Source organism: Miscanthus floridulus, chromosome 4 (assembly GCF_019320115.1).
Source record: "Miscanthus floridulus cultivar M001 chromosome 4, ASM1932011v1, whole genome shotgun sequence".
Classification (NCBI taxonomy): Eukaryota; Viridiplantae; Streptophyta; class Magnoliopsida; order Poales; family Poaceae; genus Miscanthus; species Miscanthus floridulus.
In genome coordinates this window covers 117,666,992-117,738,928 of record NC_089583.1, presented here as the reverse complement: position 1 = coordinate 117,738,928, position 71,937 = coordinate 117,666,992, and the positions used below count along the sequence as shown (strand labels likewise).

The 71,937-nt window shown below is 42.5% G+C and overlaps 4 protein-coding genes and 1 long non-coding RNA gene across 9 annotated transcripts; 2 read left to right on the top strand and 3 right to left on the bottom strand.

Moving 5' to 3' along the window:
* Positions 1-21,474: 21,474 nt before the first annotated feature.
* On the bottom strand, positions 21,475-22,282 carry LOC136552829 (uncharacterized protein At5g01610-like). The gene has a single exon (XM_066544407.1). The coding sequence runs from the start codon at positions 22,086-22,088 to the stop codon at positions 21,654-21,656; it is 435 nt and encodes a 144-aa protein (XP_066400504.1). The 5' UTR covers positions 22,089-22,282; the 3' UTR covers positions 21,475-21,653.
* Positions 22,283-22,352: 70 nt separating this feature from the next.
* LOC136552828 (uncharacterized) lies at positions 22,353-23,375 on the top strand. The gene has a single exon (XM_066544406.1). It carries the CDS (start codon positions 22,633-22,635, stop codon positions 23,347-23,349), a length of 717 nt encoding a protein of 238 aa, XP_066400503.1. The 5' UTR covers positions 22,353-22,632; the 3' UTR covers positions 23,350-23,375.
* Positions 23,376-24,088: 713 nt separating this feature from the next.
* LOC136552827 (proteasome subunit alpha type-3) lies at positions 24,089-28,210 on the bottom strand. Its single transcript, XM_066544405.1, has 11 exons — positions 28,058-28,210; positions 27,593-27,748; positions 27,439-27,478; positions 27,252-27,335; positions 26,838-26,911; positions 26,675-26,761; positions 26,481-26,565; positions 26,237-26,283; positions 25,279-25,344; positions 24,601-24,691; positions 24,089-24,495 (listed from the first exon to the last, which is right to left on the bottom strand). Exons 2-11 carry the CDS (start codon positions 27,694-27,696, stop codon positions 24,424-24,426), a joined length of 750 nt encoding a protein of 249 aa, XP_066400502.1. The 5' UTR covers positions 27,697-27,748; positions 28,058-28,210; the 3' UTR covers positions 24,089-24,423.
* Positions 28,211-47,500: 19,290 nt separating this feature from the next.
* LOC136552826 (uncharacterized) lies at positions 47,501-48,995 on the top strand. Its single transcript, XR_010782884.1, has 3 exons — positions 47,501-48,271; positions 48,347-48,507; positions 48,659-48,995. It is a non-coding gene; the product is annotated as an uncharacterized lncRNA (long non-coding RNA).
* A 685-nt stretch (positions 48,996-49,680) lies between these two features.
* On the bottom strand, positions 49,681-55,030 carry LOC136552824 (stomatal closure-related actin-binding protein 1-like). 5 transcript variants are annotated; one of them, XM_066544399.1, is made up of 13 exons: positions 54,834-55,029; positions 53,518-53,844; positions 53,141-53,269; positions 52,859-52,951; positions 52,296-52,436; positions 51,739-51,807; positions 51,510-51,593; positions 51,169-51,349; positions 50,969-51,085; positions 50,821-50,879; positions 50,597-50,731; positions 50,295-50,444; positions 49,681-50,199 (listed from the first exon to the last, which is right to left on the bottom strand). In XM_066544399.1, exons 2-13 carry the CDS (start codon positions 53,803-53,805, stop codon positions 50,161-50,163), a joined length of 1,485 nt encoding a protein of 494 aa, XP_066400496.1. In that variant the 5' UTR covers positions 53,806-53,844; positions 54,834-55,029; the 3' UTR covers positions 49,681-50,160. The 5 variants fall into 5 exon arrangements, with proteins under 5 accessions (XP_066400496.1, XP_066400497.1, XP_066400499.1 ...); XM_066544400.1 differs by lacking the exon at positions 54,834-55,029 and adding an exon at positions 54,056-54,174; XM_066544402.1 differs by lacking the exon at positions 54,834-55,029 and adding an exon at positions 53,985-54,142.
* Between the last annotated feature and the right edge of the window lie 16,907 nt (positions 55,031-71,937).

The window sequence follows — 71,937 nt, the reverse complement described above, 5'->3', positions numbered from 1 at the left end:
CTTGGATCAAACTTGATAAGCAACTAGATTTATCTTCAAGTATTGCATTGCATATGCATGAATGTTGCTTTATCGTTTATCTTCAATTGCCCTCTTATTGTCTATTTTCTTAAAAAAATTATAGCCTAAGGCAAAATATTTTGAAAATTTTGAGGGTTTGAGAGAGGTCACTCACATCAGTCCCAATTGGTGTTTATTTGGATCTTATTAAAGTTGGGACTTGATTGGGAATAGGCAGCATAAAGGACTTTGAAGATTTGCTGGAAAAAGAGTGACCGGATGCTGCACTGGACTCTGATGTCCAGCGTCTGGTCAGTTCATAGGAGGTGAACCTGCTACGAAGGAGTGACCGGATGCTGAAATAGTGTTCTCCTAGCGTTCGGTCAGATGGCGATCCAACGTCCGATCGATCAAAGACGATGAAGGCAGCTTGCACCAGACTCTGGCTGCGTCTGGTCGGTGTCCACCGGACACGTCCGGTCATGATTTCAGGCATTTTGGACCTCTCTAGAATCAACCGAACGCTAGGTGGCAGCGTTCAGTTGCTGTCACCGGAGCGTCCGATCAGTAGAAAACATGTGGGATTCAATCTCTTATCTTGTTTCCTTTTTGGTTCTTTAGGGGACCCCATATAACGCAGCGCCACGCCTAGCCCGTGCCCTAACTCGTGCTACCGCTGCCCACGCCTCTGCTCTCGTCGCTCTACCGCTGCCGCCGCCCACGCTGCATAGGGGTTTAGGGGTCATCGTCAGTTGCCCTATGCTCACTGGATCACATTTTGCATTCACAGGGTAGTTATAGTGAGGCCACCTAAGATGCTAGCTGAGTATAGTTTTGCTACTACAGAGTTTCCTGCATATAACCTGACTTAGATGATCTACCATAGTATACCAAGTGCACCTAGCTAGCTGTGTCGTCATCTAGAGGTGCCAGAGACTATAGCCTAGTAGGATGATACTATCAGGGGCATAGTAGCTATAGAGAAGGAGCATCTTGACACTCAGCAGGAGGGGATGGTCGAGAGTGACCCCAGTGACAGCTCAGATGAGGACTACCGGGATATTCCTCATATGCCTCCACATCGACATGACCATGAGGCTGGTAGCTCCAGTTTAGCTCCACCTGCACCATAGGTAGACCCCGCTCTACTTGCCATACTTGAGTGGATGAGGCAGGATCAGGCTCACCAGGCTCAGGAGACCGTCGCTACGTTTGCACAGTTTCAGACTCGGTAGGATGGGTTTCAGCGGTAGCAGCAGGCCATACAGCAGCAGTAGCAGGCCATGCATCAGCAATAGCTTCTCATGCAGCAGCAGCTCCTTAGATTTATGCAGCATATAGTGACAACTATTGGGGTTCCACCGCCACAGCCTTCAACCCAGCTTTGTCAGCCTGCCACCACTTCTATAACTCTAGCATTACAACCTAGTGGGCTTTAGAGTCAGGGACAACCACTAGCACAATTTGCTTCACCTACAGAGTAGGTGTCCTAGTGGTTTGCTTCACCCATGTTAGCCTCATAGTTTACACCTCTCCAGATGGGTTTCGCACTGGCTCAGACTTCCTCACTACTAGTGCCAAGTACTTCAGTCTCCAGGAGTCTTGGAGCAACCTTCAGTGAGTTGATAGGGTAGCCTACTCCACCATATTTGCATGTCCCAGGTCCTCCTATAGTTGCACCTATTACTAGGACTACAGAGACGCTCCCTTCCTTAGTGGCATCATCAGAGCCAGCTGCTCTAGTCATACCTACATAGTCTATAGCAGCTCCAGTTATTGATCCGACCCAGACTGTTTTAGCGTCACTTCTAGCTATAGAGGGTTAGACAGCTTAGAGCTCTAGGTCAGATGATGATGGCACTCAGTTCTAGCTTGCTCCTCGTACTTCAGCGCTCGACTCGTACACTGTAGCCCCGTCGACCGACCCTTAGGTTTTGGTGTTTGACGCCAAAGGGGAAGAGGGATCAAGTATGTTAGTCTTAGGGGGAGCGACATATCTAGGGGGAGCTTAGTTTACCTATTAGACTATCTATTATATTTGGTTTTTATGTGTGATACACTATTATGCATTCATGTGTTTACTTTTATGCATCAAACTATATCTATGTGATAGTGATATCTATATAATCATGCTATATGACATGCGTGCTCTCTATTTTGAATTATTTATATGTCATATCACTTGTGCTATGCTCATTTGCTTTGCTTTCGTGTTTCACTTCAATGCAAATGAGCTTTATTACTTGTACTTATGCTTATTTCATATCTTTTGAGTACATCATGTTGGCTTGGGTCATATAAGCTTGCCTAACTCTTTTGTTCTTATTGTCAAAAGCTTATATGAACCAAGCATGTTAAAAACCTCAACTCTTTCACATACTTGAGGTGGTATTGTCATCAATCACCAAAAAGGGGAGATTGAAAGCATCTAGGCCCCTAGTTGGGTTTTGGTGATTAATGACAATACATGATTACTATGACTAACGTGTGTTTTGTAAAAGCAATTAAGTTAGGTCATGGTAATGGAGATCGATTGGGCTATCATGGTGGTCATGCCCCTACGATGGAAATCATTTCGGTTTTTAAAGGATGGACGACAAGGTTAACGATGGACTAGTTCTAAGTGTCGTTTGGTGTTGAAGAGACACTTAGAGTAGTTTAGGACTTTTTTCCTTTGGCCATACTATTAAGGGGGGTATGGATGGGTAGCTTGACTTAGGTGAGTCTAGTGGGTTAGGTGTGGTGCACACTTTGTAAACCTAGCACTAGGTAGCTCCTAAAAAGCCCTTAGATTCATTAGAGCAAACTTCATTCACGTACGTTCGAAAGTTGGAAGTGAATAGAGGGTCAAATACTAATCGGATGCTGGCTTCAGTGTGACCAGACGCTGGTGCTGAGTCCAGTCAGTTCATTTGATCAAAGTGAAGTCGTCTGGAAGTGACCGAATGCTGAGAGGTCAAGTGATCGGACGCTGAGGGCCAGCATCCGATCAACTCCAGTAAGGTTCCAGAGAGTGAAAATCTCGATTGGACGCACTGACTGGACGCTAGCCTACGTTCGGTCACACTTTAAACACTAGAGTTTGGGGTGAACTGACCGGCGCGTCCGGTCACCCCGCAGAGGCACATAACAGTTCGTTTTTCAGCCCATGTTATGAATACTTCATCCATTCATGTGTGGGGGTACTTTTTTCTCATTTCATCAATTGAGAAACACCTTTGAGAGTGCTAAGAAGAGCAAGGTCCTAGTGAGGTGGCTAAGATTTGAGAATCCCAAAGAGAGCCCTCATTAGTGAGATCAAGAGTAGCAAAGTATGCATCCACCCTTCTCATTAGGCTTGTCCTAGTCAAGTGAGAGTTCGTGCTTATTACTCTTGGTGATCGCCATCACCTAGATGGCTTGGTGGTGATTGGGAGCTTGGTGATCATCCGGTGGAGCATGTAAATGACCCAACTCAAGTTGTGAGTGGTTGTGGGTTATTCACCACAATGGAGTGTCGAAGAATCAACCCGTAGAGAGCACTTGATCCTTGCATGGATCAAGGGGGAGCTACACCCTTGCGTGGGTGCTCCAACGAGGACTAATGGGGAGTGGCAACTTTCCGATACCTTGGTAAAACATCACCACGTTCCTCCTTCTCTCTTTACTTTGGGCATTTACCTTGAGCATTTACTTTGAACAATTCAATACTTGTCTTTATATTCATAGAATTGTCATGCTTGAGTAGGATTGGAACTTAGGTTGTAAGACTTTTTGTGTGAAAGAACATTAGAAACATTTTCTAGGCACAAGGAGTTAATTGGGCTAACAATAGGTTTTAATTATTGTAAAGAAATTTAGAATTAGCCCAATTCACCTCCTTCTTGGGCATCTTGATCCTTTCAATTGGTATCGGAGCCTCATGCTCACGTATTTAGGCTTAACCACCTAGAGAAAGATGTCTCACGAGGATAGACATCCTCCTATCTTTGAGGGGGATGATTTTCCATATTAGAAAATTCACATGGAGGCGTACTTAGAAGCTCTAGATGTTGAAATACTTAGAGCCGCCTCACAAGGCATCCCAAAACCTCGGGATGCTACTAACCTATAAGGCGATGAGGTGAATTATGAGAAATGGAATGCAAAGGCTCAAACCACCATCTTTAGAGGTCTTTGCAAAGATGTGTTCAACCAGGTGAGGAACCACAAAGACATCCATGCACTATGGTTGGATGTTTGTGTGCTCCATGAGGGAACAAAGAGTGAGCATGAGAAACACTCTCATCTTGTCATGAAAAAGCTTAACTCTTTTGAGATGCTTCCTAAAGAATGTGCTAATGAAATGTATTCATGTTTGAATGTTCTTGTAGAGGAAGTCAATGGGCTTAGACTCACTCAAATGCAACCATCCGATGTTATAAGAAAGATCTTGAGTGTCCTCCTCATTGACAAATATGGGCATATTGTGACTGTGCTTCATCAAGGTGATCTTTCCACCGCTACACTGACACAAATCTTGGGAAAGATCAATGCTCTTGAGACGTACATGCACATCACACCTCAACATGGCTCATCCTCTATAAAGAAGAAAGAAAAGGACTTAGCATTCAAAGCTAGCCAAGAGAAGGGCAAAGCAAGACTTGAGTATAAGAGCTCAAGTGATGATGCAAGTCTTGCTCTCATGGTGAGAAAAACCACCAAGATGCTAAAGAAGCTTAACAAGAGTGGCATCAAGTTCGATGGCAAGAAGAAAAAGTTCTTCACTAGCTCTAGAAGGAAGTCAATCTCCGAGATGGATTGCTACAATTGTGGAGAACTTGGTCATCTAGCACACCAATGCACCAAGCCCAAGAAAGACAAGTTCAAAAATAAGTACAAGGGCAAGAAAGATGATTCAAGTAATGAAGAAGAAGATGAGAAGAAGAAAAACAAGCCATACAAGAAGAGAGATGGCAAGAAAAAAGACTTCCACAAGAAGAAGAAGAAGAGTGGAAAGGCATACATCATCGGTGATTGGCTCACGGACATTGAGTCATCTAGTGGCTCATCCGATGATGATAGTGACAACGAGAAGGTGGCCGCAATTGTCATTGACTCTTCATCATCTTCACCACCACCACCACCATCATCCTCTACACACCTATGCCTTATGGCCAAGGGTGAACGCAAGGTATCAAATGATGATGATAGTAGTGGTGATGAACATGCTAGTAATAATGATAGTGATAGTGATGATGATGAATATGAATCACCTTCCTATGATGATCTTGCTAGATTGCTAAAATAATACACTAAGATCATTATAAAGACTAGAGCTAAGAATGAAAAGCTAGAAGCTAAGAATGATTCACTTTTAGCAAAATGTGATATGGCGGAAAAGGCTAGTATTGAGCTTAGAGAAGCAAATTGATGAGGACATGACCTCCATACATATGACCATGCTTGGAGAACCATACGAAGACCAAGGAGATCAGCAAGGATGTCCTAACCGAGAAGGAGGCCCGAAGCTCATCCGGTCCGAGTCCCCAAGGTGGAGACCCAAATCAAGTTCGAGTCTGGCTCGGGCTCTAGGACCAGTCTGCCTTAAACTGGTCACCCAGGACGTATCCGGACTCCGTTTTCAATGATCCACATATGGATGGAAAGCTAATTTGATAAGGAAGCTAATCCAAGTAGTCTCACATCAAAATCTCTTCGAAATCAATAGGAATCATCAAAACAAGTCAGTATCCAAAATCTGCCAGAGTGCTGTGACACCGTCTTTTGATCCGTTGGACCGTGTATTGTGTTTGGGCCCATTAGAGGGCGTGTCTAGGGGGGTGACGCCCAAGACTCTATAAATAGCAGCCATCGCTCTCCTTAGGGTTTGGGTTTTATTTAATTCTTGATTTTCTCATGAAACAGACGTCGTTTTGCTGCAACTGTCGCCGCCAAGGCCGCTTGCTGTGAACCAAGGAACTAGTTCTTGATCTTGTTTGCCTATGACGATTAGTCCTTTCGAATAAAGACTTGAACTCTTTCTCATTATCATAAACCTCATATTTATTTTGCAATTTCAGATTGCGTTTATCTCGTTCTTGCTTGTGTTCTCGATTCGCTTGTAGAAAAGCCTTCTCGGCGAGGTCAACCGCGTTCGTGTGGTTGATAACCAATGGAGTAGTGGTGTAACGGTTGCGGGGTCCAAATCAGTCTTGGTTCAAAGCCTAGATCATGAATGTCTCCACTAATCGACGCTATCATATATTTTGGAAGATCAGGCCTAGTCTACATCAAGTAGTATCAGAGTCCTTGTTGCCCGTTAGGTATAACTTTGTTTTCCCCTTTAGATTGTTACTATTTTTGCATTACCTATAGTCCACAAAAAGCCAAAAAAATATACATTTTTACATATTCCCTATCCTATAGCCTCATTGTGCCATGCAATTTCGTCTCTGTTTCGCATAGTTGAGTTTGTGCCCTAGGTCAAGTTCTGGTTGCTGGTTTTAGATCGTTTTTAGTCCAGTTTGTGTTTTCCCCTTTGTTTTTCATCATAATCCGTGAATATCTCCAAGTCTTGTTGAGTTTCCTTTGTATCCATCAAACCCTAGTCCACGCCATCTAATTTCCTACACTTGTCTTCACTATTTCCATCAAATCATTGCTGCCATGACGAATTTTGTGTGCATTGTTCCCGTTTTATCCTCTAATTCGGAGTCCGTTCTTAAAACTGGTCTAGTTTTCGCATACGAACTCCGATTTCGATGTTCCATATATCAAAATCAATCAAAAAAAAATTAGATCCATCCATCCCTCGCCTTGTTGGGGTTAGAGATTTTTATTTTGGTGAAAAACTGGTCACAAGATCCTCTTTCCGTGGTCACAAGCTTTTTATCAATTTTGAGTACGTCTTCTGAAATTTCCACAGGCCACGACTTTCACTTGTTTAAGCTCATATTTTCTGTGGTTACTTCTTTTGTGCTCCTAAGTGAAAAAGTAAAAAATTCCCAAAAAAACAATGACAACCCAAAAATAGAGAAAAAAGAGAGGGGCAAAAGTGGAACAATATCTAGAGGAGCACATAGAGAGCGCCATTTGAGTTGTGTTTGCGTGTGCTGATTTCTGCCTTGTTCCTAATCATATTCTTGTTGTTCACATCACTTGATACATCTGGTACTTGGAACATGAGTAGGCCAGCAACTAAGACAAGTACTTGGGATACTTATTCAGCTTTGCCATTCAGTTGCAAATTTTGCTATTCCTTGCTACTATATTGTGCTTGTCCAAGCTCCACTTTCTTCTAACCAAGTATAGATTCACCTTGCAACTGTTACACTCAAGCTACAATGATATCACAGTCATCGACCGATTGCACTGCCTGTTGCTTTGGTAAGAACACTTGTAAGACCGTGGTAAGACGCTTGAGAGTGTGTGACTTTACTCCTTGACCACATCCTATAGTAGTTCATAGGAAAATACATACTTGTGTGTTTTCTTGTTTGATTCTAACAATGACATGTTATTCATATCCACCAACTTATGATGGTATAGGTGCTGATGAGTACATGGAGTGAGAAATTATCATAGATAACATATTTGCTACTCGCTTTATGTGTCCAAGGAGGAAGGTAAAAAATGCATCTAGTGTTTTGCGGCATTCTACTTTATCTTGGTGGGAGTCTTTAGATCCTTCTAATAAACCTCAAACTTGGAATGATATGAAAGATCTTATGAGAGAAAATTTTATTAATCCATCTCTTATAATTAATTCAAATGATGAGGTGCATCAACTAGATCAATCTCTTGTTATTCCTCCTACTATGCCTAACCTTTTGTAGGACAATGTACAAAAGAGCAAAGATGACGCGACAGAAAATGAGATGCTCACAGTCTCATGTGACAATTCAGAACCATCCACTATTACTCCTGCTGAACATGAGAGCAAAGGTAAAGCCCATGATGCTAAACTCACGGAAGGTGAGAGTTCTCTTAATGTGCTGAATTTTTTCACCAATCATGCTATGATAGAGCAAATTTTAGTGGAGCCTTCGCTTGATTTACCTTTATCATAAGATGATTTGCTTGATGTTTTTTTGTGACGAAGATGACTTGCATGATGATATTTATGTTATACCCATGCAATCATTGAAGAATGATCATGCTATATGTGTACTGAAATCGAGCACTTGTGCTGAAAATAGACTTGTTACTCATAATGCTAGTGAAGTTGATGAGCCAAAATTGTTGTCTTCTTTAAATATTTTGGGTTACATTAAATTTGATGTTCTGTATAATCTTAGTTCTTTAGAGGAGAAACTTTATGCATATGCTGATTTACCGTGGTTCTCTAGACATATATATCATGTTTTTGGTAAATATAACAACCAAGGGCAATATTTGATACAACGAGTTTACATTTGTACAAATCTAAATTCTCCTTTTGTTGTGCAAAGTAATGATCAACTAGAGGATAGTAAAATCAACACTGTTGTTATGCCATATTCCTCTAGTTTTGCTTTTTGAACACAAGTGGAATCTAAAGAAAGGGAGCATATATTTCTTGTTAGTACTAATCTTTTACAGGATAATATTGGCAAAGATCGTGTGTATTTCAATCGAACAGACTACATGTCTGTAGGACAAGACATGATACAAACTTGGACATGTGGTCATATTCTTTCTCACAATATTGTCTATTTTCATTATTTGGGAAACCTCGATTGTCCTCATGTTGTGCAGGATTGACTTCAAACAAAACCGACGCCGAGGATGGCTTTTCATCAAGAAAGGGAGGATGATGAGGACATGACCTCTATACATATAACCATACTTAGAGAACTATATGGAGACCAAGGAGATTAGCGAGGGTGTCCTAATAGAGAAGGAGGCCTGAAGCTCATCCGGTTTGAGTCCCCAAGGTGGAGACCCAAATCAAGTTCGAGTCCGGCTCAGGCTCTAGGACCAGTCTGCCTTAAACTGGTCATCCAGGACGCATCCGGACTCCGTTTTCGATGATCCACATATGGATGGAAAGCTAATTTGATAAGAAAGCCAATCCAAGTGGTCTCACATCAAAATCTCTTTGGAATCAATGAGAATCATTAAAACAAGTTAGCATCTAGAATCTATCAGGGTCCTATGACACCGTCTTTTGGTCCGTTGGGCCGTATATTGTGTTTGGGCCCATTAGAGGGCGTGTCTAGGGGGGTGACGCCCAAGACTCTATAAATAGCAGCCGTCGCTCTCCTTAGGGTTTAGGTTTTGTTTAGTTCTTGATTTCCTTATGAAATAGACGTCGTTTTGCTACAACTGTCGCTTCCAAGACCGCTTGCTGTGAACCAGGGTCCCAATTCTTGATCTTGTTCGCCTATGGTGATTAGTCCTTTTGAATAAAGCTTGAACTCTTTCTCAATATCATAAGCCTCATATTTATTTGCAATTTCAAATTATGTTTATCTCATTCTTGCTTGTGTTCTCGATTTGCTTGTAGGAAAGCCTTCTCGGCGAGGTCAACCGTGTTCGCATGGTTGATAACCAATGGAGCAGTGGTGTAATGGTTGCGGGGGTCTAAATTAGTCTTGGTTCGAAGCCTAGATCATGAATGTCGAGTCTCCACCAATCAACGCTATCATACCTTTTGAAAGATCGGGCCTAGTCTACATCACAAATGATGCTATATCATACAAACTCAAGGAGCTCAAATCTTCTAAGAAAGAGCTTAAAGATAAACATGATAAACTTGAGAGGATACACAATGAGCTCATCACTAGCCACAACAAGCTAAAAGAAAAATATACAACTCTAAAGATCAATCATGATAATCTTGTTATTGCTTAAGAATTCTTATCCAATGAGCCACATGATGCTACTAATGATGTTGTTAAGATTGATATAGCTACATCATGTGATGATTTGATTATTGAGAGCATTGAGCAAAGTTCTAGTAGCAAGGGCAAGCAAGTGATTGAGGCCGGTGATTATGATGAGTTTGTCAAGCTTAAGAATGACAATGAAAAGTTCAAGAAAGATCTTGAAGAACTCAAAACCACCAAGTCTATAGTGCTAGAAACTCTTGTTCATGATGATGGTTTGATCCTTGAGAATAAAAAGCTCAAAGAAGAGAATAAGAAGCTCAAGGAAGAGAAAAATAATGATGCTCTCAAGGAAGAAAATAAGAAGCTCAAATTAGAGAAAGAGCATCTCAAGATTGGATTGAGCAAGTTCCAAAGAGGCAAGTATCTACAAAGTGGGCTACTTATGAACACCATCATAAAGATGGATAGAAGTGGCATTGGGTATTTGGCAAATCAAGAAAAGAAGGCTCAAGCTCAACAACAACACAAGTCAAAGCCAAAGCCAAAGAGATGCTTTGAGTGTGGACAAGAAGGTCACTTTGCCCATGAGTGCTAAACTCCACCACCACAACCCTTGCCCAAGCATGCTAGACCTTTTGCCTTCAATGCTCACTACATGCTTAGAAAGGATTCTAGTCGAAAGATGAAAGTCATGTTCTTAGGACCTCCAAACAAGAACAGGCCTAAGAAAATTTAGGTTGCAAAGTCACTTGTTGAGAAGGTGAAAGGCCCTCAACAAGTTTGGATTCCTAAAGCTTGATCTCTTATGTGTAGGTGAACTACAAGACCGGTGGAAGTTATTGAGTTATTGATAGTGGTTGCACACAACATATGACCGGTGATCCTCGTATGTTCACCTCACTAGATGAAGAAGTAGATGGATAAGAAAAAATCACATTTGAAGATAATTCAAAGGGCAATGTTAAAGGATTGGGCAAAGTGGCAATATCAAATGATCATTCCATCTCAAATGTGCTATATGTTCCTTCATTGAGCTTCAACTTGCTATCCGTTGGACAATTGTATGATCTTGGCTTCTAATGCTTGTTTACCAAAAAGGAAGTTGTTGTATCTAATAAGGATGATGATAAAGTGATATTCAAAGAATTTAGATGCAACTACCTATATTTAGTGGATTTCACTTTCAAAGATGCAAATTTGAAAACTTGCCTATTCACCAAAACAACACTTGGGTGGCTATGGCATAGAAGACTTGCTCATATTGGGATGAGCTCACTCAAGAAGCTAATGAAGAATGATTTGGTGAGAGGGTTGAAGGATGTGAAGTTTGAGAAGGATAAACTTTGTAGTGCATGTCAAGCTGGCAAGCAAGTTGCAAATACTCATCCAACCAAAGCTTTCATGTCAACCACAAGAGTGCTAGAACTCCTTCACATGAATTTATTTGGACCAACAATATACAAGAGTTTGGGAGGAAATCTTTATTGTCTTGTGATTGTTGATGACTATTCAAGATATACATGGGTATTCTTCCTTCATGACAAATCTAAAGTTGCATCTTGCTTCAAGAAGTTTGCCAAGAGAGCACAAAATGAATTTGAAGTAAAGTTCAAGAAGACTAGAAGTGACAATGGGAAGGAATTTGACAACACAAACATAGAAGCCTATTGTGATGAAGTTGGGATCAAGCATGAGATCTCCGCAATGTATACTCCTCAACAAAATGGTGTAGTTGAGAGAAAGAATCAGACATTGATCACTCTTGCAAGAACAATGCTAGATGAATACAACACCCCCTAAGCTCTATGGGCGAAAGCTATTAACACCGCATGCTATGCATCCAACTGCCTATTCCTTCAAAAGTTCCTTGGCAAGACACCTTATGAGTTGCTCAATGGGAAGAAGCCAGACGTCTCTTTCTTTAGGGTGTTTGGTTGCAAATGCTATATCTACAAGAAGCGGCAACACCTAGGGAAGTTTTAAAGATGTGATATTGGTTTTCTTGTTGGTTACTTATCAAAGTCCAAACCATATAGAGTATTTAATCATGCCATTGGCTTGATTGAAGAAACATATGATGTGGAATTTGATTAATCTAATGGCTCCTAAGGAGCACATGAGAATCATGATGATGTAGGTGATGAACCATTGAGGGAGGCTATGAAGAACATTTCAGTTGGAGACATCAAGCCTAAAGATGATGAAGATGATGTACAAGTGATTGATCCACCTTCTTCATCAAGTGTGCCACAAGATGATGATAAAGATGACAGAGTAGAAAATAAAGACACCCATGTCTCTCATGATCAAATGGTGGTACAAGCACAAGATGTTGATGCTCCACAACCTCCTCCTTAAGTGGTCAATAGAAGAAATACACCTCTACTACAAGATCTTATCATAGGGAGTCCATCAAAGGGTGTAATGATTTGCTCACAAAAACTTGCTTCATTTATTGCTCATTACTCTTTTGTCTCTTGCTATGAGCCTACCAAGGTAGAAGAAGCTCTTCAAGACCCGGATTGGATAAATGCCATGCATGAAGAGTTGAACAACTTCACCCGTAATGAAGTTTGGACTCTTAAAGAGTGGCCAAAAGGTGCAAGAGTCATTGGAACAAAGTGGGTATTCCACAACAAGCAAGATGATCAAGGCGTAGTTGTGAGGAACAATGCAAGACTAGTTGCAAAGGGGTTCTCTCAAGTTGAAGGATTGGATTTTGGAGAGACCTTTGCACCAGTTGTAAGACTAGAAGCCATTCGTATCCTCCTTACGTATGCATCACATCATGAAATGAAACTATATCAAATGGATGTGAAAAGTGCTTTTTTAAATGGCTTTATTAATGAACTAGTCTATGTTGATCAACCTCTTGGGTTTGAAGACCCTAGATATCCTAATCATGTTTATAGGTTGTCCAAGGCATTATATGGGCTTAAGCAAGCCCTAAGAGCTTGGTATGAGTGCCTTTGGGACTTCCTCATAGAGAAGGGCTTTACCATCGAGAAGGTCGACACCACACTATTCACCAAGAGGCTTGATGGGCACATCTTCATTTGTCAAGTGTATGTTGATGATATCATCTTTGGATCATCAAATGAAGATTCTTGCAAAGAGTTTGGTAAATTGATGTCAAAGGAGTTCGAGATGTCAATAATTGGAGAGCTTACATTCTTTCTTGGTTTTCAAGTCAAGCAAATGAGAGAAGATTTTTATCTCTCAAGAGAAATATACAAATGATCTTCTCAAGAGATTCAAGATAGATGAATGTAATCCAATTAAGACACTAATGCCAACTAATGGACATCTCAACCTAGATGAGGGAGGTAACATGGTTGATCAAACTCTCTACCGCTCTATGATTGGTAGCTTGTTATATTTAACCGCATCTAGGTCCGACATCATGTTTAGTGTGTGTATGTATGCAAGATTTTAAGCTAATCCTAAGAAAATTCATTTGATTGCCGTTAAAAGAATCCTTAGGTATCTTAAGCATACACCAAGCATTGGCCTTTGGTATCCCAAAGGAGCTATATTTGAACTTGTTGGCTATTTTGATTTAGATTATGCCGGTTGCAAAGTTGATAGAAAAAGCACATCCGGAGGGTGCCATTTGCTTGGTAGATCACTTGTGTCTTGGTCCTCCAAGAAATAAAATAGTGTGGCCTTGTCCACCGCCGAAGCGGAATACATTGCCATGGGTGCTTGTTGTGCACAAATACTTTACATGAAGCAAACTTTGCTAGACTATGGTGTAGTTCTAGAAAAGTACCTCTTTTGTGCGACAATGAAAGTGTCGTAAAACTTGCAAATAATTAGTTCAACACTCTCGCACTTTCTTAGAGATAATGTTGCTAAAAATGATATATCATTAGAAGGTGTAAGGACCGAGGATCAATTGGCGAATATCTTCACTAAACCGCTAGATGAGGTGACTTTTTATCGATTGCGGAATGAGCTCAATGTTCTAGATTTTAGTAACTTCACTAAAAAATAAGCTTGTGTTGTCCCTTGCATTGCATTATAATATACAACATGTTTAATTTTTTTGTAATGCATATAGGGCTTGTCTAACATGGTTAAGATAACCGCTGTAAAGCGTGTGAAGAAGCTTAACCTTAGATCAAACTTGACAAGCAACTAGATTTATCTTTAAGTATTGCATTACATATGCATGAATGTTGCTTTATCGTTTATCTTCAATTGCCCTCGTATTGTCTATTTTTTTAAAAAAGAATTGTAGCCTAAGGCAAAATATTTTGAAAAAATTAAGGGTTTGAGAGAGGTCACTCACATCAGTCCCAATTGGTGTTTATTTGGATCTTATTGAAGTTGGGACTTGATTGGGAACAAGCAGCATGAAGGACTTTGAAGATTTACTAGGAAAAGAGTGACCGGATGCTGCACCAGACTCTGATGTCCAGCATTCGGTCAGTTCATAGGAGGTGAACCTACTGCGAAGGAGTGACCGGACGCTGAAATAGTGTTTCCTAGCGTTCGGTCAGATGGTGATCCAGCGCCCGGTCGATCGAAGATGATGAAGGCAGCTTGCACTAGACTCTGGCTGCGTTCGGTCGGTGTCCACCGAACACGTCCAGTCACGATTCCAGGGGTTTTGGACCTCTCTGGAATCGACCGGACGCTGCCACCAGAGCGTCCGGTCAGTAGAAAACGTGTGGGATTGAATCTCTTATCTCATTTCCTTTTCTATTCTACGGGGACCCCATATAACGTAGCGCTGTGCCTAGCCCGTGCCCTAACTCATGTCGCTGCTACCCGCGCCTCCGCTCTCGTCGCTCCGCCGCCGCTGCCCGTGCTGTAGAGGGGTTTAGGGGTCATCGTCAGTTGCCCTATGCTCACTAGATCACATTTTGTATTCACAGGGCAGTTACAGTGAGGCCGCCTAAGATGCTAGCTGAGTATAGTGGTGCTACTATAGAGTTTCCTGCATATAACCTGACTCAGATGATTCGCCATAGTACACCAAGTGCACCTAGCCAGCTGTGTCGTCATCTAGAGGTGATAGAGACTGCAGCCCAGCAGGATGATACTATCAGGGGCATAGCAGCTATAGAGGAGGAGCAGCTTGATGCTCAGCAGGAGGGGATGGTCAAGAGCGACCCCAGTGACAGCTTAGATGAGGACTACCGGGATATTCCTCAGATGCCTCCACGTCGACATGACCATGAGGCTGGTAGCTCCAGTTCAGCTTCACCTGCACCACAGACAGACCCCGCTCTACTTGCCATACTTGAGCAGACGAGGCAGGATCAGGCTCGCCAGGCTCAGGAGACCGCCGCTACGTTTGTATAGTTTTAGACTCAGCAGGATAGGTTTTAGCGGCAGCAGCATGCCATACAGCAGTAGCAGCAGCAGGCCATGCATCAGCAGTAGCTTCTCATGTAGCAGCAGCTCCATGGATTTATGCAGTATGTAGTGACAACTATTGGGGTTCCATCGCCATAGCCTTCACCCTAGCTTGGTCAGCCTGCCACCACTTCTATGACTCTAGCATTACAACCTAGTGGGCTTTAGAGTCAGGGACAGCCACCAGCACAGTTTGCTTCACCTACAGAGTAGGTGTTCCAGTGGTTTGCTTCGCCCGTGTTAGCCCCACAGTTTACACCTCTCTAGACGGATTTCACACTGGCTCAGACTTCCTCGCTACTAGTGCCAGATACTTCAGTCTCTAGGAGTCTTAGAGCGACCTTCAGTGAGTTGACAGGGCAGCCTACTCCGCCATATTTGCATGTCCCAGGTCCTTCTATAGTTGCACCTATTACCGGGACTATAGAGACGCTCCCTTTCTCAGTGGCATCATCAGAGCCAGCTGCTCCAGTCATACCTACACAATCTACAACAGCTCCAGTTGTTGATCCGACCCAGACCGCTTTAGCGTCACTTCTAGCTATAGAGGGTTAGACAGCTCAGAGCTCTGGGTCAAATGATGATGGCACTCAGTTCCAGCTTGCTCCTCATACTTCAGCGCCCGACTCGTCCGCTGTAGCCCCACCGATCGACCCTTAGGTTTTGGTGTTTGACGCCAAAGGGGGAGAGGGATCGAGTATGTTAGTCTTAGGGGAGCGACATATCTAGGGGGAGCTTAGTTTACCTATTAGACTATCTATTATATTTGTTTTTATGTGTGATATACTATTATGCATTCGTGTGTTTACTTTTATGCATCAAACTATATCTATGTGATAGTGATATCTACGTAATCATGCTATATGACATGTGTGCTCTCTATTTTAAATTATTTATATGTCATATCACTTGTGCTATGCTCATTTGCTTTGCTTCCGTGTTTCACTCCGATGCAAATGAGCTTTATTACTTGTACTCATGCTTATTTCATATCTTTTGAGTACATCATGTTGGCTTGGGTCATATAAGCTTGCCTAACTTTTTTGTTCTTATTGTCAAAAGCTTATATGAACCAAGCATGTTAAAAACCTCAACTCTTTCACATACTCGAGGTGGTATTGTCATCAATCACCAAAAAGGGGGAGATTGAAAGCATCTAGGCCCCTAGTTGGGTTTCGGTGATTAATGACAATACATGATTACTATGACTAATGTGTGTTTTGCAAAAGCAATTAAGTTAGGTCATGGTAATGGAGATCGATTGGGCTATCATGGTGGTCATGCCCCTACGATGGAAATCGTTTCAGTTTTTAAAGGATGGACGACAAGGTTAAGGATGGACTAGTTCTAAGTGTTGTTTGGTGTTGAAGAGACACTTAGAGTAGTTTAGGACTTTGTTTTTCCTTTGGCCATACTATTAAGGGGGTATAGACGGGTAGCTTGACCTAGGTGAGTCTAGTGGGTTAGGTGTGGTGCACACTTGCTAAACCTAGCACTAGGTAGCTCCTAAAAAGCCCTTAGATTCATTGGAGCAAACTTCATTCACGTACGTTCAAAAGTTGGAAGTGAATGGAGGGTCAAATACTGACCAGACGCTGGCTTCGGTGTGACCGGACGCTGGCGCTGAGTCTGGTTAGTTCATTTGATCAAAGTGAAGTTGTCCGGAAGTGACCGGACGCTGAGGGCCAGCGTCCGGTCGACTCTAGTAAGGTTCTAGAGAGGGAAAATCTCGATCGGACGCGTCCGGTCAGTGCTGACCGGACGCTAGCCTACGTTCGGTCACACTTTAAACACTGGAGTTCAGGGTGAACTGACCGACGCGTCCGGTCAACATGACCGGAGCGTTCGATCACCCCGCAGAGGCACATAACGGTTCATTTTTAGCCCATGTTATAAATACTTCATCCATTCATGTGTGGGGTACTTTTTTCTCATTTCATCAACTGAGAAACACCTTTGAGAGTGCCAAGAAGAGCAAGGTCCTAGTGAGGTGATTGAGATTTGAGAATCCCAAAGAGAGCCCTCATTAGTGAGATCAAGAGCAGCAAAGTATGCATCCACCCTTCTCATTAGGCTTGTCGTGGTCAAGTGAGAGTTTGTGCTTGTTACTCTTGGTGATCGCCATCACCTAGATGGCTTGATGGTGATTGAGAGCTTGGTGATCATCCGGTGAAGCTTGTGGATGACCCAACTCAAGTTGTGAGCGGTTGTGGGTGATTCACCGTGGTGGAGTGTCGAAGAATCAACCCGTAGAGAGCACTTGATCCTTGCGTAGATCAAGGGGGAGCTACACCCTTGCGCGGGTGCTCCAACGAGGACTAGTGGGGAGTGGCGACTCTCCGATACCTTGGCAAAACATCGCCGCGTTCCTCCTTCTCTCTTTACTTTGAGCATTTACCTTGAGCATTTACTTTGAGCAATTCAATACTTGTCTTTACATTCATAGAATTGCCATGCTAGAGTAGGATTGTAACTTAGGTTGCAAGACTTTTTATGCGAAAGAACATTAGAAACATTTTCTAGACACAAGGGGTTAATTGGGCTAACAATATGTTTTAATTATTGCAAAGAAATTTAGAATTAGCCCAATTCACCCCCCTCTTGGGCATCTTGATCCTTTCACATGATTTGACAATGTAGTGCTACAGCAAACATGTGCTAATGAGGAATTAATTAGGCTTAATAAATTTATCTCGTGGAGTACTGACGAAATCTATAATTTATTTTTTTATTAGTATCCAAACACTTCGTACGACACCCTCACGTGACACCTCCTAAATTTTAGTCACCGGATCTAAACACCACCTTAGTCTCAACTAAAATTTGATGCTAATATTAAACTAGTGCCATATTTGAGTATATCCGGTCCATGACTAAAAATCAAGAGAGAGGATTAGAAAATTCATCAATCACACCAATTGAACATATCATGCAATCATGCCATTTCTGAGTAAGCTAGTATAGCATTTGAACAATGAGTAGTGTGCAGTCGCTGCCACTCATGCAGTCCCTGCCGCAGATGAGGTGCAGACTTCACGTAAAGAAATGCTGGTGCTCTAGTGCTCCTTCAGTCTTGTCTCATGCAGTCTTGTTGGTGCAGAGATGCAACATCTTTTTACTCAATCTTGCTTACTAGTACTGCAAAGTTATCTCGGACAAGGGGGGCCAGAGCCCAGTTTGGCCTCCACTAGGCTCCGCCCGTGGTCGGAGATACCCAACGGGTTTGCGGAACTGATGGTGCGCGGCGCCGCTGCTCTGGTCCTCCAGGAGTCTCCCCTCGGTGCCGACGCAGACCGTGGGGCAGATCCCCGCGGGGACCCCGAGCGTACCAACGACACAAAACTAAAAGCCGAGCTCGATAAGGCCGACATCTGTGTAACCACCGAAATCCATGCGCTCCTACGCCATCCTTCTCGAGGGCTACGAGGCTGCCGCCAAGCCCGTAGAGGTCACGCTCTAATGCGGTGCGTCCGTGCAAGCGCGTCGGCGACAAGCCCGCCGGCACGCGCCGCCTGGCCCCACGTGAGGTGCACAAAGCCATGGTTGCCGGGGAACACGTCGTCGAGGTACCCATACCCCACCAGGCGGCATCCTCGACCATCTCGTGCAGTGGTGGATGACCTGAGACCGGATCAGGGCGCTTTGAGGTCCGAGGCCGCCAGGGAGGAGGAGGGCGGCCGCTTCAAGGTGCGTGGGCACTCGCGACCGTGCCGCTCGCGCGCACGCTGCTCCGCCTCGCGCGCTTGCCGCCGCGGCCGAGCGCTCATCCGTCACGAGCGGGGCTTATTCTAACGGAGGAGGCCAGAACTTAACGCCCATACGCGTTGCCATAGTAATACGTGCCTGATAATGGACCCATGTACATGGAAGACATTGAAAATGACATGCACAAGCGAGAGTTGAAATTATAATGGCAGTTCTCCAAATAGATGAATTGTAATGGCGTATCTCCAAACTTGTAGAATTGTAATAGTAGGGATCAGAACCCCTTTTTTTAATGCTCCGGTGACGTTGAGCGGTTCAGCGGTAGAAGAAAACAAAAAGTCTGTTTCTCAAAAAAAAGGAAGAAGAAGAAACAAACAAACAAACAAAAAGTCTATCCTTTCTAAAAAAGAAAGAAAGAAAGAAAAAGTCTATCTAACCCGGGTAATTTTGATTTTCCGTCCTTAATAATAAAATCAGTTGTTTATACTCCCTCACTCTTAGAACCGTCCAATTTACCTCCCTAATAAACAGTTTAAAAGTGGATTTTAATTGATGTAACGCCACATTAACCCGCTTACATGGTGCCCTATTGATAACGAGTAAGGCCATTTAAACTTTCAAAAAATAGAAATAATATTTAACAAATATTCAAATTTTCTAGAATAAATATGCATTTAAAAATACTTAATATTAGGAAAATAATATAAAATTTGTATTAACTCAAAAAATATGAAACCAGTTTTATAGCATGCTCTACCTTTTTTTGTCCATTGCTTAAAATTATTTGAATTTTATGTAGTCTCCTAAAATTCGAAACAAGGCCAAATATGAATGGATGATACAAAACTTTGCAGGCATACATGGAAAATTCCAAATAAAACATATAATTCAAATTCTGATTACAGTTAGCAACATGTAAGATAATTTTGTAGCAGCACTATCTCCTTCGGTGGACATCACAATGTTTGAGTTTGGTCTGGCTCACATGCCAAGCTCAAACGCAGTTGCATCAAAGGAGTCAGATAGCCCAGTGCCCGTCTTGAAAGTCACCTTGCCAGGAGCTGACTCGTCGACGTACACCTCCACGACGCTGAGCCAGATCATGAACTCCTTGGTCTTCACCCCTGCGATCTTCAGCTTGCCTTTCTCCATGAACGCCTCGCCGGCGTATGACACCGTTTGCTTGATCTTCTTAAACGTGTGCTTCGTTTTCTTCTTCTTCCCCCGAACGAGCCACATGAACCCTGCCTCGCGGTTGTAGCCGAACTCCTGCATGTCGTCCATATGGAAGAGGCCCTTGGGGAGGCCAATTTCGCCGAGCAGCTCAAATTTCGCCACCGAGTCCTAGCTTGTTCGGCAACATGGTCTGAAACTACTACGAGTATGCATCTCCCTGCCAGCAGTATCGAAAAACTAGTACTCATGTCCTAGCCCGTCACCAGCTAGCTGCTAGCCCATTGCAAGAAGACCACACGAATTGACCAGGCTCAGTCTGAACAAGCTGACTTCCACTCACGAGAACTATGACTGATCACTAAACACAAGTTCATCGCCAACCTGCATCTTCAGTTTCTTTATATAAACCTCTGCTAGAGAACCTCTCCTCAACACAAGTTCATCGCCAACCAGCATCATCAATTTCATTTACTCAACTACTGCCACACTTCCTCAGGTAACCACGCACAGTACAACACACCATTCGCTGAGCTCCGTACAAGCAAAGCCAACCATCAGAGCACCTGCAATGGCGTCCCAAGCCAACGAGACCTTTATCAAACTACTCGAGATATGTCTGCCGATACTCATAGATTTGTTCCTTGGGTTTGAGTCCAAACTTTTCCCACATCATCTTAGTAATTGCATCGTGTTGTTGCTTTTCTTTGTTGTACTGGTTCCTTAGAAGCTCTTCTGGCCGATACTGATATAATTGAGATGACAGGGATTATATTAGTCTAGATACCACCTTGTAGGTCGAACGTGATATCCATTTGCACTGTTATCTTCTTCTGAACTCTTATTATCCTCACGAGCTTCTATTGTTGACTTGAACCAAATGATTTGCATAAGCTTTCAAGTCTGGTTTGAACCCTCTCTAAGCTTCTTGACACGCATTAAGCTGTTATCTTATTAAGGTTGTACTTGTCACTCTTGCAATCCAAAATATATAGATCAGTACTTGGGTTCACTAGCTCATGAACAAACTCATATACTACCACTAGATCAATCAACCAATTAAGCAATACTAGTAGACTATGAATTTAAACTTTTTATTTGTTATGCTTGATCCTATTAGGCATGTACTATATACACTAACCGCATACTAGTAAGGGACGAAATGATCACACGCAGGCCCAACAAAGAGCTCCAACATGGATCGGAAAGTACCAAGGATCACAAACAACGACGACGACCCTGCAAGTCAATGATAGGGCCACAGAGACCAAGGCACAAGACCAGAGTAGCGGTTCTACAGCGACACCCAATATAACAGATTAACAGCTCACGTCAAATCATGTGTAGCGCCCATCTAAAACCCAGGGTCGGTTCTCTCCACATTGCGGACGCTCTAAGATCGGAAGAAACAAAAAAAAAAAAACTGGCTACAAATAATTCAGTTGAATATGGGTTGATAGAATTTCATAAAAGAGGACACTTCGTTACAACGAAAATGATTAAACAAGGAGGAGTTACATGGAGTCTGGAAAATCATGTAGAAGGAAACGACGCTAAACAACTTTGATAAAAAAAACAACAACTATACGCCACACAGCTTTCATCACTTGGTAACTAAGAAGCTTCCATATGCTCTCACATGCCAAGCTCAAACGCAGTTGCGTCGAAGGAATCAGACAGTCCAGTGCCCGTCTTGAAGGTGACCTTGCCAGGCGCTGACTCGTCAACGTACACCTCCACGACGCTGAGCCAGATCATCAGCTCCTTGGTCTTCACTCCCGCGATCCTCTTCAGCTTGCCTTTCTCCACGAACGCCGTCACCTCGCCGGCGTACGATACCGTCTGCTTGATCTTCTTGAACGTGTGCTCCACCTTCTTCTTCCCCCGGACGAGCCACATGAACCCTGCCTCGCGGTTGTAGCCGAACTCCTGCATGTCGTCCAGCGGGAAGAGGCCCTTCGGGAGGCCAATCTCTCCGAGCAGCTCAACCGCGGCCTTCTTGCATGCCTCTGCGTCTCCACTGACGACGTCTGCCCCGGCGCGGTAGCTCTCAACGCTCTGGGATGCCATTGCTAGCTGGTCCGAGGCAGGAGCTGTGCAGACAGAGCTGGGTTTGTTTGGACGTTCACGGCTGGCTATAGTAGGATAGGGAGCTAAGATGATGTGCAGTGTCTGTGAGGAAAACTGAGAATGAGGATGTAGTGTGATGAGCTAGGCATGGGCTTATATAGGCGTTATTAAGTGCCTCATATTTGTACTGTAGTTCACAATATAAGCCAAGTCTGCCTCGCTCTCTGTCTCTGAATGATGCGTTTCTCAGAAATTCTAAGGCTGCCCAGTGAGACCGAGCTCGGTCATGCCGGGCAGCAGATGGGGAGAAACGGGACGGGGCTGCCCTGAACTCGGCCCGCTGCCGCGCAGGCGCCGCCCGGCACGACCCAGTCAATGTCAGCAAGGCGTACCGCGCCCAACATCGCTCGCCATTTCGCCACCGAGTCCTAGCTTGTTCGGCAACACGGTCTGAAACTACTATGCATCTCCCTGCCAGCAGTATCGAAAAATTAGTACTCATGTGACTCATGTCGTAGCCCGTCACCAGCTAGCTGCTAGCCCAATGCAAACACGAATTGACCAGGCTCAGTCTGAACAAGCTGACTTCCACTGCCAAACGAGAACAATGACGACTCCCTGCTTCTGCATCATTTTATTCTGGACACCTGCTCTCCATTCTCCAGCAGACCAGCATGACGTCTCTTTATATAAACCTCTGCTCGATAACCTCCTCTACACAAGTCCATCACACACCAGCATCTTCAGTTTAATTTATTGTCACGTTTTATCAGGTAACCACATTCCAAATTCCATCGTCCACCGGGCTCCGAACAAACCAACCATCAGAGCACCTGCAATGGCGTCCCAAACCAACGAGACCTACCGCGCCGGGGCCGACATCACCCGGGGCGATGCGGCGGCGTGCAAGAAGGCGGCGGCCGAGCTGCTAGCAGAGATCGGCCTCCCGAAGGGCCTGTTCCCTATGGAAGACATGCAGGAGTTTGGCTACAACCGCGAGGCAGGGTTCATGTGGCTGGTCCAGGGGAAGAAGACGGAGCACACCTTCAAGAAGATCAAGCAGACAGTGTCGTACGGCGGCGAGGTGACGGCGTTCGTGGAGCACGGCAAGCTGAAGAAGATCGCGGGGGTGAAGACCAAGGAGCTCGTGCTGTGGCTCAGCGTCGTGGAAGTGTACGTCGACGAGTCCGCTTCCGGCAAGGTCACCTTCAAGACTGGCACTGGGTTGTCTGATTCCTTCGACGCAACTGCGTTTATTTGAGCTTGGAAATGTAAAAGGAAAGGTTGTCTAGCCGTTTAGTTCTCCAAAAGTATACTATACAAAAAGAAGATTCTCCATCACATTAAACTTGCGATACATGCATGGAGTACTAAATGTAGACGAAATCAAAAACTAATTGCACAGTTTGCTTTAACTTTGCGAGACGAATCTTTTGAGCCTAATTAGTCAATGTTTGGACAATAATTCACAAATACAAACGAAATGCTACAGTGGAGAATCGTGCACTATGCAACTAAACGCGTCCCTAGCTGCCGACTAAAAGCTGGGTTTAATTTGTCGTTCTTTCATGTTGATCTTATTTCATACTTGTATTCCATCAAAATAAAAATGTTTTCATGTTCGTCAAAATAAAAATGTTTCCATGTTCGTAGTACCAGACTACCAGTTTGCCATCAGCATCCATTATTGTCCTTTCGTTCTTCATGTTCGTAGTACCAGTTTGCCATCAGCATCCATTATTGTCCTTTCCTTCTTGAAGAATTCATATACAAGTAGGGCTGACTAAGCATGCTTGCCTCTATTTTCCTTCCTGTTGCTGTAGTGTTCTTCCGTGTTCCAACCCCGTTTAACACGAACATAGTACATGGCTTTTCTTCGTATGGGTTGATAAATACTTTTTTGATGTCACGATTATACACCTATATGACCTATCAAAAGACGTCACGATTTCACGCCTGCTAACTATATGACACAAAGTACCAAACCTACTTGCATCAAGTCAAGGAACAGTTCTTTATCTGAAATAAAAAAGTCAAGGAACAGCTAAAAGTCTGATACACGATTCGGAAACACACACAGTCCAGTACTCCAGTCTGCGTAACCGGTACAGCAGAAGCTAAGTTCCTGAAGACACCAAGACTTCACCAGAATGTAAACACCACAGCTCTGATATCAGTCAATCTAGATTCCAGACTTCCATGATCGGAGTTTTACATGATATGGATCAAAATATAAATTCTGACAAATTGGCCATGTCCAGTGGGTCACCCCAAAACCGATCAGAGATCTCAACAGCACCGAAAACACTGAAGACTGGGCAAACCATCGTGTTTCTTAGTCGGCATCCATCTCCTCAAGAGCTGCCTGAGCAGCAGCTTTGGCCTGCTCCAGCAGTTCATTCGGAACCTGTATGACAAGTAGGCAAAAAAAAAGAGAGGAGAAGTTTCAGCTTCAAATTCAAATCGAGAAACATACAGAGACCCCTCATTTTTCATGTGAATATCCCAGTACCTTCTGATACTGGCGGTTTGATTCATCACAGATCCAGCTCAACTCCAACTCAAAAGCTTTGTCCTTTGCTTCGTCATGCACTCCATAAATTCTGCATTTGGGCACATTTTGTCAGAATGTACATTTTGAAGAGCAGTAAGTAGCCTTTTCAGGTTCATTGGCATCAAGTAAGCAGGTAAATATAAAAGAAACTTGGCAATACCTTTAAATATCAAAGTTAAACTTAAAACACCCACAACTTAGCATCACGTGACATAAGATGCTGTAAACTATGCCCCTACTCTAACAAGAGTTGTTTTTAAGACTGTCTATGCCAATAGTTTGCAGTATTATCAAATCTACATTGTAATCATGATATTTCTACAAGCAGTTTTCTACTAATAACACTCCTACCAGCAAACTTTTGATATAAAAACGTCTAGTGTAAAATGAATGTGCTCCCTTATCACTAAACAATGATAACTGTACCCTTCCTAGGCTTTGTATAAATATGAACAACAGATTTCTTGAATGACATTGAACAATGTGGAACAGTGATTAAAGCCAATTAATCTACAGCAAAAGGAATGCCAGCAACACTGTACTAGACAATAATAACATTCATTCAGGGAAGGAAAACTAAAAAGATTCATTAAGATGCAAACTTGTACTATTATGAGAAAAGAGACTTAGGCATACATCTTTGCAACTTCAACAATGCCTTCCCGGCAGGTAAGCTCTGAAAGTTTCAACTTTTCTATCTCACTGCATGACAACATTGAAAAAGTTCAGAATCATTTTGAGGTCCATCCATAATTAAGATTAAAGAAGTTCACACAGAACCAAAAAAATACAGAGGTGACTTTAACAGTAAATGCAGAAGTATTCGTGTTAACAAGATTATGGAACACAAAAGCTAAAGCCAACAGTTACCTCCATCAGATTATTTTAGAAGTCAATATTTCATTGGAAATAAAGGGGATGATATACATAAAAACTGAGAGCATGTAAAATGTGGGCTCCCATTATATAAATAAACCTTGCCTATGCTTTAATGGTTAACTCTAATCAATGAATACAAAAAGGAAGCATATGCACAAAGATTATTTAACAATGCAATGGTATAGTCACTATTTGATACAATATGCTAACATTAGCCTGAACATTTTTAACTTCCAATGAAAGAATATATTAGCTATCAAATAATTCATACTATTGAACGGTTTGATATTTGGAGGGTACTACCTTCTCTTTTGCTTTCCTTCTCAGCAAGCTACTTCCTCTAGTCACAAATATGTGACATTTTTTTATTGTCCTAAGTCAACCATTCTAAAATGTGGTTGCATATTACTTTTTATGTGGAGTTTGGGTATTTGAAAATTATATACGTAGATTTGTCTCGAAATGTAGTTTTATAAAAGTATACTTCTGCTATGTTCTATAGCTATTTTGAAAGAATAAGTACTTGTCAAAGGTGTGTTTTGGCATTCCAAGACAATGTCAAGGTCACTTATTTGTGATTGGAAGGAATATCTTGTAAAAATACGCACTTTTACAATAAGGCAATAAAATGTTTATTTGACTATGTTTTATGCATTGGCAACAGAAGAACAAGAAACATAGAGAACATTATGAACGAAATAAATTGTAAGCTTACGTCTTTGCAGCCTGTCTTCCCTTCCCCAATGCAGCACCAAAATATTTCTGTTCAAGTTTGTAAAGTCAATAAACATTATGTATTTCAAATTCACAAGACTCCTAAAGCGTAATGCTACTTAAAAACAATGCCATCCATACTGAAAATGAGTGGGCGACTGATGGAAGACATAATTCAAATAAAACTAACACAAAGAGCCTATGCACTCATGTTGATACAACTATGTAATACAGTAACAACTTACGTAAGAAACTCCTGCAGGTTCTATCATGTAGAGCTGTGGCCCATCCCTATCATAACCTCCAAGAATAACACCGCAGCCAAAAGGCCTGGTACAACAGAAACCAAGTTAGGGTTGACTACAGTAGCCAAAATAATGTTTGGTGAATACAAGTCATGCCTCAAGTAATTACGGACCACTACTGTTGAATATATTACCTGAGCCACCAGTACAGCGTGCAAAGGTGAACATAACTTGCCACACGATCTGCCAATTCCTTCACAGAAATGGCTTCTCCATAGACCCTAGTCCATTAAAACTTTAGAACATAATCATATACAAAGATCTCACATCACATGGTCTAAAATACTAGGTGCTTACTTTTCATAACTGGCAGCTTCTGATTTGGTCCTTGAAACGATTTGCCTGCCATCTGCAGCTAAACCAGCAACAGCCTGCAAATGACAATACAAGGAATTTGTGAAAACACACATGATACATAAAAAAAATGGCTAATGGAACATGAACCTTTGCAATAAAAGAAAAGGTATCACCACAAGAAAATTCAAAAGAAAAAAATCTTAATAGGTACAACATCTTTACTAGTAATTTACATCAACAATTGATTATTTAGGAAAACAGGTATTAGAGCATGCTTTTACTATCTTGCTCCTATATTCAATACAGGTTAGAAGACCAAAGCAGAATTTTAATCCTGCTCCTCTATTTATTCATCAATGACATGATTTAGCATCAAAACCACTATCAATTTTGAGTCACTTGTAAAGGCATTACCAAGCCAGAGTGCCGGTGCACTGAATGGATCCTCCGGTTTGACCCTTCCAGCATCATCTTTGAGGTTACCAGCTTCTCAACACCCTAAAAGGGCCAACCACCAAATCAGGACCCAGTGAAGACTTGGGCAACTCAAATAGCTTTAGCACTGAACCGAAGGAAAAAAATTGAGAAGGCCAAATCTTACCAGGACAATGCCATCTTTGCACTTGATCCCAACAACAGTCCTATTCACAAATACCATGGCATCGACAATAACCAATAAGATTACATAGAACAGAGAAAACGGAATAATAAATGAAGCAAAACACAATAGGAAATGGGAGGCAGTGGAATCTAACCCGCTATTGTCAACGGCCTTGGTGGCATACTCGACCTGGAAGACACGACCATCTGGGGAGAAGGTGGTGACAGACAGATCGTAGCCTGTGCCTATGCTGCTCATTGTCAAGTTCTCTTCACCTCTACGCCCCTAGTGAGTAGATCAGTCCTGAAAACTAAATACCAAAACCCCAGTGAGGTAATCCGCACAAAATTCATCAGTAAATAAACATATTATATATTACCATTACACAACACCAAAAATAATAATAATAAAACACCACAGGACAGGGGCGGGCGGTCGCAGCAAAGGACACGGGTGTACACTTAATCCCAATAATTTCAGGGAAAAATCGAAGTTAGTATAGATTTGTATAAGCTTGTAATTAGATCAGATCCGAATACAAATAGCGAAATAGCTTAAGTTAGGGTTTGGACGCCTGGTTTCGCACAGCGAGAACTGGAAGAGAAAGGGTGGCGCATACCTGGTGGTGGGGGGTCGTCTCCGGCGAAGGATGCAACGAGGGCCTGGCGAAGGGACCGACGAAGGCCTGTGCACCTGCCGTCGGGCGTCGGCGTTCGCGCAGTTGCCGCACAAGAAAGAAAGAGAGCGCGCGCGCACGGGGTGAACTTGGGGAGAAGGAAAGAACGGGGTTATTGGTGAGTAAAGACGATATTGTCCGGGTCCGGGTCCGGGTTGGGCTCAGATCGAGAGAAAAGAAACGTTACCTTTTTGTTGGCCCACGCCCGACCTGGCCAGTGCGATGGGCTCAAATTGAGGCCCACGCCTGACTCGAAACGTCAGTCTTTTGCCAGGATCCGAATGGAACCGTGATCATGTTTGTTGGGCCTATATATTCCCGGCCGCCCTGGGCTAACCGAACAACGGAACGAGACCTAAACGGAAGCGGCCGGCAAGCCGGAAGCGTTGCCGGCGATCCATCGTGCCTTGTGCGCCTCAAACAACGGTGTTTTTCTCTCACAATAAATCAGTTCAGAAATTAACCAGCAAATAGATCAAAAATCAGAGGACGCAGACGCACTGCAGCTGTAGGGTGACGAGGATCATCACGGGAAGTCACCGTTGTTTGAGGCGCTGATGATGAAGACGAAAGTGGAAGAAGAAGAAGAAACAATCTCTGTTGAAGCATCGATGAAGACAGAAGAGAAAGAACGCGTCTTTGGCCCCGTTTAGCTTATCCAGAAGCTGGCTTGTTCGTCTTTTTTTTTTAACCGGAACTAAGGATGGCAACGGGGCGGTTTCGGGTCAGATATCCGCGGGTTTCGGATCTTGCGGGTTCGGGTTCGGGTTCGGAGATGATTTCTCACCCACGGTTTTCAGGTTCGGAGCCCCGAAACCAATCGGGTTCGGTTTCGAGTTTGGTTTTCCACCCGTGGATATCCAATGTATATTCGAAATAAATCATTTAGAATTAAAACTCATGTTTTATAATATGTTAATAATAACTTGTTTACTTATATTATTAAATTTATTTTAAGATGACTCATAAAAATATTTATTATTTATTGCCTCTTGTTTATACATGTGAATATGTGTATATATATCATGCATATGTTTATAGAAAGTCCTTGTTTCTTTTACTATGCTGTCATACAAAGCGGGTTTCGAGTATCCATTTGGGTTTCGGGTATTCGCGGGTTTGGTTTTTGGGACGGATTATCATCCGAATCGATGTTCGGTGCAGTTTTGGGTTTTGGTTTCGGGTTTCGGGTTCGGGTGCACAGTATTTTTCTCTCACAACAATTCAACCAGAATTTTTCAGTCAGTTTTAGCTAAGTTTCAGCAAGCCGAACGGGGCTTTTATTGTTTTGGGGGACGAGGTACGGGAGAGCGAGGAACCAAAGCCTCGATCGCTGCCAAGAAGGATGGAGATGGAAGTGGGGCTAGTAAACGTGTGGAGGATGCTGGGGCCGAGAAACCAGAGCTGGAGGAGATGGAACCAGACGACATGCCCCACTGGATGACTGTTAGCCGGTATCGCATTCACTGGAACGAACGGTGGTCTGGCTACTAGGGTGCATTCGAGGACACCAGCGAGTTTTTCCAGTAATTAATCGTCTTACGCCTGCCTTGTTTAATTTCCTGGTCCTTCAAAAGTAGTCTTGTGTTTTCTGGATAATAGTATACGTATAAGATACTATATCTGCTCTGCTGACAACTTATTTCCAACCAAATTTGTCAAATTATGCACCACGTGATTTTGCTTTGTGCCGTGTGACCTGGTCGTTGGATTTAGCTTCTCTATATAGTTTGATTATTTGGGCTTGTATTGTATCAGAAATAGACGCCTGGGTCTCCAGCATTTTACTGCTCTTCTATTCTGTACTAGTGGTTACTGACAAATTATACTTCAGCACAATGGACTTGGATTGTGTATTCTATATATGTTCAGTAGATTCGATAGATATAAAATTCTGATAGTCATTGTTGCTATTTCAGTATTATTGAGGCTGCTATTGTACTCGATCTTGACCCATTTCAAATATTTTACATCTACTTGCAGCCAGGATCCCTCCCATGCGTTTCACAGAAAAAGCTAAAGCTCTGAAGAAGGTTTACGTCCAAAGGGATACTCTACAGGTCTACTCGGTGAAGCTAGCTGCAACAAGAGGGAGGTTACAGCTGCCGTTGGATGTCTTCGGTATGGTTGCTGTGCGCGACCCGGTAGACTACAATCGCAATATTATCTTCCAGCGCAACAGAGATGAATGCCAAACCCTCACCGAAAAGGTTGGAAGCACTTTTTATGCATGGTTCTTTGTTTTAGTTTGTAATAGTATACGGTTGTCCTAACTAACAACTATCATGATTTTTTACCTTTTCCCACTAATATGTCTGCCTAGTTCCATTGCCCAATGAATTTCCTGCCGCTGATATGTTGTGCTTGATATTTTCTGGTGTTCCCGTAAATTTGGTCCAAAAAAGTTGTTTCAGCTTTGTTTGCAAGGGGGTTGGCAGATATAAATATGTAATTTGCAAGTAAGACATCTCTAGGGACTTGATTGTTTGTGCACCACAAATACCCTATCCTCTGTCACTAATGCGTTATGCTAATAACGCTTGCATTTTGCGACTTACACTGTTTATTTTGATTTGATTTAATTATGCAGCTCAATATTAACCCCTTTGCTTCGGTTTCATATTGTGGTGTTGTATATGCAGGATCCATATTTTGTACTGGAAGGTCCTACCCATGCTGTTATGTTTTCAGATGTATTGTCAGATCCTGTGATCATCGATGTTGACCTTAAAGTAAAGGGTGCTACTGAGTCTGAGGATGGATACTTGAGCTTTCTAGTTTCTCCATTAACATGCTCTTGCATGCTTTCCCATGTGTTTAAATGTGCCTACACTACCAAGCTTAGCAGACTAGAGTTTTCGCTTGGCCACATTGTTTTCTCTGTGGAGGCTACGATATTTGTGAGAGTCATTCATGGGTCATGGCCAGATGGTTTGCGTGATCTATTTACTGCTTCTACTACCGGTTACAGTGACAGAAGTACCACAGAATATAGCGCTGGTGTTGGTCATGAGAGAATCATCTTACTTGATTCTGGAGGTCAGGAAGTGCCTATTGCTGGTGATGGCAAGATAAAGCTTTCACGGAATGTTATCTCAACTCAACATTGTGGAGAGGTGATATTTCAGGTCAAGGCACTGGAAGGTGACATCAAAGTTGTGGAAAAAGGTACCATTTTTCACCCTTTGGAAACTAGTAAAAGTATCAGTGAGCTTGACATTGGGTTCTGTAAAATGGAAGTCACTGTTTTTTGGTCGCGTGTTTCATGCAATCCTTAAGTGAAGAATGAAAGTTGTGAGGGCAATCACGTGTTCCATACTACCTGTGTAAGATGCATGGTATACTTGGTGCATGCTTTTGTAAGATGCATATGCAGTGCAATGATATGTGTATTGCAATTTAGAAATTGATACCCTAGCTATTTGTGCTGAAACTTGCTTGTAAGTAAATATTGGGAGCTGTTTGCTGTATTATCTACCAATGCAGAGAAGAATGGGCGTTCTCCAATTTACAATATTTTATTATTACATATATATGTCCTGCATGTCATACAATAACAAGGTTCTGGAATTCTTTTGCGCAAAACATTTGGAGCTCATCAAAATGGACGAAATCCAAAATTTTCGGACCAGTCAATCACGGCTGGTTGGGGCTGAGCTGGAAGTGGCTGGAGTGGGCTGATCATTTCAGCCCAGACTAGCTGGTATATATACCATCCAGGCCGCCGCTGGTCTCCCTCTCCCTCTCCCATTCGCTCGCGCCACCCTAGGGTTCCCCCTTACCAGCCGCCTCCCGCAAACGCCGGCATCGCCCCCTCCTCTCCGATCTCGCACAACGGCCGCCCTCAATCTCGCGCCATCCCATCGGAGCTCCCCCATCCGCCGCAGCCAAGCTCGGCCCCTCCTATCGGACCTCCTGCAGCCGCCGCAGCCAAGCATGGAGCCTCGCATCCGCCGTAGCCAAGGTCGGCCCCTCCCATCGGACCTCTCGCATCCTCCGCCTTCCACCTCGCCCACTGCACCTCCCGCATCCGCCGCCTCCAACTCCGGCAGTCAGCCTCAGTCATATCCCCAATCGCGCACACCCTTCAGATCCTCCCGTCTCCGAATCCGTCCTCGATGTCGTGCTCCTCCAACCAGCTCCGCTCGTTTGTCGGTCGCCGCCAGGGTCGTGGCCGCCTCCACCGCCACAACCGGTAAGACTTCTGGATCTGTGTGCATTTCCTTTGTGAAATGGTCTGCCCAAGGATGGAGTATGGTATTACGACGGAGATTCGCATTTAGGTCTAGGGATTTTACAAAGTTATAGTTCTGGTACATTTATTTATCTTTTCATTGGATTGTAGAACACTAATTCAGATTGTGTTTTGAGAACTATTGAACTCGGCTGCGTATGCGTGCAGTCCAGTAGGAAATCCTCAGGGTGACCTTATGACTTACATTAACTATAGTAATAAGCGCCATTACTATTAACTAATCTAGATAGTAATATATACATTCTGATGAGGCTATACGGTAGCAGCAGATTAGTGTCATGTATGGTTTGCAAAGCATTTTCAATTAGATAATTAATATGGTGCCTTTGATCAGACGAGTTAGAATACATATAATCATGTTTTCTGAATATTAGGTCTTGTCAATTGAGGTTAATTCTTGAACAGATTTTGTGCAGTACCACCTGCGCACCGCTCCCTACGCTGGCACTATCATCCTCGTCATCCTGCACGACCGCGGTATGTCCTACGTCCGTTCAAGGTGAGTTCAACTCCGACCCTTTCTCGTTGGACTTAGTTTTTGTGTGAGCGCGTACGTTTCTGCTAGCTATTCAATCCATGGTCCTACTATACACAACTGATGCGTACATTGCTGCCATTCAACAGATGCATGCTCCACGTGCGAACTGGAAAACAATGCATGCCAAACTGCTGCTCGACATCTGTCAAAATGAGAAGAACCAATTCAACTGGTGTAAACAGGGTCCAAGTAAAGAAGGGTGGAGGAATGTGTACCAGGGTTTGTAGGAATGTGGGGCTGTCGTACGACGAGAAGCAGATCCACAACAAATTCACTGACATGAAAAAGAAATTCCTCAGCTAGCAAACCCTACAGAACAAAATAGGCCTCGGGCGGGACCCTACCACAGGGGCAGTTGTGGCCGAGGACTTGGCACCCAACCACACCGAAGGAGGAAGCCACGAAGTGGTAATGCCTCCCTTTCCTTTGTCCTTTTGCACTAATCCCAACATGTGGTCTTATTTGTCCTTTTGCACTAATCCCAACATATGGTTACCATTATGCAAGAACCGAGTGCAGATGCAGGAAAGTTTGAGACCCACCCGCCCACTTCGATGAACTATGGGCCCTTTTCGGGGATCATCACCAGGAGAGGGGGACACTTAATGCAGCGGGTGGTGTTAAAGATGTAACACGCACTCCCCCCTGGACGCCCTTCCTATCGTTTGGCCATTCCAGTGCCAGAGCCTCCTCCAAATGGGCCACGACGGACAATGAAGTCAACAGCCCAAAGAAAGCAAAGAGGTCGAAGGAAGTTGGAGAGTACTTGGCCAACATATTTGACAGCATTAGCGCTAGGAGTGCAAAGCCCACTGAGGCAGAGGAGATGGCTGAGGTCATGCAAATGCTACGTGACGATGGTGTCTCCTAAAAGTCAGAACTGTTCCTTATGGCATGTGATCTTTTCCAGAAGAGGGGGTGCCGAGAACAGTACAAGAACATTGATGGCAGATAAGATCATCTCACTTACATCACCTAGATTTGGAAGAATGGCAGAAATGCCAGCAGCAAATAGCATCCCTAATAAGCAGTCGCGTGTTTGAGTGAAGCCTACCTAGTTCGCTTTCATACATCATTTGTTTTAGTTGTCACTATGTAACGAACCTTCTCTTGGGCACATTTTTTTCATTTGACCTCGTGTATGTCGGACATGGTTTGAGTACCTATGCTGAATGTTTGATGTGGTTTCAATCTAATCTATCTATGCATTAGTGCGGCTTTGTAATGTACAGCTGCTGTAACTAACTATTTCTATTTGCTCATTTGCAGGTTGTTGCAGTGGCTGGGCATCATCGTGAGAACTGGTCAGCGGTGCTATAAGGTTAGTACTTCTATTTGTAAACTAGAAACTTCAGGTTGATAACTATTTCTTTGCAGGACTGTGCAATTGATATGATGTTGTTTTGTATCAGGGGACCGATTGCAAAGAGATTGAAGAGGCATGTCGCGCAGTGATAGCGCTAGTGAACATTCAAGTGATTCCAGTGCTAGTTACCGGGAGGATGTGAGATATGTTGCGGCTGTTGCCGGATACGTAGCCGTTGTAGCAGCTGATGTCCCGGTACCACCTCCTTGCTTCGGTTGGCAAGAGTTGAACGGCAGTCAGTGGGTACACAAGGTTCTTTCTCACCCAAAAAGGAGCGGTCTAAATTTTCGTATGGAACCTACTGCTTTTCTTGAACTGCATGAAATGCTAATTAATAACCATGGCCTGCGAGACTATGGGGACTTTGATACATAGGAGGCTTTAGGGGTGTTTCTTTGGGCACTAGCAAAACAAGCCGGACAGCGGGACATGGGAGAACGGTTTAAAAGGGGTCTTGCGACAGTTAGCGAGAGGTTTGGTCAAGTGTTGGAATATGTCGCTAACTTTGCAGATGTGATTTGTACACCTAGGCACGTAGACATGTCAAAAGTGCATGATAGACCGCACAAGTACACACCTTTCTTTGATGGCGCAATAGACGCTATCGATGGGACACACATCAGGATCAGTGTTGATAGGGTGTTCCATGATGATTACATAAATAGGCACAATTGGCCTAGCCAAAATGTGGTCGCAGTTTGTGACTTTGATGGGTGGGTTATATTTCTTGGTGTTGGCATGGCGGGGGCAGTGCATGATATGAGGGTCCTTAGGGAAGCTTGGATGAAACCCAGGTTCCGCACCCACCACCAGGTTAGTTGCATTTGCTGTTATAAAATTGAAGTCGATGTTATCATGGTAATGCAGATGTTTGATGTGCTAATAAGTTGAAGGGGTTGTCATGTGCAGGTAGGTACTATCTGGTGGACTTAGGGTATGCAGGTGAACATGGTTATTTGGGGCCACACAAAAGGCACAGGTACCATTTGAAAGAGTTTGATGATAGGCTGGCTCAAGGTCCTAACGAGGTGTTCAATTTCCACCATGCTAGTTTACGTAATATGGTGGAAAGATTATTTAGGGTGGTCAAAGCTAGGTGGCACATGTTGAAAGGAGTGCCACACTATCATAGGGAGAATCAGGATAACATTATTAAGGCCGGTTTTGCCCTTCATAACTACTTGAAAATAAAAGAAGTAACTAAGCTACTCCATCCACTAAGCCCACTGTCGATGCAGTGGCTTGCTGCAAGTGCAAATGATTCCATGGACAATGTGAGGATGTGGATTACTCATGGACTGACACATTTGGGGTACAGGTAAGCCAATGGTGCAAGTGGCAAGTTGATGATTACGCGTGCAAATGGACAGGAATTTGACAATTGTCTCTTTGCAGGTGATGGCTAGAGGTGGATGTTGGGGTGGAAGGGGACTGATGGCTGTCATGACGAGTAGACGGCAGCGAGCGGAGCAATGCATGCGTAAGTGACTTTTGTCTTTGTACCATGATGTTGCTGGTGATTATGTGCCTGAGGGTACAAATTTTGTGTAGCTGCACTAAGGTCATTGGAACAGCTACATGTGTTGTATTATGCTCCAGTAATCCATGTATACTAGAGTACTGTGTTGCACAAATGGACTGTGTATTGAGACCTGGGTGTCTATCTTGCTGATGAATAGTGCCGAGCCTGGTAGATGTTAATGGACAACTTTGTATTTGTATGAAATGTATGCCTTGTAAATGGTGGGTTCAGTTTACTGTTCATTGGCGCCAAATGTGTATTGAGACCTGGGCTGTTGGCGCTAGGTTTTGAATGTGCCTGTTGAATTCAAATCAGCCATGATCCAACCAGCTGAATAGGGATCAGCCCACTCCAGCCACTTCCAGCCCAGCCCCAACCAGCCGAACAGGGTGAATGAAACCAATGTAGCGCATGTTAGTGGAAGTTAGCTTATTCAGACTGAGCGTGGTCAAATCGTGACCGACGAGGATCATCTGGGGGAGAGGTGCCGATGAAGATGGGAGTGGACAGTGGAAGAAGCAATCTCTATTGAAGCGCCAATGAAGATGGAAGGGAAAGAACCCGTCTTTGTTGTGTTGGGGGATGAGGACGAGGACGAGGTATGGGAGAGCGAGGAACCAAAGCCTGAATCACCGCCAAGAGGGATGGAGATGGAAGTCTAGAAGAAATTAGACGTGTGGAGGATGCTGGGACCCGAGGAATTGGAGCTGGAGGAGATGGAGCCGAACGATGAACCACACTGGATGACTTTTAGCCGGTATCATGTTCACTAGGACGAACGATGGTCTGCCTGTCTGCCTACTACGGCTCATTCGAGGACTCCATTGAGTTTTTTCCCCACTAATTAATGGTCTTAGGACTGCCTTGGTTTAATTTCGTGGTCCTTAAAATCGTCTTGTGTTTCTTCTACTACATATTATGTAAAACATTTGGTGCAACCTTACTACTATCTATCTGCTGCTGACAGCCTATTCCAACAAAATTTATTTGTCAAATCCTACACCATGTGATTTTTTCCCTTGCTCCTGTTCCTTCGGGGCCTACCCAACCACCAGCCGCAATATATAGTTATGGTATTTATCTAATATAGAAAAATTATAATCGCACCAATTCAAATAATCCAAAGTTTAATGAGATATTTATCTGTGTTCACGTTTTAAACAAATTTACACTACTACACAAAGCTTAATGGAGACAGCCAAAATTGATTTATGGAGACGAGCATTGCAACCGCCTCTAATCAAAGACCTCCGTTAATGGAGACCTACGAAGGCAGTTGCTTTGCCCGCCTCAGTTAATGGGTTAACGGAGGCAGACGTCTAAGGCAACCATCTCGGTTAATGTCCATTAACAGAGGCAGTCACCCTAACTCGCCCGCCTCCATTAATCGTTTAACCGAGGCGGTTGGGGCACCTTCGATAACTTGTTAACCGTGGCGCTAGCTATTATTTGCCCATCTCCGTTAATGTTTTTCCAGTTAAAAAAATAGTTTCCCGCCATTTGATTCGAATTTGAATTCTAATTCTGTTTTCACAAATTAAACATTGGCAAAGAAGAAATATGCATACAAAGCATAAACATATATCACATTCATTCGTGTCTTGTCCTTATTGTACCATGAGCCAACATTCAAGTTACATGCATGTCATATATTTACATGTGAAACTAAGATCTCCGCTACTCTAATTTCCCTAATCCAAAGAGGTGTGGCAACTTGTAATCCAGGACGCGTAGCTTGGTGCTCTAGTTTCTGATGTTCTCTTACTTCTCTATTGCCGCTAACTCGCTCTGTTCATTGAAGAATGTTGTCCGGTACATCCATTCTGACATGTCCATACCAACAAACCTTGCAAACGCAGCAAAAAAGACATAAGCAAAGCAGTATTATGAAGAAATAACAGCAGATCAACACCTAGATCTGTTTTCTCTCTCCTCCATGAAAAACTAGATCTAGATCTAGAGAACTAAAATGTCAAAAAAGAGAGGAGAATAAGGATGGGGGAGCATGTAGCAACCTCCTGTGGTGTCCTCCTTCAAGAAATTCATCAAGAGCAAAACTTCTCCCCCTAAAAAATATCAATTTTTTGGGTTTTGGAGATAAAAAACCGTCAAAAATGGAGGAGAAGCCATGAGAAAGAAGAGGGGGCGGCTGGGCGCTGTATTTTAGCGGAGGCGGGCATTGTAAAGTTGACCGCCTCCGTTAATCCACGATTAATCGAGGCGGTTGACTTACAACAACCGCCTCCGTTAAATGATTAACTGAGGCGGGTGTCATAAGACGCCCGCCTCGGTTAGCCGATTGTCGTAACGCAACCGCCTCGGTTAATCTAGCATTAATTGAGGCACCCGCATCGGTTAATTATTAACCGAGGTGGTCGCCTGGCCGGCAGCCCCGCCACTGATTAACAGAGGCGGCCGCCTAGCCCGTCCGCCTCGGTTAATCAAAACCCACTGCCTCGCAAAATCATCTGTATAGTAGTGTTACCGTGCAATAAAGCTATAGAGATTCAGATTGATTCTTGTAATTTTTTATCTAAGCAATTTGCAGTATAATAAATAATTTGAAGCTGCACCAGCTATTTATAACAACAAACAAAACAAATAGTTAAATGGCGACCTATCAGCCTATAATTATAAAATGCAGTAGTATATAAAATAAGGAAGAGTTATATTCCATTCAGAAAAAACAAAAATTTAGGCTTTCAACACTCAGCGTTCTATTTTATCGAGCCATGAATAGTACACTCTAACAGTCTAAAAGTTTCATGTAAACTATAAAACGACATGGGGTGTTCAGAACCAGCAAAGTAATTAGAGCAGCTATAAACATGCCAGGTCTAGACTATTTCTTTTTGTTTTAAAACTTGTATTATTTTGGTGCTATTATGTTAGTTTGAAGTTCCTTTCCATATTCCTAAACTATTAGGACAAGTAAACGGGGGATCCAGCAGGCCCACCAGTGGATCGGAGATCCCTAGGGGATCAGTCGACTTTTCAATGCACCATCTTTGCGTTCCACGGTGGGGATGGTCTCCATGAGTCGCTGGGATAACCACCACAAAATATGAGGCAGTTTGGTGGCTCTAGGGGATCGGGCGTCCCCATAGATGGGCCAGGATCCGCTGACCCTGTGTTGGGCCCTCTTGGACCCTGCCTTGGCAGGTGGCCTCTCCTTTGCCTATTGAGTGCAGCTCAGTATGGTTTTTGGTCTTGGTCTGTGTGTTTGCTTGGTGTTGGCCCATTTCTCCCTTATGTATGAATGTGGTGAAGACCAGGAGTTCACATGCTGTTTGTTTTCACCACTTTGGCCTCTGTTTTCATATGTTCTCTTGTACAATTCACCGACATGCAAATATTAACCAACACTTATGAAATTTATTAGTTTAAAGCCCTACCTCTATGTTGGTTATTAACTTTGGTTCTTTTTTGCAGGCTAGTTGATGGTCAAAATGGTATTTAAGCACCATCAACAAGATCCAGCCAAGAGAGGCTGGCGAGGAGTGCATTGGACAAGCAATCCACCCCAAGACGAAAACCTTGTTTGGCGCCCATGAGTGAAAGCATCTAGGCCCCTTGTTTGGTCTCGATGATTAATGACGACACAATTATTTAGACTAGCATGTGTTTTATAGAGGCATTATAAGTTAGGTCACAATAATAATAGATAATTGGGCAATCAATAGTTTTCATGCCCCTATTGATGGAATTCATTTTGGTTTTCAAAAGATGAACGACAAGGTTAAGGACAGACTAATTCTAAGTGTCGATTGGAGTTGGGAGACACTTAGAGTAGTTTAGAACTTGTTTTCCTAAGGTCGTACGATAATGAGGGTATGAACTAGTAGCTTGACCTAGGTGAGTCTAGTGAGTTAGTGTAGTGCACACTTGTGAAACTTAGCACTAGGTAGCTCTCTGGAAGCCCAAGAATCAGTTGGAAATGAGCCATTCACATAGATGGATTGAAAAGGAAGTGAATAGACACATTTTAGTACCCAGAAGACCACTAGATTATGTGCTATGTTGTTTCAGCTAGGGTTAGCTAAGCAGACATCACCGGATTAATCTGGTGAGGTCACTGGATCATGCGCTACCGCAGCCCTGGCTAGGGTTTGCTTCGTAGAGAGGCTAGCCATTTACCGGACTAATTCAGTACTTAGGCACCGTGTCATCCGGTGTTGTCCAATAAGGTTCTAGAGAATGAAAACGTCCATCAGATTAGTCTACTGTTATGCACCAGACTATACGTTACTACTAAAGGGTCTACTTCATACACCATAATGGATAGGCACTGGATTAGTCTGGCGCTCTCTTCAAAGGGTCACCAGATAATCCAATGATGTTGATTTCTGTGTAATGGGGCAGTAACGGTTAGTTTCTTGTGTGGGGGTATTTATGCCCCTCCATCTCAGCCATTAAGGCCCTCTTGCCACTTTGAACAACATATTACACTCATTGGTGAGCAAGGGGAGTGTAAGCTTAATGGAGTGATTTGGATTTGTTAATCACAAGATTAAGGACTCCATTAGTAGTTGGAGAGTAGCAAGTGTGCCTCAACTAGTATCATTAGGCTTGGTTAGGTTAAGTGAGAGTTTGTGCTTGTTACTCTTGGTGATCGGCATTACCTAGATGGTTTGGTGGTGATTAGGAGCTTGGTGATCTCTCGGTGGAGCTTGTGAGAGGCCTAACTCATTTTGTGAGCGGTTGTGGGCGATTCACCATGCCAGAGAGGTAAAGAATCAGTCCATAGAGAGCACTTGGTCCCTGCATGGATCAAGGGGGAGCTATACCCTTGCATGGGGTGCTCCAACAAGGACTAGTGGGGAGTGTCGACTCTCCGATACCTTAGGAAAACATCGCCGTGTTCCTTTCTCTCTATTTATATTATTCATTTACATTTGTGCAATTTCTTTGATGTCTTTACATTCCTAGAATTGTCATGCTAGTGTATGATTGGAACTAGGTTATAAAACTCTTGTATAGACTAGAAACACCTTTAGGCACAAGGGGTGAAGTTGGGCTAAAGAATAGGCTTTAATTTCATGAGAATTTTAGATTAGCCCAATTCACAACCCTCCTGGGCATCTTGATCCTTTCAAAGACATGTCATGATCATTGACAACTACCTCTCCTATGTCAACACTAATTCGGCTACACATCAATGTATTTAATGAAGGATCAATTATAAAAACAAGGTATCGAGGGCTCAAGGCCATGCGAAGGAGCAAGCTACCAAAGACTAGCCAATGATAAAGTCATCCCTATACTATCTTTGTATAGACGAGAGTCATGTGCTGGGTCTGAGTAGTGATTGGGGCCACACTTAGTTGTATTCAGCTATTAGGTCTTGTGTTTCTAAGCAAAACTGAATAGCTGAGGTGCTATAGGTGTATCATATATTAGGGACCCCCATTGGTGTGTTTAGGGTCCAAATACATAGCCTACGAGCCCATTTGCAGCCCTAGAGACTCTTTCATAAATGCAATCCCCATTAGGGGAAATAATAAAAAAAACTCTCCTCCCATCTCTCCTATAAAAGGGGGAGAGAGTAAAGGTAGACGAGAGTTTGGCCTTGATTCTTTTGCCACTCTTTCAATCTCTCTCCATTCTCACCTCTCTTCTATTCAGTAGGATCGACAATATGTAAGCATAAGATACTAAAACAAATATTTAAATATAGAAATGATTATAGACTCTAATATTGAAGAACTACATTGACATATTGCACTACACAAATCAGTAAGATGACAACAACAAAATAATAATAATTTATAAGATGTGAATCCAACAAAGTATAGATCTGAATCCAGTACCACCTCTCATTTGAATCTAATAAAGTATAGATCCGAATCTCGAATAAGGAGATCAACCTCGTACATGTGCTAAACATATGTCCATTAAACATTCAAGTAGGAACTTTTTGTATCATATAGTTGAGAAAGAGAAACCAATTCATCTATATCTTGGCTTCCTCGAGTCTATCATGCAGATTATAAAAAAAAGCTACTAGATTTGTTTTTTGGGTTTTCCAAAGTTTGTAACTGGATGTCATAGATAGTTTTTATGTTTTCCAAAGTTGTAACTTGATGTCACATATAGTAAACCATCTTAGTTGTTGAAACTTCATTGCTGACAATGTTAAGATACATAGACAACCCATACTTCCCATTGTTAATGTCAAAAACATGTATGTTCACATCCTGAAAGATAGCAAGAGTCATTTACTATTCATGCTTCAAGCTTTAAGGAATATTTAATATTTGGCATTCAAAATAGGCTTTCTCTCCCCCTAATGCCAATATTAGATCTTTAATAGCATACTTCAAAAAATATCCTCTATCATGGTCTTAAAATAATTCAAATTAATTCATGTATCTCCAACTACAAGTGGAGGTTGTTGGTATAAATTAATGCTCGCAGAATAATCCACAAGCGCACAGATATTATACCGTTGTAGCATTTCACCGAGAGTAACCCAGTTTTATATCGAACCCAAAGGAATGGAGGTGAGAATATCCAATTCTAACTTAATCCAACTTCACAATCAAGGCTAGATAATAGGAGCATAGAGGAGACTGCTAAGGTCTTTTAGTTCTAACTTCGGTAAGCTTTGTCTTCTATTGTTAGTTTCTGGGGATATTACTAGAGAAAACACAAGCATAGTATATTTCCTATAGTAACAAAGTCCTACTAGGCCTACTAATGAGAGATGGACCATAGAGGATTCAATGAGGCTATAAGAGTCACCCTCGCGAGCTACCACCGATCCAGAAAATATGGTACGTCCATGAGTAACTGAGTCTAAGCACCACGCTTACACTACGAATGCTACTTTAACCCAGGAGCTACAAGGATTAAAGTACTCAAAAGAGAGTCACAAACCTGAAGAATAATATAAACAAAATGCTTAAAAGCAAGCTCTAGAAGAATTTGATTCCACCAGGGTACAAGCCGTAGAGAGAGCATCGACAGGCCGGGACTCCTCGAAAACTCTTCCCTCTCACTCTATCTCCCTATCTCTAATACAAGACTAGATCCTATCAATGACTAATTTTCTCTTGATTGTTAGCCCTGATCTTGGTGGACATATGAATTAGGGTTTCTGGCTTCTAAGCTCTCAGGATCTGAACATGGTAATGAATTAAGGTTTCTAGGGGGAGGTGCAGGCAGGTATATATAGCCTAGAGCGTCAATCCTCAGCCCTTGGATCAAACTGACTTGAAATAACGGCTGAGATGTATCCTAGGAGGCGATGGAGAACTGACATAACAAAGAGGATGATAGGTGGGGCCCACAGGGGCCGGGCAGCCTGGTAGTGGGGCCGGGTAGCCCCACATGTCAGTGGGTCTAGCCCCGCTTCGGTGGAGAGCCTCCTAGAATCTTCTGGAACCTTCCCACGTTGATCCTGCGGTGGAATTCCATGATTTCCTTTGACGAATAGGCCCCCTTTGACGGGTTTCTAATTAAATCCAGCTAAAAACATAGATTCACCAAAACTCGTGGAATTTGTCAGTTTAAACCCCTAAGTCTATGTTGGTGATCTATTTTAGTCATTTATGCAAGGTATATTGATGGTTTGTGATGAGTGTTATCTACCGTCAACAGAGGCCCATTCATGTATGATAATGAAATCTTATGGGAAATATTCATGCACATATTTAAATACGGGAGTTATTATTTATTATATGCAGTGGGCTAGAATTCATAAAGTGCACTTAAGAATGTTCAACATTCCTACAAGTGGAGGCCCATTCATGTATGCTATGATGATGAAATCTTATGGGAAATATTCATGCACATATTTAAATATGAGAGTTATTATACATTATATGCAGTGAGCTAGAATTCATAAAGTGCACTTAAGAATGTTCAACATTCCTACAAACTCAAGGATGTTCTCCTCCTGATTTGCATATATCATAGTTAAAAAAAACTATTTCATTGTCTAGCTTCTTCATTGTTTAGCCATAAAAAAATTGATCCAACTACTCATACATAATTAGAAAAAATGGATCATATACTTCAAATATATAAATACACAACATTCAAAATTACATGGAATTTCTTCTATAAATTTCTAATTGCCATTAATACAAAATTCTCGAAATGCCTTTTCTTCAAAAATCCCAAATCATCTAAGTGTATTATCCACCATCTTAATTCCATAATTATTCATCCCATCAATTGGGTCACTTCTCCATTTAGCTAATTTCAGATTAACCGACTCCCCCTGATCTTAGGCTACTTAGCCATAGACCAATATATTGCTTATGCATGCAACGCATTGAAAGTAGAATATTTTTTAGTTCAACGAGAACTAGCGTGCTAGCTAGCCAATTTAATTATGAGGGGAAAAGATAGTAGCTACAAGCTACGGATATAGCTTCTATGCTAATACTCATGCAGGAGTGGAGAAGTTGCAGCTCAACGAGAGCACAACATAGTGATACACATTCATGTGTAATATGGAATGTTGATATTCAATCCAACGTAATAGATAACAACGAAATACAAAGCTACAAACTTGCTTGCAGTTCGTGTAATGTAGAGAAAGTTAACTCGGTCGGTGAGGATGCGGCTAGGACTTCAAGTCCCGATACATGCACTTAAGAGATAGATTTAGGAAGGCTATGCCTATTAAATATATATTACCCATATTTTCTTATGCCTTTACCCAATATTGCTCTCCATTTTCATGCCATAATTACTTCAAGTAGTAATACGCTTCATGCATCATCTATGAATAATCATTCCTAATGTTTCAAAGAATCCAATCATACTTCTAGTATTCATTGATTATGGCATGAAATTCACATATATAGTGTACTATTTAGTGTACAACTATATATTCAGGGTAGAACATAAACTTCTAGTTTTTGGGCTAACGTATTAAATACTTAGTTTTAGGATTATACTATTTCTTGGCTAAATCGATCCTTCCAAGATCAGTTAATATGCTAGTATAGTCTAATTGTTCATGTGCTTCTAGGAAATCTAGTTTTTCTTTCTACATACATGGTAGTAGTGCACAAAGAACTATAACCTTCATGGTTAATTAGGGCTTCTTTGTGGATAAATCATTGCAAACTTATTTAGATAGGCAAAAATAGACAATTATTTATATGCGAAACATATAAAATTATTTATTCCATGCAAGATTGACACATATTACTGTAAGTAAGAATTGCAACTAAGAATATATAAATGCTTCATATTAATCTACAAACTAATAAAGTAACCATTAACTCTTCTATGAATTTATATAATCCACTTAATTTAATGGGAACTAAAACTTAAAGCACCATCACCACCACTACTAATACTTCTGCATAGTAAGTTTATAAAGATATATAAGTCTATAAGCACATGATTAAGCTCTTCTTCAAGAGAACATTTAAATATTCTAATTCTTATCCATTCTTACATGTCTTAGCTTCTATGCTTGACATTTAGTAGCTTCATGCATGCTGTACTTCATAGTTGTGATATGTAATCATGATCCTTCTAGGAGTACAGCATATGCAAGTCATATATCCTGATTCATATTGCTGTCTAAAAATTCTAATTCAATTTCTACTTGATACTGAGTAATTATGGATGATAAATTTGAATATTTCTAGTACTTCAATGCTCTCAGTCTTTCTATTTCAAGAAATATTTCTTCTAGAATTAGACAAAGTCTTATTTACCATCTCGTTTTCTATGACTTTTAATCACAAAGCTTCAAGTTTATTGTATTTGTTTATAGAGCAGCATTATATCCCATACGGTCATATAGCTTGAAAATTCAATTTTCAATATTTCTGACATTATGCAATCATAATGGAGGATATCTTCTAAAATTTCTCGTTCAGTGAGTCCCATAAGACCTTCGGGATTTAGCTTGGTCACATACTCATTCTTTAAGAGTAATATAAGGAACTATAATGCTTAAGGTCAACTTCGCTTCAGTGGCAGTAGAATATCCTACTATGATTTAATAAATGACCATGCTATATAATTCGGTCGTTCAGGACAAATAAAGGATATTCCTTCTTCACAAAGGTATGCATATATTATTATAACTGGAATCATCGGCTCCGTTTGGCTTACCCCATATTCGGCTTGTTCGGCTTGTTTTTCAGCCGGAACAGTGTTTTTCTCTCACAATAATTCAGCTAGAACAGTGTTTTCAGTCAGTTTCAGTCAAGATTCAGACCAGCGAACGGGGCAATCATGTGCGTATGAGTTTAATGCATGTGTAAACAAGTGGCAAAGTGCAAAAAGATAGCGGACGGTTATACAAAATACTCTTAGAAGCATCTAGCATTTTTTAAGATTATGGTATATGCAAATTTTTAGAATTAATACCAACCATTTATTCATCCAAAAATTTATTATGCTAGGAAAAACAAATATAAGCCTCTCAAAGGTGATAAGTTTAAGGTCTGCAGGATTTATAAAGAGTTCATATACCTTATACCATGTTTAGTGTAATCATTCAAGATTTATTCTTACAATTACATGGTATATGATTCATGACGTGTGATATATATAAATAAATGCATTCAAAAGAACATAAAAAATATCAACACGTGGTACATATACATGAACATAAATTAAATACTATAATTGTATACAAAAGGAATTTACTGTCAAAATAATTTTCTTCTAGAAATTCATGTAACTTGTGGTATATGTAGCTGCAAGCTTGCTGATTAGCCACGGTGATGAGCTGCATGCTAGCATCAAGTTAACAAGTCATGCATGTTGAAACTGCAGGTTACTAAATTTCCAATCCAAAGCCAGGCAAAAACAAGAATACATAGTAGATTAGCATGCTGGAAACTGCAGGTTCCTAATCAATCTACCATTTGTCCGATCTAATAACTGTATGATCAACGGGATCAATTTACTTGATAGTACCCAGTACAACTTTATGTCGCTGCTTAAGCCCTTCAAGGCTAGGAGGAGCAAACCATGTACGGATGGACGAGTAAGCGACATTCAGGCTGGATTGTGTGATGGCATGTGAGTCACGGCGTGCGGGCCGCGGAGGATATGGCTGCGACAGCAGCGTGGCCTCGGTCGATATCGCGAACTCAGGTGGGCTTAATTGCGGAAAACGGAGATAGACTGCGTGTCGGCTGGACTCCACCAAGCGCGGAATACAGTTAGGACAGTCCCAATGCTAGAAACTACGTATAGTTTCTATATCTATTAATTTTTATAGACATTATGTATAGAAACCATGGTTCCAATGGATAGTTTCTACAGAACAACTTTTTATCCAATCACATACACTCTCTCTCCGTTCGCTACCAATCACATCCCTTCGTGTCTTGGTTCTCGTGTAGACATGGTTTCTAACTTAGACCCGGTTTCTATGATTTTTGTTCTCTCTCTTCAATAACTACCTTGCCATATCAGCAAAATGCTTAGATGACAGTATAATTAATGCCCATAGAAACTATAGTGGTTTCTGCATTGGGAGTGCCCTTGTGCCATCGCGATGGCTTCAGGCTGGCTGCTTGCGGCACACGGTGCGGGGTCTATGTGACGTCGGCTCAGCTTCGGGTGGCACACACCATGTATTCGATGCTGCAGGCTTGTGGACGCCAGATTTGAAGGGTATTTTTACATCTCAGCGACTGCTTCTCATCTCAGGAGCTACTTCTTATCATCCGTGTGTTCTCCCTCAGATAGAGACAGCAGCAGAGTCCTCGGCCCCTTCATACCCAGCCACCGTCCCCACCTCCACTCTTTCTTCCTCGGAGCTGGCGGACTCCCTTGCCGTGCAGAGCTTGCTCCGGCAGGCAGCCACTGCCGACGCTCCTCTGCCCTTGGAAAGCCTCGGTGAGCATTCCCCGCGCCCCTGCGACCTCCCCATCTCTCAGAAATCCGGCCATACACTGCAAGTTGCACCGCTGCCGCCAACTCCGGCGAACACTAGGTCCCGGGCATGGCCAGGCCAAGCGCGAAGCGCGTCCTCCCGCACGCACGTGCACTCGCAGAGCGCTGCGCGGCATCGACGCAAGCAGCCGGCCGGCCGTGGGCCGTGCTCTGTTTTGCTCTGTCCATGGTAATGTCACCGTGTCGTCATGCGTACGCAATATACGTCCGTTTTCCTTTAGAAAAATATGGATCCAAATACAACATAAATACACATGTACCCTGAAGAAGCGCCGAGCTTCTCAGTTCTCAGCATAGGACACGAGCACTTGCAGGAGCACGAAGCACCCCTCCCTCCTCCAAGCGTCGCGACAAGGAGAAGGGGCACGGCAGCTGGCGCAGCAGCAGCCTGGGGTACGCCGGCGCGGCGCGGAGCCAGAGCGACGGGCTGACGGGCAGACGGCAGGACGAGACGAGTGGGGCGGAGGCCGAGAGCGCGACGACGGAGGCCGCATGGGATGCTGGATGTGGGCTTCGACTGCGCCGTCGCGAGTCGGATCTCTTACGTTTGAAGCTCGCCGCTCGCATCGGGTTCACGGCGGGGCGAGGTAGGGGACATGGGGAGGGGCTGTTGGAGTTATTATGTGCGGTAGAAATACTGATTACCCTTAATTATTTTTTAGGCTCCAAATAATTTTCAAGGGGTTCCTCCCGAGCACCGTAACAAAGCTCGTATATTATCTCAAGAATCCGGCACATAGTTAAACTTAGATGACCAAACCAATGCTTGGCATGCCAACAGATTGGTCGGGTAAGTGGACGGAAGGCTTCCACAAACACTAAGGTATTCTGGATCCTCAACCTCCTCTTTATGATCAGAAATACCGAAATTCCTTTTCATTTTGATGTCACTTAAAACAACCTACCAGTAACTAGGAAAAGTAACCAAAACTCCTTATTTTATCGAATAATCACTTGCATACTTTGTATTTCAGGACGGACTGAGTACCTGTCACACATGGAAGCCGCACCAACACTCTGCTTAAAAGAGCTTTACCAACACTCTGCCTAAAAAGAGGTCCTCCGCTGTGCAGCCGAGCCGAAGGAGCCAATCCTTCTGCTATAAAAGTACCTCTTTCATCCAAAAAAAAAATAGTCGTATTTGACCAGAAGAAAAAACAACGTTTATAAATTTTGATTAATAATTAGTCAAATTATATGCAACTTTAGAGCGTAAAACATATATCAACAGATTTGTATTCAAAGTATCTCTGAGATGGTATTAATTTTTTATCAATTAACTACATATTCAAGCATTTGTGCCTGGCATGCACGGAGTCAACCCCATTTGAAGTGTACCTAGTACTCTTCCCTAAGGAACTGCAGTCACATTGTCCAATTGATTGATGTTTCTTGGCGGGCTTGGGGCCCATTATTAGCGACGACCGACGACCTCCAGCCGTGGCTCGTCGTAAATGATCGTAAATTTTCAGTCGGAATAGTATTTTTCTCTCATACAAACCAGCCAGTAGTACTTCCTCACGAACCAACCACGATACGAACCAGCCAACCGAACAGGCTGGACGACAAGATTAGCTTACATCCAAACCTTCCAAAATATCCACATTGACGCTGAAGCTGAACTTGCGCACATGCCATTGACGACCTTTCGTTTTGTTACTCATAGGCCTTGTTTAGTTGGCGAATTTTTTTGGGAAATGGTACTGTAGCACTTTCGTTGTTATTTGGCAATTAGTGTTCAATCATAGTCTAATTAGGCTTAAAAGATTCGTCTCGTGAATTTCGTCTAAACTGTGTAATTAGTTTTATTTTTTATTTATATTTAATGCTTCATGCATGCGTCCAAAGATTCGATGTGATGGATAATCTTGAAAAATTTTGTAAAATTTTAGAAACTAAACAGGCACATAGTTGGTCTTTGTCAGATAAGGTATCAAGCGGGGAGCTGGGGATGAAAGGAAGGAGCAAGCAGTATGGTTTAATTGATGATGCTTGGTAAGCAGAGTGACGTGCTCCGTTGTTATATATATGCTTCAACATGTACAAGTACAAGAAGCACTTTCATCGTCTACACCGCACCTACTACACCTAGAGGCTAGAGAGAAGATTGAGTGCTATACTTCTTAAGCATGGATCTGGTGACGGGTCGATGGGCAACCAGCTTCTCCAAGATGAATACAACCTGCATTCACCGGCTGCATGTGCAGATCCTAAGAAGCGGTTTACTAGGTGCCAAGTGCCTTGGCATACTGCATGTATACAGCGCCACAGCCTGCGAGTACAAATGCAACGAGTCCTAAACTGAAAAATGAATCGGTGTCAATGCCTGGCACTGAGGTATACTGCTAAACTGAACTCAATTACTCTCCCAGAGATCAGATGAGACGTCTAACTACTGCATGTGCAGAGATGTACATTCAAGAAAGGGTCAGACTTCAGGTTTCAGAGTGCGCTGCTTGTTTATCATGGAGTTTGTTTACCATGGAGTTTTATCCCCTGGACCAGTAAGGATGATCTGCACATACTCAGACAGCAAAAGTGGTCAGGAATTTGACAATTACCAAATCACAATACGGTGAGGACCAGCCACCCTTCAGCTCAGTGACTTACATTGCAATCGATCGCGAATCTCCGGGCCAGCATGAGTGCCGAGTTGCGTTCTCTGGTTGTTTCAAAGGCCAGCACAAAGCTGAGATCCTTTCTTGGTTGCCAGAAGATTGCTTGGGGAGCAGCGTCTCCACCTCCTCTAACGCCACATAACTGGAATGGGTGGTATTAGGTATTGATCACATTTTTCTTATCATAGCCAATGACGTGGGAACAGCAGCTACAATGAATGACGCAGAACCAAGCTGCCTATAAACTTACTATGATGCCATCTTACAGGGTTCAAAATGTTTTCTACATGATACCTGCATTGACGAGGAATAGAACTCCTTCGCAACGACTGCCTTTTCTTTAGCAAGCCTCATCCGCAATCTCCCAATAGAAAGCACATGTACAGAATCTGCAGCCTGAGCAATTCCATTCACTTGAAGAATAACTACCTACAGCAAGGGGAAAAAGGTAATGAAAGAGTTGAAGGTGTGCCTTCTTTAAAAAAAAAATTAGTTTCAGGATGGACACGTGATCATACATTATAATCAGTTTCAGGATTCCTCACAAGAGCCTCTACATAATCAACCAATCCTGCAGCTGCAAAATTAAAGTACTGTTAGCCATGTCACAAATCCAAAATTGTTAAAGCAAATATATGTGTTGGATAATCCATCAGGAAAACATACCAGGGTCTATTGGACCAGAAGTCTTTGCGATTGAGATTTGACCACCGAATTTGATTTCAGCTTGGATGTAACGCCCCACGTCATGTGGTTCTGGAGCATATACTGGCTTTGTGGCACCTAAAAGTTTTAGTAGCAGCAAATGTCAGAAATATATCATCTCCAGAAAATATTAGTACTTTGTAGGATGAAAATTGCTCAACCTGAAATAATTTCTTTCTTGCTTCCTTCAGGTTGTATGCGAAACCACTGGATTGAACTATTTGAAAAATCTACATGTGCACAGTCTTGAACAACTATGCGTAGCATTGAGCCTAAGGTTTCTAGACCCTTTAATTCATACAAGGGCATGTCATTTTCCTCGTAGCTTCGATGCAGCTCCAACTGAAAAGATAACAATAAAAGCGTAACTAGAAATCAGTTAACACTTAATACCACTAGGTAATATTTGAAAATTGAAAGGAAAATTGTGGAACTTCATAAATTTGACAAGGAACACAAAATAACATGAACAATTTGGTTTAAATGAATTTGAAACACATACCTCTTTCAAAAGGTGAAGAGAATCTGAAGATTTTTCAGCCAGTTGGTCACGTAGAACTTGGATCTCGTTCTCAATCTCCATTGCCTAGACACATGTTCAGATGACTTGAAATATATTTGGTACCCGTACCCCATAAACTCCATACATAATCAAACAATTGTGCTAACTATTTAAAATACAACTTGCAATTTTCAACTTTCACATGATGACACGAGTATTTGGATTCTACCTTGCTTGGGCAATGCAGCATTTTCACTCTTCGTGCTTCTTGAACTTCTTCCTTCAGTTCATCAACATCCTTAAGAGGTAATAGCAGCAAATGGTTATCATGTATGCACATTTCAAATGGAATTTTTTTTCTTAGATCAACATCTGGAGATTGAATGAACTGCAACAGCACTTAAAATATATGAACAGCTAATATCTAGAGTTCAAGGCTAGCAACTTCAGTTAAATGAACTAAAAAGGTAAAAGCAAGATGTCACAGTTGTGCAGGTAGATGGTTTATAATAAAGATAAAAGGATAATAAGTAAACAATCAATGATGTAGGTTACCATTTGCATTTTGTCGATACTCAATAGCAACTTTAAATTGCCAGAATATGACATGTCTACAGATAGTTGAGAAGAAATACTAAGAATCAGAGGACAACAAAGACATGAGCACGAATAAGTAAATAGGGAGGAGGTGGTTTAGTGACGTAGTCCATGTATTCAAAGTGATCTAGAAATAGTAATGAAGGCGATGCAATGCAGAGCCCTATTACATCTTTAGATATCACTAACCTGCTTCCCAGTTCTTTGATAAAAATTTTCGTGCTCTTGAAGTGCTAATTGAATTTTCTGTACAGCAGCTTTAGCACTTTCTATCTCCAACTGAGCATTAGCTCTTTCTTCATCAACAATTCTCTTGGCATCTTTAGAAGCCTATTTGCAAGACAGAAAAAAAAAATCAGTGCTTGAGAAGAATGAACAGAATGCAATATCAAATGGATAGAGCTTGAGTGTGCTTCTATATAGGAAAATGATATCAGAGGACAAAAAACATGGAGACATCTAAGTACTACCCCTTTTTGGAGGAATAGCCACAATCCCTATTGTAATTTTTTTGTTTTTCTTTTAGTTCTTGTAACTTTTTACTCACTTTTAATATAGTTAATCAGTAGGGACCCGGCCCCTCCTGTTACCTCAAAAAAATTATAAACAGTCAACATTAAATGGCCTATGATACTAAAATAATTTCTCACATATAATTGGTATCCTAATGGTCACATACATCTCATATCAACAAAAAATCATAGCATTAAGGTGTGGAATTAGTGCCTATGAAATTAGAAATTTGAACTCACCAGTTTCAATGTGGCTGCAATTTTGGTGATCTCTGTTTTTTGCTGAAGCAACTCATCTTCTCTTTTGGATAGCTCAACTCCTAAAATATCCACCTATAATAAATGTATGAAACTATTAAAGTGCCCATAAAAGCGATGAATTTAGCACATAGCTGTAATTTTTTTATAAAAAAATAATAATAATAGGCGGTAAAGGAGCCATCAAATTCAAAAGAAATATACATTGACCAAAATAAAAATTTATTGCAAGAACCTAATTATGGTTTAAAGCAAGAAACCAACCATAGATAGAGACTCCTCAATTTCATCTTTATTTTTGCCCCCTACTCGACCTCTCAGTGATTCCAATACGCTTTTAAGATTCTTTAGAAGGATGTCTCGCTCCAATAAAGCCGCATGTCTCCATTTAGCCTGCGTATTAAAAGCAACTAAAATTCAATATAAAATAATTGAATTTTTACCCACCTTCTATTAATAGTTTGTAGTTACTGCTACTACACTAATCACAGAACAGAAGGGATATAGAACCGTTAATAAATGATTAAAAAGGTTGTATGTGACATGGAAGCCCAGTAAACAGATCTAAAAATAGGGAGTTCAACTTATACTGGACAAAATTTGAAATAAGTATCAAGGAACTAAACATGTAGTCTCCAAACCTCATTAGACAACAAGGTAGCTGTGTTAAAGCCCTTCTCGAATTTCATGGTGAGCTCACGGACTGAAAGGCGCTGACACCTATCAAGCAGATCTGTTGTCTCCTTGGCAACGGCCTCCTTAAGAGATGGCATTTCTGGGGCATCCGCCAATTTGATAAAAATCCCGTTCGAACCATTCTTGTAGGTAGGGAACTTATTTCTGATGATGTTTGCTGGACGCAGTGGCCCAGACCCGAAGAGCTCGCCCTGCTTCTTCCGTCCAAAATCGATAGTCGAAGATCGAGTCATCTACAAGAAATCCCTGACCCTGACTGCAGACAAGTGAGCCTGAGTGCACCAAAAATAGCAGCGCAGTTAAAAGTACCATTCATGGGATAGGTAAAAATGAACAGCAAAAATAAAATCGCAGCCCAGAACCTGAGATAAAATGAATGGTGGGGGAAGCGAGAAGAGCAATTACAAAGTACACACGTATAGCTGAATGCTTGCGCTAGCAGACAACTACCGACCCTTATGAGATGCAAGAGTAAAGACTCACATGAAAATGAAGTGTTGCCCAGCACTCGCCCACAAAACAGGAATACAAATCCACAGTAGAAGCAATTTAGTTCAGGAGAACCGAGCAGTGCTACTAAACATGAGTGCCTTGAATTCCACTCAAAAGGACAGCGAGTGCAAGGACTTCTCTGTACGGTCGTACAGTTGAGTGGCCAGTGCCGGAACATGGGTTTGTTGGTAATCAACCAGAAAAGGGACTACTAGAATGGTTGAAAGCGAAATTTTGGCATACAGCAGCGAGCGCGGTAACGCTCTTGAATCGGCCAAGACGAGGAAGAAATCACGAACAGACACGTGTTGCCGTGTTGGTATTCTCGAAGTATGATAAAACATACAGTTTTTAGGGGAGGCATTGACCATTTTTGCGCTAGTAGCAAATACAAATACTCGACTTGCAGCACCTAATCAATCCACAGCTTCATACGAAATTGGATCTCGACATGGTACTACCGCAGATGCAAGTAGGCAACCAACACTGAACGAAGTACAGCCGTATGGCTCAGCCATTTCCTTCTCTGTAAACCGCGTTGGTAGCTAGTAGCTACTAGCAGTTAGCACCTGCAACCCCGTGAGGACTGAGAACGCAATGCGAGCGCGACGCGACCTGGTAGCAGCTGCTCGAGGCGCGGAGGGCAATGGTGAGCTGGTGGCAAGCGAATCGCAGCGAAGAGCGCAAACTATAGGAGGCCTACGAACGAAGCTGGAACGGAGCAAACGGAAATGCGGAATCCATTATAGAAAACGAGTCATTTCCTTACCCGCGGGAGGAGAATGCCGCCGGAGCCCGCCCGGATCCGCGGAGGAGCGAGCAGCAGCCGGCGACGCGGGGGCGAGCTTTGGAATGAGAAGGCGGGAGTGGGAGCGGGAGGATGGATGGATGGATGGATGACGAGGACCGAGGAGAAGAAGGCGCAGCAGCAGGAGGCTGGAGTAGAAGATCCGGCGAGCCAGGCGCGGGTGCGATCCGGACCGGAACGGGACAGGTGCGCCCGACGCCCCGACGTGGTGGGAGGGACGGTCGGCCCGGCACGACCGGAGCGGAGCGGACACAGCACGGGCGCCGAGGGATTCGGGATCCCTCCGCGGCACTGGCGCAGAGCGTCGGATCGCGAGCGGACGGAGTGGATTCACCGATGCGGGGTGGGGGAGGAGCGCCTGGGAAGTGCGAAGAGTTCCGGGGCGGTGCCCGGAGATGGCGGGCGTCAACGTGGCGTGGGCCCGGGGCGGTGGCGACTGGCGACTGGCGACCACCACCGGCCCGGGTTGAATCTTTTCTGTATGGATTGGAAAGCCGTTGCCCGTTGGGGATTTTCGTTTGTCTTTGGGTTGGCTTGGGCCCCTTTCCGTTACGTGCACGTCACCGAATTCTTGGTGTCCTTTCAAACTTGGAGCATCCTATATCTTTGCCGCCGTCGCTGGAGGAGCGTAGGCGACCATACCACGCACATGGTTTGACACCACTGCTTTGTTTTCACACCAATTTGAAAGGAAAATGACCCCCACTATTTATCATCCATCCTCACCTTAACTAGTGTCCATGTGCTCGCCTTGACTTCGGAGACAATAGTTTGTTTTTCCTTGAACAAGACCAGTGGAGGAGGGTGAACTAGAATTAATTAAGGGGGGCTATTTGCAAAAGCTATTAGCCCGGCTTCGATGATGCTACAAATAGTTTGTTTCATTTGGCTTTGGGCCTTCGATGATGCTACAGATAGGACGTTCGACGTCAGCGACTCCCTTCAGATGGATGCGTGGCGTGACGTGCACCACAAATTTGACTTCATTTGTCTCTTATTCTCATCCGGACACCGCTCGCTCACTCCGCTGGCCCTCTCCCACCGTGCCCTAACTCTATGCTGCTTGCTCGCTCCTCACTCCTCACTCTTCTCCCTAGCCCGTCGCGTGCCCCACCCGCACCTCGCTCCTTGCTTTGGCCATGTGTTGCGCCGCCCGCTCCCTCTCGTAGCACGCGCCGCCTGCAGGGCTGAGCCAAGGCCGGTGCTGGTTGCACTGGCTGGTAGTGATGCTCGCACGCACCGCTGGTGAAGGGTGCTGGTGGTGCTCGTGCGCTGTCGTCGGCTCTAACCCTGACAGCTAGAATCGATCGGCTCAGGCTTCCGCTCCCCTATGTTGTAAATATATGTTTCAGGTGTTTCAGTCATTTCAAAGGTATGTTGCAGTTATTTCTTATGGATGTTGCAAAAGTAGATCGGGGATGTTGCACATGCTATCTATGTTACAAGTGTTTCAGAGGCATGTTGCAAGCATTTGTTCAAAATGTTTCATCTGTTCCAGACGTATGTTGCAAGCGTTTTGATCTGAATGTTTGCATATGTTGCAACAACATGCTTCATATGTTTCATATGTTTCATATGTTTCAGACGTATGTTGCAAGTGTTCTATCTGGATATTGCATATGTTACAATGACTATGTTGCAAGTGTATATTCCAAATGTTTCATATGTTTCAGTCGTATGTTATAATTGTTTCATCTGAGTGTTGCAAAAGTATATCTCAATGTAGGGTTGTTTAGTGAGGAAGAGAGAGCTAGTGCGGGAGTCATGGCGGCATCGGCTGTAAGCTGGCAGCAACGCTCCACCAGAGGATGCGCATGAGGTCCTAGAGCAGAAGCTTGTGGCCTCTCCCTACGCGATGGATATACAGACCCTGGCTATGGAGGTGACACGTGCACGACGAGGTTGAGACCCCCTGCTACGTGGGTACGGCGGACGCTCTATTACTTGGGAGACGGGACAGGGTGCGCGTGAAGCTGCGTTCGAACGCGGGCCTAGGGCTGGACGTCCAGACGCTAGATATTATGTTGTGTCTTTGGCTTGGCTCCCTTTCCATTATGTGCACATCACTGAATTCTTGGCGTCCTTTCAAACTTGGAGCGTCATATATCTTGGTTGTCATCGCTGGAGGAGCGTAGGCGACCATACCACGCACATGGTTTACACCACTGCTTTGTTTTCACACCATTTTGGAAGGAAAATGACAGGGACTATTTATCATCCATCCTCACCTTAACTGGTGTCCATGTGCTCGCCTTGACTTTGGAGACAATAGTTTGTCTTTCCTCGAATGAGACCAGTGGCGAAGGGTGAACTAGAACTAAGGGGCTAATTGTAAAAATTATTATTGTAGCTATATCTTGTCTCGATCACCCTCTATCCCAAAGCTAAGCCAGAACAATGGAAGCTGTTGCAGGCTGTGGCACGTCGGTGCATGTGCATGTCCCGCCGGAGTCCAGGGCAGAATTGCTGGACACGATGATGTGAGGGGGCAGGGGCCACAATGATGAAACAAGTGCGCCTTGTGCATAAGATGCAATTGTTAATGGAACCAACAAGGTAACCTCACGGGTGGTATGCCATACACGGCGCTACTTTCAGACGAAGAGCAACTCCACCTGGTATAAGTGTTTGCTGTTGGTGTTGAAAGCAATTGGCATGTGGATACAACACCTGCGATGAGCTGACGACACTATTAGGATGTCTATAATTATTATGCATCACTACAACTTGAATGAGACGAAGAGGGGTGCAGTGGAGGCCTAGTTTGGCCTCCATGAGCAATGAGACTCTTTTTCTTTAGCAGTTTTTGTTCGATCAAATTAGATGAGACTCTTAGCATGACTCTTCTGAAATAACGGGATATGTAAGATGATGGATCTGTTTGGTTGTCCATCACCACGAACCCCATTGCTACATGTAAGGCCTTGTTTGGAAGTATGTGTATTCACTTCAAATCACATGTGTTAAAGTGGAATGGAATGGAATTTAGTTTAATTCCACTCCAATCCACTTCAACACATATGGATTGAGATGAATACATGCGCATCCAAACAAGGCCTAAGGTTACCAACCTTCCACACCTGGCAAGACTGTAGTTTGCTTAGCCACTAAAATTTAGCGTGTCACATCTTTTGTCCTAGTTTGTCACCATAAGTATAGCATGAGTTAGCCTTGTCGTAGCCATAGACTCGACGTGGCGCAATGCGATTGATAACATGACATCCACACATATACTTAAAACAAACCCGTTCACAAATGAGCCCGGTGCGATGTGCTTCCTAATACTAAGAATCTTTTTTATTCACTAGTGCTAATATTAACTAGTTAATAGCGGCTAACTATTAGCTAGCTAATTATTAGTAGGGTGGTTTGGTTTCACTACTAATAGGTGGTTGCATAATCGGTTTATGGCACGCATAAACTATTAGTGTCTCTCCATCAACTATTAAACGAATTGTTAGCAGCTTCATCCGCCAATACTAGTTAGCAGATCTATTAGCCGTTTTGTTTAGATTTTGCATATAATTTTAGCCGGATGAGACATGTCCTAATTACTAAACTACATCTAGATGTCATTGCATTTACGAAACATAGATACACGTCATGCATTGTTGTGGCAGAACCTCCTAAGTTATAGGGCCCACATGCACCTGTCACTGTCCGACGACCTTTTGACATTTATGCATATGTTTCCAATAACTTAAAAAGACTGTCGGGTGTCCTCGGGGAACCCCGAATCATCCACGATTTCCGAGCAGGATCATGTTACAGAGTCATTGCAGTATTACAACATTTATTCAAATATATACATCAGAGTAAAAACAGCGGAAGTCTTATAATAACATAATTTACAAAATAGTAGTTTCAAACCTCGCAACTAGGTTCGATGTTTATTACAAAACAAAATAGTGGAGTGGCATTATAATATAATACAAAACACACAAGGAGATTGCCCTGCCCAAGGGCCACACATTTACTTCTCATTGTCATCACAAGGTACAACTGTCATGCAGCACGATCCAAAACAGATCTGCTCATGAGGCTCACCTGCAACAAGGGTCAACGAACCCTGAGTACAAAAGTACTCAACAAGACTTAACCGAAATAAAACTGATAGAACTCAGGAATGCAGGTTCAGGGATTCAAGGTATGGTTTTAGCAATAATCGAAGTTATTTCGCGTAAAAGCTCTTTTAACAAAGTTCTTTATTTCAACAATTTAAACTTCATAAAATCATATACAAAGATGACACGATCCGTAATGAGATCATAAAACTTCATATCCAACACCTTCATCAACCATTCTCAAGTTCTAGTTATTAATACTACGATGATGAACAGTGAGTTGAGTCTCCATAACCGAGGAGCAACGACGATTCGAACCGATTAACACCCAGCTGGGAATTCCAGACCACACGACATATGTAGGTCCCAGACCTACATATACCAACCTACCCTCAGATCCTCTAAAATAAGAACGGGTCCGCGCCACCCGAGAACACAGTACTCCACCATTCCAGCCCATGGCCACGTGGGTACACGCTATTCCCGCCATCTCTCCACTCCCAGTGCGCGAGTAGCCATTCTCGTAATAGAATCGCCAAGTTTAGGCTTACCGGAGTATGTGGTTAGTACTACAAATTCTCACCTCATGCAATTCAACAACGGACGTGCCTTAATCGACACAGGCGGAAAGAACCCGCTCACAAGACCTCCATGTCTTGTGGCTCACACTCACCGAGTCCGCCCGGTCTAGATTTATTACTCCACATTCCCATATCACATGTTAACATAGTTAACCAGTGTTCCATTTGTAACTTGCGGGTGGCAGGTAGTCACCCGACTTTCATCGTTCTACGCATAGCTAAGCAAGACTAGGCATATACGAGTTTAAAACTGGTAATATGGTAAATATGGAATAACAAGGGTGGTAATGCAACAATTAGGCTTTTACTTAACTACTAATCACTTAATGTAGTAACGGAAAGCAAAAGCGAAATTAATTTATAAAATACAAGGTAGGGTTGTATGCATCCGGGGCTTGCCTTCGTTGATGGAAAAGTCCGGCTCCTGCGTCGTTTCACAAGTATTCGATCCGACCTCAACAGACGGATTAACCTCTTCAACAGCTTGATTAACTACTACGTTTTCACCTTCGTTCACTACACGTAATAACAATGCCATGTTTAACATGATGCGGAATTCGAAACATGATGCTCGATGAGGGATGAAAAATTAATAATTTGAATACAACTTTCCTTCGCGGTACAGTTGCAAGTCAAACAAACTAATTCTTTTTCGTAAACACATACATCAACTGCCAAGGATCATTAACAACAAATGACCCAAGGTCATCACTCAATCCAAAATTCCAAACAAAACCTAAATCACTAAAGGTTACTATTTGCTTTTATGAATTAATTATTTAATTCAAAATTATGAAATAAATCAACTTATTCTAATTGAGCCCAAAATTTTAGTACATGTTCATTACATGTTAACTAAGTGGCAAAACAAATTTTATAATTTTTTGGATAAATAAATAAGCCTAGAAAAATCATGGAAAGTCATTTATGAATAAATTGAGCAATTTTTATCACATTTAAAACTTACTGAAAAACACTATTTCATATTTTTCTTAAATACTATACATCTTAGAGAAGTCACACAAAAATTTTCATAATTTTTGGAGCTCTAAATAAATCTACACAAAAATAACAAATTACAGCACTATTCATTTAATTCTGAAAAATAGAAAATCCACTTAGAACGTTGAGTCACTGACACCCGGGTCCCACATGTCATCTTCAACCTCCGATGTTGACCATGGCAATGACGGCTCTGACCGGCGATTTCTCGCCGACGGTGAGATCACCGGCGACGACCAACGTACCAAAATGATCACCAAGTCTAGGCGTATCGATTTATGGCACTAACGTGACCAATTACGGACTGAACCGAGCACTACGTCGACCATGGCGGCCACGACGGCGCTGCTGCACTACGCCGGTGATGGGAGACCTGTAAAGCTTAAACGGATGGCTCAGGAAGCACTAGCAGCTCACCCCGAACGGGTTGAAGCAAGGAGCGAGGTCGGAGAAGCAACGGAGAGGCGTGACGACGATCACAGTGATCACGGCGGAGCAAAACGTCGTCGGCGATGGTGTACCGGCGACTGCAGTAGTCAAAATGAACAACCAACTATGGAGTAAGCACCACAGTATCGAGACGAAACAGAATCAGCCAAAACCAGGGACGAAGATGCACCGTGGAGCTCTGGCCGCGGCGAATCGCGCTCGGCGGAGGAGTTGCCGGCCGCGAGGAAGAAGACGATGCAACTCGAGTTCCTGACTTAGACTAGCTGAATTGGTGGGTTGGCTAGATGCGCAAGGATACGGCGGAGCTGGAGCACGCTTTGCCGAGATGGCAACGGCGCTAAGTCGACGGCGAGAGCTCGACAGAGCTGCGGCGGTGGCGACGGGAAAAACAGAGGAAGAAGAAAAACGACGACGACGGCGCCTCGGTTCAAATAACACGGCTCAGAAGCACAAGGAAGCTGTGCTGTGGCCTTCACCGCGCCAGTGCGACGCCAAAGACGGCCACGACCGCGCCTGGAAGCAAACCGAAGATCGCCGGCCATGTAGCTTCGGCGGTGGACACTGTTCATCCAAATTACAGAATTGCCATTCGCTAAAATTCACAAATTACTCTCAAATTTTCATAACAACTCAAAAATCTCCAATAACAAAAGTTGTTCAAAATCAAAAGTTCTACAACTTTGCTTTTATAACCATCTTCTAATTCGGTCTAGATTTTGAAATGATCTTTTAAATTCAAATAGGGGATATTTAACGAATTACGCCTTTTTGAATTACTCAAAATTTTTCTAAACAACTTGAAAAACTCCAAAAATAAACTTTGCTTAACTTGCCAAGCTCTACACTTTTGCTTTTGGGATCAACCCCAAAATATGCTTAGATTTTGAAATGGATTTTCAGGGTAGGATTTAAATGCTGAAAATCGGGGTTTTCTCCAAAAATTCAAAAATCCAAACAAACTTTAAATTTAAGTCAAACAATACAATTCAACACATACCACATGAATATAAACTCGTTTTAGTGTATGCATCTCAAAGTTTTCACCAAATTCCAAATGCTTTGCAATGCATATGATGATATGTCAGGTTTTAGTATTTTAAACACCCAAGGTGTTACAATCCTTCCCCCTAAAAGAAATCTCGCCCCGAGATTCAAAGCCATAGAGTAAGTAATGGAAAAAGAAATGTGTCGTGAGAACACATACCAAATCTGTCCATAAAACAGCTGAGGTCCCTATACAAAACACAACTTGTACAACCGAACTCAACTAACATTACTCTATTCTATATTGACGCTAAAAATTCGGGAAACTTTTCTAACAAGTAATCTTCTGATTCCCAAGTAGCTTCCTCTTCTGAATGTTGATTCCATTGTATTTTATAGAACTTGATTGTCCGTCTTCGAGTAACACGATCTTTCTGATCTAACACTCGGATAGGATATTCGGAATAAGTTAAATCCAGTTCTAGTTCCACTCCTTCAACTTCAACATTTTGTTCAGGCACTCGGAGACACTTCTTCAATTGAGAAACATGGAACACATCATGCACAGCTGTGAGATGTTCAGGTAATTTCAAGCGATATGCCACTTTTCCATACCTCTCCAAAATTTGATATGGTCCAATGTATCGGGGTGCCAACTTTCCTTTAACACCAAAACGGTTAACTCCCTTCATTGGTGATACTTTCAGATATACAAAATCTCCTTTGTTAAATACCAATGGTCTCCGTCGTCTATCCGCATAACTCTTTTGGTGGGACTGAGCCATCTTCAGATTATTCTGTATTTGCCTAATCTTGTCTTCTGTTTCTTTCACAAGGTCAACTCCAAAGAATCTTCTCTCTCCTGGCTCAGACCAACTCAATGATGTTCTGCATCTACGACCATAGAGTACTTCAAATGGAGCCATTCTAATGCTTTCCTGATAACTATTGTTGTATGAGAACTCGGCCAAAGGTAAGCACTCATCCCACTTATTAGAATAGTTAAGGACACAACATCTTAACATGTCTTCAAGTACTTGATTGACTCTTTCAGTCTGCCCATCAGTCTGCGGATGATAAGCTGTACTATACAGAAGTTTGGTACCTAACGAAGCATGTAAATGTTTCTAAAAGCTGGAGACAAATTGTGTACCCCTATCTGACACAATAGTTTTGGGTATTCCATGGAGACTCATGATTCTTGCTAAGTACATTTTGGCATATTGGATCGTAGGATATATTGTCTTGACTGGAAGAAAATGTGCTGACTTAGTGAGTCGATCTACAATAACCCATACTAAGTCAAATCCCTTTGATGTCTTGGGTAGACCAACAATAAAGTCCATGCTTATGTCCTCCCACTTCCAAGATGGAATAGGTAATGGTTGTAATTCACCAGCAGACCTCAAATGTATAGCTTTCACCTTTTGACAAATATCACACTTTGCTATGTATCTAGCAATCTCTATTTTCATTTTAGTCCACCAAAATCTTTGCTTCAAATCATGGTACATCTTGTTACTTCTCGGATGAATGGATAACCTAGTAGCATGTGCTTCATCTAGAATTGACTACCGCAACTCAGGAACTTTTGGTACCACCAGGCGATCCTTGAACCACAACACATCTTCATTGTCAATGCTAAAGCATTCCGCTTTTCCATTCTTGACTCTTTCCTTAATATGGGCTATACCCTTGTTTTCCTTCTGAGCAACAATAACTTGATCTCGAATAGTGACTTCAATAATTATGTTGGTCAAACTTCCTTGTTGAATTACTTCTACATTCAACTTCTCCATTTCTTGGCATAAATTCAAACCCATTGTTCTCACTGTCAGACAATTGCAATAACTTTTGCGACTAAGGGCATCTGCAATCACATTTGCTCTACCCGGGTGATAATGTACTTCCAAATCATAATCCTTAATCAGTTCTAACCATCTTCTTTGTCGCATGTTCAACTCTGACTGAGTAAAGATATACTTTAAGCTTTTGTGGTCTGTATACATATGACACGTATTACCAAGCAGGTAATGCCGCCAAATCTTCAGAGCATGAACCACAGCTGCTAACTCCAAGTCATGGGTCGGATAGTGTTCTTCATGTTGCTTAAGTTACCTAGATGCATAGGCAATGACTCGGCCTTCTTGCATCAACACACATCCAATACCAATACCTGAAGCATCACAATAAACATCAAACGGCTTCTCGATGTCAGGTTGGGCTAACACTGGCACAGTAGTCAACAGCCTTTTTAAAGTCTGGAAAGCCTCTTCACAATCTGATGACCAGACAAACTTGACTTGGTTCTTCAACAATTCAGTTATAGGTTTTGATACTTTAGAGAATTCTGGAATAAACCGACGGTAATACCCCGCCAAACCCAGAAAACTCTGAACTTGATGAACTGTGGTTGGCGGTTTCCAATCAAGCACATCCCTCACTTTGCCGGGATCAACTGCAACTCCTTCAGCTGACAAGACATGTCCAAGAAATTGCACTTCCTTAAGCCAAAAATCACACTTGCTGAACTTGGCATATAGTTGATGTTCTCTCAAGCGGGTCAGAACAATTCTGAGATGTTCCGCATGTTCTTCCTTATTCTTGGAATACACTAGAATGTCATCAATAAACACCACTACAAACTTGTCTAGCTCAGGCATGAATACTGAGTTTATAAGATACATGAAATGAGCTGGAGCATTTGTCAAATCAAAAGACATTACCAAGTATTCATATAACCCATATCTTGTGGTAAATGCCATTTTGGGAATATCCTCAGGCTTTATCTTGATTTGGTGATATCCTGATCTCAAATCTATCTTGGAGAAAACTTTGGCTCCGGCCAGTTGATCAAAAAGCAGATCTATCCGAGGTAATGGATACTTATTCTTGATGGTCACTTCATTCAATGGACGATAGTCAACACATAACCTCAGGGTCTCATCTTTCTTTTTCACAAAAATTGCCGGACATCCCCAAGGTGAAGAACTAGGTTGGATAAACCCTTTCTCAATCAATTCTTGTAACTGAGTTTTCAACTCGGCCAATTCCTTAGGTGGCATCCTATAAGCTCTCCGAGAAATCGGAGCTGTTCTAGGTTGTAACTCTATATTGAACTGTACATCCCTATCGGGTGGTAGACCGGGTAAATCTTCAGAAAACACATCCGGAAATTCACACACTACCAAAATATCACTAATCTCTTTGACAACAGTTGCACAAATCTTACTCACTGATCTTCTTAGGGTTGGAAGTTGGATAAGAAGTTGAGAATTACTATCAGGCAAACTCACTCTTAAGGTCCTATTCAAAGCATCTATAACAGCCTTATGCTGATACATCCAATTCATTCCCAAGATTACATCTATATCCTGATCCTTAAGGATAATCATGGTAGTGGGAAAAATATGCCCACCCAGGTTTACGGGTACCTGGTATACCATCTCCTTAGTACACAGACGTCCCCCGGGCGACTGTATAAAGAAACTTTCCTTTGTTGCCCCAATCGAAATTTCATGCTTCACGACAAATGTTCTATTGATGAATGAATGCGATGCGCCAGAATCAAAAAGTATAACTGCAGGGTGATTGGCAACAGGAAACATATCCATCATTACTGGCTCCCCTTCCGGAATTTCTCCAGCTTGAATATAGAACACCCGTCCTGTCTTCCTCTCATCTTTGCCCTTCTGAGCATTCTGATTGGGATTCTTGTTTGGTGCCTGACCCTGTTGTTGATTGGTAGGAGCCTTCTGATAATTTTGATTAGCCTGCCTAGGATATGGACATTCCCTGGAGAAATGACCAGTCCTTCCACAATTATAGCACGGATAGTTGTGACCCTGGGATGTTGGAGCATTGCCACCAGGAGCATTGGTTGACTGTGAACTCGGATAGGTTATAGCAGGACGGACATTTGACTGTTGCCCGGCTTGGAACTGTGGCGGACGATAAGGAGGACGATAATGGTTTACGGGATGATAAATCACTCTCTGCCTCTTCTGGTTTCCACCAAAAGGTCCAGACGGCACATTCTTTTTCTTCTTGAGCTCCTTATGCTGCTGATACTTTGCCTCTGAAGCAATTGCAATATTTACTGCCTCATGATAAGTGATATTCGTACAGGCTGTCATCATTGTCTGCAGTTTGGTATTCAGACCTCTCATGAACCATTTCTTTTTCTTGGCATCCGTATTGACATGTTCGGATGCATATTGGGACAGATGATTAAATCTTCCCACATACTGCATCACGCTTTGATCTCCTTGTTTCAAAGCAAGGAATTCATCTAGCTTCATAGCCATTACTCCTTCAGGGATATAATGGGCTCTGAAGGCAGTGCGAAATTCTGTCCAAGTTAACGAAATGCCTACGGGTTGCATGGCCATCAGATTTGCATACCAAGCACCAGCTGCACCTCTAAGTTGCTGGGCAGCAAACACCGGTTTCTGAAACTCTGTGTAGTGAATAAGATCAAATTTCTGCTCCATGGTCCTAAGCCAGTCATCAGCCTTTAGTGGTTCATCTGCCTTGGTGAACACCGGGGGTTTTGTATCTGTGAAATCCACATAGGTAGCCTCATGCCTGTTATAATTGCGGCCACGGTTTCCATGCATCTGATTCTGATTACTTTGAGCCATCTTATGAAGCAAACGAGAATTTTCCATAGTCACATTGACTAATGCAGCGATAGCATCAGCCAGATTGGTCGGCATCGGTGGCGGGTTAGGGATATCATCATCATCTTGTGAAGTACCAGGAATATGCGATCCCCGCGTACGACGCATCTGCTCATAACAAACCAAACTTTATTCACAAGCCTTTATTGAATTGCACAAAAGCTTACTCCAGACACATTACATAGGGTTTACTACTATAAACACCAGAACCTGTAAGTACCAAAACAAGATACATAACTTAACTATAACTAACTATTATACAACTCTACTCTTTTCCGTGATTACTTCAAACTTCAGGCTCGGTATCCATTCCGGAATTATTACCGCCTTCATCATCACTTTCATTGATCATTACTAATTCTTCAGGATCTTCTTCTTCTTCCTCTTCCGATTCGTTATCATCGGCAAGGATGACACCGGGGTCCATGGCATCAGCTTGAGGCTCATGATTTGGATTCAGTAGATTGCTAAGCCTATGAACTTCCTCATGTAGATATGTATTATGTTCTTCTAAATCTTCTACATAGAATTCTAGCTCATGAGTTCTAGCTCTAGCTATATTTTCCCTGTGCCAGACTTCATTTCTTCCTTCCACCGTACGTACTAACATACTTTTGCAGTTCCTATGCGCGGTGGTGAGCTGCCTCAATTGACTCTGTAATTCACCTATTTGCATAACATCCAAAGCCCTATCTCTAGTAGATTGTGCTAACTCTGCGGAAATCCTCTGTATCTCTGTTTGGGGATCAGGCCTAGAACTGCTACTGCTAGCACCATCGTTTCTAGAGGCAAGTTGGTGACGAGGAACTCCTTTGGGTCTAGTGGACTTACGGGGCGTCATCTTGGCACGAGCCATACTGTAGGAACCAATTTAATCCAAGTAAGACCATTTGATCAAAGTCTAAAGAGCAGCTATGATGGATTACATTACTCAAACCAGTCTCACTACTCAACTCCAGACTAAGAGGTGAAGGAAGTAACGAGTGAATTAATAATGATGCATGAATCGTTCTTACGAACAAAAACATCAAAGTTTATAATGCACATAAACAACATTTATTTTTATATAGGGCATAGTAAGATTACTACTCCACCACACAAGACCCTTTTAATCAAATAAGGAATGGTGAGAAAGAAACAAGATAAGTCAGAAGCAATTTGGACCAAATTATCAAGTTAAATTTAGTCATCCCAATTCATTTTGAAGTTTTCGTAAAACAATACAACAAAAACCTTGTAACGATCGCTCTGATACCATTCTGTGGCAGAACCTCCTAAGTTATAGGGCCCACATGCACCTGTCACTGTCCGACGACCTTTTGACATTTATGCATATGTTTCCAATAACTTAAAAAGACTATCGGGTGTCCTCGGGGAACCCCGAATCATCCACGATTTCCGAGCAGGATCACGTTACAGAGTCATTGCAGTATTACAACATTTATTCAAATATATACATCAGAGTAAAAACAGCGGAAGTCTTACAATAACATAATTTACAAAACAGTAGTTTCAAACCTCGCAACTAGGTTCGATGTTTATTACAAAACGAAATAGTAGAGTGGCATTATAATATAATACAAAACACACAAGGAGATTGCCCTGCCCAAGGGCCACACATTTACTTCTCATTGTCATCACAAGGTACAACTGTCATGCAGCACGATCCAAAACAGATCTGCTCATGAGGCTCACCTGCAACAAGGGTCAACGAACCCTGAGTACAAAAGTACTCAACAAGACTTAACCGAAATAAAACTGATAGAACTCAGGAATGCAGGTTCAGGGATTCAAGGTATGGTTTTAGCAATAATCGAAGTTATTTCGCGTAAAAGCTCTTTTAACAAAGTTCTTTATTTCAACAATTTAAACTTCATAAAATCATATACAAAGATGACACGATCCATAATGAGATCATGAAACTTCATATCCAACACCTTCATCAACCATTCTCAAGTTCTAGTTATTAATACTACGATGATGAACAGTGAGTTGAGTCTCCATAACCGAGGAGCAACGACGATTCGAACCGATTAACACCCAGCTGGGAATTCCAGACCACACGACATATGTAGGTCCCAGACCTACATATACCAACCTACCCTCAGATCCTCTAAAATAAGAACAGGTCCGCGCCACCCGAGAACACAGTACTCCACCATTCCAGCCCATGGCCACGTGGGTACACGCTATTCCCGCCATCTCTCCACTCCCAGTGCGCGAGTAGCCATTCTCGTAATAGAATCGCCAAGTTCAGGCTTACCGAAGTATGTGGTTAGTACTACAAATTCTCACCTCATGCAATTCAACAACGGACGTGCCTTAATCGACACAGGCGGAAAGAACCCGCTCACAAGACCTCCATGTCTTGTGGCTCACACTCACCGAGTCCGCCCGGTCTAGATTTATTACTCCACATTCCCATATCACATGTTAACATAGTTAACCAGTGTTCCATTTGTAACTTGCGGGTGGTAGGTAGTCACCCGACTTTCATCGTTCTACGCATAGCTAAGCAAGACTAGGCATATACGAGTTTAAAACTGGTAATATGGTAAATATGGAATAACAAGGGTGGTAATGCAACAATTAGGCTTTTACTTAACTACTAATCACTTAATGTAGTAACGGAAAGCAAAAGCGAAATTAATTTAAAAAACACAAGGTAGGGTTGTATGCATCCGGGGCTTGCCTTCGTTGACGGAAAAGTCCGGCTCCTGCGTCGTTTCACAAGTATTCGATCCGACCTCAACAGACGGATTAACCTCTTCAACAGCTTGATTAACTACTACGTTTTCACCTTCGTTCACTACACGTAATAACAATGCCATGTTTAACATGATGCGGAATTCAAAACATGATGCTCAATGAGGGATGAAAAATTAATAATTTAAATACAACTTTCCTTCGCGGTACAGTTGCAAGTCAAACAAACTAATTCTTTTTCGTAAACACATACATCAACTGCCAAGGATCATTAACAACAAATAACCCAAGGTCATCACTCAATCCAAAATTCCAAACAAAACCTAAATCACTAAAGGTTACTATTTGCTTTTATGAATTAATTATTTAATTCAAAATTATGAAATAAATCAACTTATTCTAATTAAGCCCAAAATTTTAGTACATGTTCATTACATGTTAACTAAGTGGTAAAACAAATTTCATAATTTTTTGGATAAATAAATAAGCCTAGAAAAATCATGGAAAGTCATTTATGAATAAATTGAGCAATTTTTATCACATTTAAAACTTACTGAAAACACTATTTCATATTTTTCTTAAATACTATACATCTCAGAGAAGTCACACAAAAATTTTCATAATTTTTGGAGCTCTAAATAAATCTACACAAAAATAACAAATTACAGCACTATTCATTTAATTCTGAAAAATAGAAAATCCACTTAGAACGTTGAGTCACTGACACCCGGGTCCCACATGTCATCTTCAACCTCCGACGTTGACCATGGCAATGACGGCTATGACCGTTGATTTCTCGCCGACGGTGAGATCACCGGCGACGACCAACGTACCAAAATGATCACCAAGTCTAGGCGTATCGATTTATGGCACTAACGCGACCAATTACGGACTGAACCGAGCACTACGTCGACCATGGCGGCCACGACGGCGCTGCTGCACTACGCCAGTGATGGGAGACCTGTAAAGCTTAAACGGATGGCTCAGGAAGCACCAGCAGCTCACCCCGAACGGGTTGAAGCAAGGAGCGAGGTCGGAGAAGCAACGGAGAGGCGTGACGACGATCACGGTGATCACGGCGGAGCAAAACGTCGTCGGCGATGGTGTACCGGCGACTGCAGTGGTCAAAATGAACAACCAACTATGGAGTAAGCACCACAGTATCGAGACAAAACAGAATCAGCCAAAACCAGGGACGAAGATGCACCGTGGAGCTCTGGCCGCGGCGAATCGCGCTCGGCGGAGGAGTTGTCGGCCGCGAGGAAGAAGACGATGCAACTCGAGTTCCTGACTTAGACTAGCTGAATTGGTGGGTTGGCTGGATGCGCAAGGATACGGCGGAGCTGGAGCACGCTTTGCCGAGATGGTAACGGCGCTAAGTCGACGGCGAGAGCTCGACAGAGCTGCGGCGGTGGCGACGGGAAAAACAGAGGAAGAAGAAAAACGACGACGACGGCGCCTCGGTTCAAATAACACGGCTCAGAAGCACAAGGAAGCTGCGCTGTGGCCTTCACCGTGCCAGCGCGACGCCAAAGACGGCCACGACCGCGCCTGGAAGCAAACCGAAGATCGCCGGCCATGTAGCTTCGGCGGTGGACACTGTTCATCCAAATTACAGAATTGTCATTCGCCAAAATTCACAAATTACTCTCAAATTTTCATAACAACTCAAAAATCTCCAAAAACAAAAGTTGTTCAAAATCAAAAGTTCTACAACTTTGCTTTTATAACCATCTTCTAATTCGGTCTAGATTTTGAAATGATCTTTTAAATTCAAATAGGGGATATTTAACGAATTACGTCTTTTTGAATTACTCAAAATTTTTCTAAACAACTTAAAAAACTCCAAAAATAAACTTTGCTTAACTTGCCAAGCTCTACACTTTTGCTTTTGGGATCAACCCCAAAATATGCTTAGATTTTGAAATGGATTTTCAGGGTAGGATTTAAATGCTGAAAATCGGGGTTTTCTCCAAAAATTCAAAAATCCAAACAAACTTTAAATTTAAGTGAAACAATACAATTCAACACATACCACATGAATATAAACTCGTTTTAGTGTATGCATCTCAAAGTTTTCACCAAATTCCAAATGCTTTGCAATGCATATGATGATATGTCAGGTTTTAGTATTTTAAACACCCGAGGTGTTACAATTGTTGCGTAAACATGATTACGCTAACGAAGATAAGCTAGTTTACGCGCCCCTGCGCCCCCAGGCAATACGGCGCCTAGCCATCCATGATCCATGAGCGTAGCCGTTATTAGTGCACAAGCCGTTAAGCCTGGGCGTTCGGGTTACCCGATTTTTTCGGGTCGGGTAATTCGGGTAATAAAAATTGCTACCCGATATTACCCCCGAAAAAACACTACCCGCAAATTCGGGTACCCGATAATTCGGGTTCGGATTCGGGTATTACCCGATATACCCAAATCTACAGAAAACAACAAACTACACTAAATTTCAGTAGCGATCTATACATAATTTCAGCAGCAATTTGTATAGAATTTCAATAGCAATTTGTAGAGAATAATATATTACAGTCACTCATTCAAATAGAGAGAATTATATTCTAATAAAGTGATAAGTTAAATG

What these genes read in the sequence shown, in the direction of transcription:
- LOC136552829 (XM_066544407.1), bottom strand. Translation starts at nt 22,088, where the DNA reads ATGGCATCCCAGAGCGTTGAGAGCTACCGCGCCGGGGCAGACGTCGTC.
- LOC136552828 (XM_066544406.1), top strand. Translation starts at nt 22,633, where the DNA reads ATGCAAACACGAATTGACCAGGCTCAGTCTGAACAAGCTGACTTCCAC.
- LOC136552827 (XM_066544405.1), bottom strand. Translation starts at nt 27,696, where the DNA reads ATGAGCAGCATAGGCACAGGCTACGATCTGTCTGTCACCACCTTCTCC. An exon ending in ATTGTTGAAGTTGCAAAGAT is followed by an intron (nt 24,692 to 25,278) that starts GTATGCCTAAGT and finishes GCCCAAATGCAG; the next exon opens with AATTTATGGAGTGCATGACG. An exon ending in CAAACCGCCAGTATCAGAAG is followed by an intron (nt 24,496 to 24,600) that starts GTACTGGGATAT and finishes CTTGTCATACAG; the next exon opens with GTTCCGAATGAACTGCTGGA.
- LOC136552824 (XM_066544399.1), bottom strand. Translation starts at nt 53,805, where the DNA reads ATGACTCGATCTTCGACTATCGATTTTGGACGGAAGAAGCAGGGCGAG. An exon ending in TTGAGGAGTCTCTATCTATG is followed by an intron (nt 52,952 to 53,140) that starts GTTGGTTTCTTG and finishes CATTTATTATAG; the next exon opens with GTGGATATTTTAGGAGTTGA. An exon ending in ATCAAAGAACTGGGAAGCAG is followed by an intron (nt 51,808 to 52,295) that starts GTTAGTGATATC and finishes TTACCTCTTAAG; the next exon opens with GATGTTGATGAACTGAAGGA.